This window comes from Xiphophorus couchianus, chromosome 11, assembly GCF_001444195.1.
Source record: "Xiphophorus couchianus chromosome 11, X_couchianus-1.0, whole genome shotgun sequence".
Classification (NCBI taxonomy): Eukaryota; Metazoa; Chordata; class Actinopteri; order Cyprinodontiformes; family Poeciliidae; genus Xiphophorus; species Xiphophorus couchianus.
In genome coordinates, this window is record NC_040238.1 from 19,538,072 (window position 1) to 19,596,608 (window position 58,537).

The window sequence follows — 58,537 nt, forward strand, 5'->3', positions numbered from 1 at the left end:
CTTCGGAAAGTGCTTAAAACGCATGTTCTTAATAGGCTGAGATCATACAGTAAATTCTCACTAAATGATAACCCTGAAAGAAAACACAGTGTTACAGTATCAGGGTACTAATATGAGAATTTAACATAAAATGATCAAAAACATCCATTTGATTTAACTGCTTGCCAAAATAAAAGTTATAGGTGGTATTTTTGGGGAGACAAATGCATCTAGTCCAGGGGTGGGCAATCCTGGTCCTCGAGGGCCGGTGTCCTGCAAATCTTAGATGTCTCCCTGGTCCAACACACTTGAATCCAATAACTGAATCACCTCCTAAGTGCAGTCAAGTTCTCCAGAGTCCTGCTAATGACCTCATTATTTGACTCAGGTGTGCTGAAGTAGAGATGCATCTAAAAGTTGCAGGAGACCGGCCCTCGAGGCCTGGAGTTGCCCACCCCTGATCTAGTCTGTAAGTGTAAGCTAAAGTAGCCATTTTTCAGTCAACAGGTGGGGGCGCTAGACTCCAGCACTTTCCCTGGCATGTCATTCGAAAAGATTTGAAACCACAGAAGCAGTGGGATGGAGAATTTTGGCAGTTTTGTTACAGGTACTGGACGGTGAGAGGGTCCCTGAAGCGTTTTCTGTTCTGTCTTTGCAGATACTTTACACCAGGGGAATTTAGTTTACTTCTTTTAGATTATGTTAGATCATTTCAAAATGAAATGTCACATAAACAATCTACTCCACTTTGTGATTTGTACTGCAAAGACCGGAGTATTCCTCAACTACCCGGACTGAGCCAGGCGCTGATAAATAAATCCTAATGAAACTCATAGTAATAGGAGTTGATGTCTAATATATGTGTAGTTTTGACAATGAGGGCTTCTGAAGTGCAGTTGGGAGAACTGAGCTTTTGGGCCGCTGACAAAATCTGATCAATATCTTTATAACGCACAAAAGTAGGAATACGTACAGTAAAAGAAGCACAACTACCAAACACATGGTACGCAGTGCTAGATATCTCTTATTTTTGGGTGGTTGTCTGACATCTTAGACCTCCTATGTGCATGAAAGACCTTGCTGTATTTTATGCATTTTTGGTTCAAAAACAACTGATGTGAAATCAATTGAAGATCCTTTTCTGCTTGCCTCCTTTTTGCACAGAGGAGTCTGGATTCTTCATTGAAGTGCTGTGATCTCACTACTAATGCAAAAAAACGCATAATGTGAAAATCACTGGTTCCAGATGCGCTTCTGTTTCCTGGGTTTGCTGCTTCCCGTTACGAGCACGTCTTTGGCGTGGTAGAAACATGACTTTTCCCAGATCTCGAACATCAGCCCCTGATCCCGGCCTAGTTCGCCTTCTTCAGTCGATCCAGGAATTTTTGTCTTCTGTCTGGAGGGATCTCTTCCAGCCCGATACCATGATTGACACCGCTGTAAGAGGAAAAGCAGTTTTTATGCATCTGTGAGGAGAATACAGGACTAAACGGCATATTTAGTAGGAATACACAGCAGGAGTCAACATTTTTCAACTCTCCATTTAACACAGCTTGTTCTACACTGAACCAGTGAGGAAAACTAATTAAACTGATTCTATGATAGGATACATTTTGTGTGACAATCACATCAGTCACTTCACTTTATAATAATAACACTTATTATTATAATAAGGAATGAAAACCTACACTGGTGGTCAGAAGAGTTACAAATTAGGACTTATATTCTTCAAAAATAAAAGCCTCAATTACTTGTTTAGACTAAAGCAAAAGTAACTTCCACTAATGGATCACACTGTCTTTTCAAATCAACACTTAAAGAAACTACTCAAAATATAAGTCTAAGTATTATTAAAAACTATATTCTAGTAAAGTAGGTTCAACATTACTAGAGAAAATAAACCCCTTCTGAAAAAGGGTTTATGTTGTTTGTTCACAATACAACTCACAGATACTTTACAAAACATAAAAGTATTAATGAAACAAACCATTAAAGGTAACAACTGTAAGGCTGTTTATATTTGTTTTAAAATTCCTTTTAGTCACATTAACAAAATTATTTTTCTTATCAGTCTGATATCTATTAATAATCAATCTTAAGGGTAAATCATCTTGGTCAGCAACTCATTTTATTACGTATTAGACACAAAGGATTCCAAATATATTTATTTTAAGATTTAAAATGTAATACTTGAGTTGAAATTAAATGATTATACTAATTAGGGATCAATTGAAGCAACAAAACATAAAACAAACAAACTACTACCAGGAAGAATTCTGAAAGAAACTCAGCATAAATAGTTGGAGTTTCATTAGCTGCTGAAAGACATGATTTTATGACAAATTATGTCAGTTTATGTCTCTGAAATTGAAACAGAAGTATTTCTGTGCATAATTTAAACTTCTAAATACCCAACTTTAAAAGAAAAAAAATGGATGGAAAGGACGAATGACATCGCCAAGACGGATTTCATGTCTCTGTTGCAGGTGTACGAAGGCAAAATAAAATTAGTGGAAAACCATTAAGCAACTGAGTCTAAAAACAAAGTGATCAGATTGTATTTGATTCCAGTTGAGCTTTTTTCTTGGTTCTGGTGCATGACAGACTTATTTCCTAATCAGAAGGTTTTCCTTCATGATGACAATTTATTGAGTTCTAAACTAGCAGGATAAGGTAGCCGATTTAAAAAAAATGATTTGAAATGTGTTCACAAGTATGAAAGTAAACGTGGTTTGTTCAGAAACTCCCAGATTTACAATTAACGTTTCTGTCACTTAAGTCAATTATGCAAATAAATATGGTTAGCCTTTCAAAATATATCTAGTATATTCACTTTAACATATATTTACAGAATACACTTTTGCATATTGAGGTTGGACCTAAATCAGACATGAAAAGAAAAAAACTATTTTGTAGTAGTAGGAGAAGTAAAAGCAGTATTTCTCACTGATCTATTTCTAAACATTTACAATGCAAATAAAACTATTCTGCACATTGGCACAGGGAGCTAAAACTACAGGATTTCAGTTAAAACTGTTATCCTAACATTCAGATGTGTTCAACTGATGCATTTGTAACTCATTTGAAACTCAATTGAAATTATCTGAAGCGCTCGCAGATCCTAGAAGGGGCCATTAGCAGCCACAAAATCTTCTATACCTCTGGAAGGAAGAGTTCACCGAGACAAATAACGTTTAGGTATTTTGGGGGAGCAAACAAAAGGTTTTCTTACTCTTTGGTCTCGATGGGAACTGGCAGAGGCTTGTTAAAACCTTCCTTCCCCACCAGCCAGTAGGTGGTCTCAATACCTTTTCCCTAAAATCAGATCACAGTTTGCGTTAACTTCTAAAGGACTTACAGTTTTTCTCACATTATTAAAAAGTCAGTCTTTCAGTGTACATACCTTTAACTCTGTCAGACCTCTGACCTGAATCTTGTATCCCATATTCAAACTGTTCAGGAGATCAACTGTTGTTTGGTTCACATGGATTCTGTAAGCTATGCATGTGCAGAAGAAACATCATTTCAGAGTAGGGAAATTGCTTTATGACATATCCACATAGAAACTCTTTGTGTTGGGATAATCTATCTTTATAGATGCTACTCAAATTGTAAGTACATTGGGACACAGTTGGGAAGCCGAAGCTGATGACGGTGATGTGAGGTTAGATTGGTTGTTGTTTGTTTTTCCTCCACTTGGTGGCAGTAGATCATTACTGGGCAGTTTCTGACTACACATCTGTTCATCCCTGAATATCCACCATATGGTTTAAATTAGCAAACAAAAGCAACTGGTTAAATTCCAAAAAAGTTACATCTCATAAACTGTAGCTTCTAGGGAAAGTCTTAAAAATTTTCATGTATTAAAAGGCCACATGAACTTTCACAGTAAATCCTCAGCTTTATGCCTAAATTTGAATGTACACAGAGTATGATTAATATAAATGTGGTAATTATTGGCATTTATCCCGAAACTTCAACATGCCCTTTAATTCTGTTGATAGTGTTAAAGGATTAGCAGGTACCGCTCACTTAAAGCCCTGTTTAACCTCAGGCAACGTGTATTCGGACTGCCATACACCTGTCCTCCAGCCCAGAACGCTCATACATTTTTTTTTTAGAAAATTAATGCAGCCATCTAAAGATACTTACGCAAACTGGTGGACTCCATTCGAGATGTGGTGTTGACCGTGTCTCCGAACAGACAGTACCGAGGCATCGTCAGGCCAACCACTCCTGCTACGACTGGACCTGTGATTGTCGTATGTAGAATAACACATATACGTAACTATAGATGTTTATAAACATGCATTTTCATAAATGCAGATGGCGTTCTAACCTAACCGGGAGAGAACAGAAATGCATTGGGCCATGTCAGACGTCCAGCGTGTGCGGTGTCTTAATAGGATGACAGCACTCTAAGTGGATAGTGTTTCACTGTTCCAGGAACACGTTTCAGACGAGGATAAAAGAGGTAAAAATATCTCCTTGACTTAGCAGCTTGGGGACTCAGATTCCTCTTTAACTCTTATTCACTCTGAAGTGAAGTTTAGGTTGATTTTATCCAATATTGCACAGTACCAACAAATATAACTCCTGACTTACTGAACTTTTCAAGAGTTTTGGCTGCTTTTCAGTAATTACTTTTTATGTAACACACAAAATAATTGGAAATACAGTGTATAAGAAAGATAATATTAAATATTAAAGGTAGAAATGTTAGCGTGTCTCCAATCATTTAACTTTTCTAGGGAAGCTTTTTTGAATCCATGGGATTTCTGAATGACTTTCCAAAGCTTTTGTTCAGTTCTTAGTGGTCCTTGAAAAAGATCATTACCCTTTGGCTCAATGAAACTGAGATCATTTACTTTTATTTAAAGTTTTCTCTGAGTGACCTGCCTTTTTGTTGTGTTTTATTTTTATACTTCTGAAACATGTTTTGGATTAGTTTCTTCATTTATTCCCCTATAGTTTCTAAAGCTTCCTGGTGTTACAAAATCTGAAGTAAAGCTAAACTGTGATAGGAAGATCCTTTTTTTTTTATAAAATTGTATTGTTTTGCTTTTGTAAGTTTTTGTAGATGCAATAAAAGAAGGGAAATATTTGCTAAGTGGAGACACAAAGAAGAGGTATGTCTTTAAGTTAAGGGTATTTTTATTCTCAGACGATGCATCAATCTGAGAAATTAATCTATATAAATATGTGCAGCAGCCAAGCATGTTAGATAATTGAAAAAGAGCTTTGGAAAACTCTGATCCATTGTTTGTATATGCTGCAAACCATGAAGTCATGAGAGCTCGCTGAACACAAAATGCAATCATTTGTTTTAAGGAATTGTCCAGATGCTATTTCAAGGTGTGCAGTTGTAATGTTGGGACTTTATTACTGAACAGAAAGTAGTAACTTGATGCTCACCGGAGTGCAGGCCAACACGGAGCCGGAGTTTCAGGTCAGGCATGTGTCTAGCCTTGAAGCTCCCAATCAGGCTCAAAATATCAAGGGACATGTTGGCCATCTCTGCTGCATGACGATTGCCATTCCTGGTGGGAACTCCAGAGGCCACCATGTACGCATCTCCAATGGTTTCCACCTGAGCACCACAAAAATGAAGAAGTGAACAAACACAAGAGCGGGATTTTTGTCTCAACCTTCATTTAAAGACAATTAGAAAACTAAAAAGTGAAGATAATGTCAACTCAATACCAATAGGTGTCAAATAAGGAACATCTGTCTTGAAATAATAAATATAAATATATCTGATTAAAGAGCTAATTCATGTTCAGCTTTATTCAAGTCCCAAGGGGCAATTATTAAAAAAGTAAGAAAGACATTAAAACTCAGGAGTTTTAAAAATGAGGGGCAATACAGTGTGCCAAAACAACATCAAATATCAGTCCATACAAGATATGGAGAGTACAAACAGTGTATTGTATCATCATCCAACAATTTCTACTAACATCAGTAACACACGTGAAAAAAAATAGAAATCAGCTAATCAACCCAACAGTCAGATGCTACTCCTCCTGCCTTGTCCTGCATTCAAAAGAAAAATCACTAATGTGTTATGAAGTATTTTATTCCTTTAAAGGCAATATTAATGGCAGTAACTCCGTATCTGCTGCTGGGTACTGGCCACATTTAAATGAAAAATACAAACAGGAACTGTGTAATCAGTTTCAAAATGACAAAGCCTATTTTAAATTTCTTATTTTAGGTCAAACAAGATGAGTTTCTTTTCCTTACTACAGAGAACATCTATATTCTTAGGTTTCACACTATGTAATGGCATTATAGAAGGTTTTCAACTCTATGTATCATTAAACACTGCATGGGTTGGTTGAAATAATATTCAGACATTAAATTTTAAAAATGAAATAATGGCCACCACCATATTTTATTATTCATCCTTCCAGAAGTATATCAGTTTTTAACAATATATTTTTTTCTTAAAGTATAATATCATGGTCGTGTTTAATGAGCCTCAGATCAATGTTTGAGAGATTTACAGAGGGACGCCATTTGTCTGATTGAGGTGATGTAGGTCATAAGCAAAAAAGTTATGATCCACTCATATATAACACTGTATAATAATTAAACAGATAATATAAAGAACAAAATCCATTTCAGATATAAGGGTTATAGTTTGATTCCATGCGTCACACAATGTAAAATAGTTGTTTGTTACCTTCAGAAACATTTTTAAAAAGTAGCAATATTTGAATTTCCTCTGACATGCAAACAATACTACTTAAAAAAAAAGCTAAATTGAGAATAAAGTCTTACTAAACGCTGCCAACAGCCCATGAATGCTGACCTTGTAGACGTCGTGCAGTGGGATGATGGCGTCAAAAAGCGTGTAGAGATCGTTGAGCAGGTCAACCACCTCGATGGGCTCACTGAGCGCGGAGATGGTTGTAAAACCCACGATGTCACTGAAGTACAGCGTGACTACACTGAAATGTTCCGGCTCCACAGGCTTGCCGAGCTTCAGCGCCTGGGCCACAGTCCTGGAAGACGAACAGGAAGGCTGAAAGGCGAGCTTGTAGCGCCGACACACCGCTGGGGTCTCTAACAACTATTGCAGTTGTGTTTTCAAAACGTCAACAAAATGTGACTAATTAGCTTCATCATTCTTCAGTGGCCACTAAATTTAACTATACTACAATCTAATCAGAGTTCATTGAACACATTAATGATGTTTCTTCACTCTAAAGAGTGAGTTTATTCGCATATTAAGATAATATTAGCATTTTAGCTGCTAAGTAGTTAGCTAGCTAGTGCTAGCCATTTTCAACATTTACACTTTGACCAAAATATTTGTCATAAATTCAACTAGCAGACAAGCTATGAATCTATATTTATTTGTGTTTATTATCTTGGTCATTTTGTAGCAGTTTTAATTGAAAAGTTATTTCAATTTTTGAGCCTATTTATTTTGGTTTCCAAATTCAGATCTTTGTCAAGTCTTTTCATACATGACGAGGCTGTCATCTTTACATTGATTCATTCCATTTAAAATAAAAATAAAATGAATTAATTTTGACCCAATTTTTTATTATTACTATTTAGCCTTTATTTTACTAGGATAAAAAAAAAAACCCATTGAGATTAAAAATCTTTTTTTTCAAGGAAGTCCTAGCCAAGAGATAGCAACAAATACAACACAGAAAAATACACAGTTAAAAGTCAATGTCAAGCTATAAAAAACAGGCTCATAGAATCGGCCTCAATAATTTTTTGTTTAAATTTAAAAGCATAAAACAAAATGGGTTCAGTTGATCTAAAAGTTTCTTATAACAAGTTCCTTGAAGAGGGAGCAGAGTGAACAAAATATAACAAAATATTAGTTATTTAGTAATCCGGGTTATGGATTTTTCTAATCCCACATTTTAGTTGGCTTTTATGTTTAGAAAGTAGTTACTTTTACAGAGTCAAACCCATAACCTAACCCTGTTAATTTGAGTCAAATGAATTAACACAACCCTGTCAGCAAAATAATTCACATTTTTGGAGCATAATCACTTAACACCCATGTGGACTGGTATATATATATATATAATTTTATTTTACGATTCTATATTATCCGAATAGAAATTATGTTCAATGACATGAGACACAAACGGATCTTCTGTTGCTTCAGGACAAAGAGAGCCTTGTCTGTTAGGAAGTTTGTGCATTTTTGCACAAAAAAACAAACTTAAGGTGGGCACAATGAAAAAAAATTGCATTGCCATCAGTCACTTTAATGATGCAGCATTTGACTTTCTATCACTATGACTAAGCAGCATCACTTAATTTTTTATCACTTGGTAGTGAAAATGTTCCTCCTTTGCATCTGTTTTAATCTGTAGCTCGTTGTCAACTGAAGTTCTGAGTATAGCATCATGTCTTTGTAATGTTTTCACATAATGAATACTTACTTGGGCAACATCTGAGCCACCAGTTGATCTGTTTTCTGTCTCTCCAGCTCGAGCTCCTCCGTCCTCTCTCTTATAAGATCCTCCAAGTTAGAGGAGTATTGCTCCAACATCCGCAACATAGAGTCTATAATATTAGTCTTCTTTCCTTTGTGCTTGAACTGTCATGAGAAGGTTGGTTCCCAGTAAGTTTCAGTTCATTATAGAATCCCAAATTAACGTATTTTCAGATTTTTACCTGCTTGAAGATATCCTCAAAGGTTGGTCTCTTATCTGGATCTTCACTCCAGGCTTGTTTCATTAACTGAATTACTTCTACAGGGGCCTCCTCCACTGATATAATGGGGCGACACAGAGGTGGAGGGTCTTTAACCTTGTTGATAATCTCTGTCAACACAAAAAAACGAACAAAATATTAGACACACACAACACAGAAGAAATTAAAGGGAACAGTTTAGTTTAAGAGTCCTTGTCTCATACGAGGAGGATTTTTAGAAAGACCTTAGATATATAAAATTACTTAAAATCTACCACCATCTTGCCTGACGTTACTCACCCTTGGGAGGCATATCCAGCATGCAGAAAGGCGAAGAGCGAGAGACAATCTCCTGCACAATGATGGAGAAACTGTAAACGTCACCAAAGAAAGTTCCTTTCCTCCTTAGACTTGGGTCTCGCAGCAGCTCCGGAGCCGACCAGAGCAAGTCTTTTTATTGGACAAAAACGCACAACCATAGATAAGCAAATTGTCATGCATAAGTAAATAAAGAAAATTTTTTATTCCAAACTTGTAAGTGTTCTCACCCTCAGGCTTTTCATCATCAGTGTCTATGCTTTGTGCAATCAATATTTCATTAAACCCATAATCTGTCACCTTCAGCACAAAGCGCCCATCCACCACACAGTTACGGGATTTGAGCCGCCCATGGATGATGCTGCGATGATGCAGGTACTTCATTCCCTGATGATAATAAAAAAAATAAAAATACATGTAATGAGACAACCTGGTCATGTGTAAAATAAAACAGAGATAAGTCTTTCTTACCCTGATCAGATCCATTAACAAGGAAGACTTGAACATCCAATCAAGACGCACTTCTTCGTTGCCCAGCAAATCCTCCAGACTTCCCCGGCTGCAGTGCTCAGTAACAATGCCAAAGATCCCCGAGTCAAAGAACAGTCCCAGGAAAAGATTTAGGTTCTCGTGCCTCATCTCCCTTAGCTGCAAAGGGGGGGAAAAGCAACACTTTTTCAATGTTTTACAAAACCACTGTGCTCTGCTTTTTTGTGACCAATAATTATTTAGTATTGTTGTTAAATTATTTGGTTTATCAAAGATGGAGATTCCACATCAATGAACACAAAGATTCCCAAGTTCAGTCATTTTGAAATGCAAATACAAATACAACTTTTTCAGTTTGCCAAATTTTATATATATATAAAGAAATCAACTATCATGGCATCTTCCATCTTAAGATGCAATTTAACCTTGCATATCATCATTACTCTAAAATCTAAACATCCAGGTTACAAAAGGGAAAAAAACAACAAAAGTTGCCATAATTTGGGAGTTTATGTGAAAAAGTAAAAGATTTCTCATTTAAAAGGGTTGACAAACTGTTAATTTTTGTAACTTCTGATTTGTATCTCATTAAATCTTTCTCACACAAACATCCTCAAGGCCAAAGCGTCTACCTGGCAAAAACAGAAAACTTTCTTCTTCTGCCAGAGGCTGAAAGAACAAGAACAAAGTTCTTTCTGGCCAGGACATTTTCTTGGACACCTTGGAAGCCCTCACATATCTCTCCTACTGAAGCACACCACCTTCATATTTCTCTGACACCACATTATAGGAAAAGGTTCTGCCCAGAATGTGTCAAGACCAAACTTCAAGAACTCACTTACTTTCACAAAGACTACCTCTGTGCTGCCATTCACACTAGAAACTGTTCCTGTGGGACTTTTCTTCAACCAAACCCAGTCACCCTGTAAGATAAAATAAGCATCATTTTGAATGTCAGAGGCTCCAGACAGAACTAAAAGTGGGAAACATATCCATTGCATCTGGCGTGGTGTGATTTTCTTACCTCAAACACAGCAACGTTTGAACTGTCCGGAGTGGAGGCTAGGTAGCTACGGCCAGACACAGAGTGGTGAGGTGTTTTCATGTCGCCTTGGCTTTTCATGATACTTTCATCATTTAGCTTCTGCTCACACAGAGGAGAAAAAGGTAATGCCAGAGCAAATCATTTGGAAATGCAAAGAGGTGTCAGTTTTGATTCAGTGAGACTGACCCGTTTGCTGACTTGAGTATTGATAAAAACCAGATCATCAAGAGTCAGGATCACCTTCGATGAGCCACCGTTTCCATTACTCCCAAAGCTGAACCCAACTTTGCCTTGTTTCCTGTGCACAAAAACATCATGTATAATTAAGAAAACACAAATACTGAGCAAGCTGAGATAGAATTTTCCTACTCTGATATACCTACTTCAAGTGAAGAAAGATGTTTACTACACCTCCCACCAAAGAAATGAACAACAGGAATAGAAAAAAGAATGTGATTATATCCATCCCTTTGGAAAGAAAAAAAAGGAACAAACGTTTGTGTAAATTACCACATTTATTACATCAGTGTATGGATGCTAGTCTGCTAACACACTGACCTCCAGTGCAAGCAAAGTACGGGCTAAACCAGCAACTTGAATCTGTGTAGGGAGTGCTGCCTGCAAAGTGAACTGAGCGACCAAGATATTGCAAGCCTCCTGTCTTGCCGTCTGTGTGACTACCATGAAGAAAATGTGTGGAGTAGAGCGAGGTGCCCATGCCGCTGTAGTCCAGCACTACATAGCCAGCCTGCATCCCTTCACCGTTTCTTCCTGCCTGCAGCTGCTGATTGAATCCTTCAAATTCAAAGCCTCCCTCACTCTCTCCCAGGACAGCACCCGATACCCAACGGTCTCCACTTGTGCGGGCTTGTTCAGCAGCCATAGCAATATAGTACATCATGTTGTAAATGGTGCCAAAGAATGGAGAAACCTAATAAAGGGCAGTCAGACAACACATTTTAGGAAGAATGCTTTGTTAACTTTGGTGTCTTGCTTTCAATAATTAGATTCCTCAACAAGTCTTACCTGTTCTGGTGGAGTACTGCTGCGGATTTCATAGGTGTTTTGAGCCTCTCTGAAGGCCTCATAGAAATCGCGTTCCCCAGACTCCATGGTGATGGTGAGAACTCCATCATAGGCTTTTCGGAGCTTGGTATCATTTCCTAGCATGTAGTAGTTTGCGTCTTTGTATGGTAGGGAATACAGAAGCGTGTCATAGGTAATAAAAACATAGCCACGGTCTATCATACGCATAGCTAAGGCTGTTGTCAGAAGTTGGTACTGGGCTTGGCCACCAATCAGGACAGAGGGCATGCACATGATGATTACTGCAAAAAGATTAACAAAACAAGTTTGCACAGTTTGCATGGGCTTAAGTTCTTGACTTCTGAGTAAAGTGCATCTTACCTCTAACTCGATCTGCTTCCCTCACTCTTGTCAGAGCTCTCCGAGGCCCATCCTTATCACTCTCCATTGTGATTACAGGGTTGACAGGTAGGCCAAGATCCCTGAGTGAAGTGGCTAACTCCTGTCCTGTGGCTTCCCAAATATCAGTTTCTTCTGAGATGATGGCCACATGAGCCCATCGAAAATACCTTAACACAGTAAAAATTACATGGGCAGACAATGGCAGTGGTCTTAGGAAGGTAGGGTACACGTCTCTTGTCTTCATGTTGGGTTTGAGACAACCCCAAGACAGAATCCCAACATCCCACTCTTTTGCATACAAAGCAGCAGAGGAGCAGTAGCCTGGGTTAGCAGGACCCAAGAAAGCAGCACCGTAACCTTCTAGATCAGCAAAGCGAACAAGGGCACGAGTTGACTTGCAGTCCTCATTAATCAATGTGTAGTCATACCAGTAGCCTTTATTAAGGTAGGGGTTCTTGTTTATACGGCTGGTGGCAAGGCGGGCTGCCAAGTCAGGGAGAGCCTTAGAGTATAAGATGTCACATGTCCAAGGTCCAACCAGGGCCACCTTGAAAGTGGTTGCCCATGCTTGACAAGGAAGTAATGAGATCATGAGTAATAGGAGATAAAACCAGTTCCCCCTTGATCTTCTGGTTTGCTGCACTGGGGATGATGGCAACTGTGGTGTTGATGACAAGGATTTTGATGACAGTGATAATGGTGCTGATGATAGCTGAAACTTTCTACAGCCAGCAAAACTATTTGTAGTCACCGTCCATATATGCCTCTTTCTTATCACTTTAACTGAGTGGTGCCTCCATCGTGGGTGGTAAGCTAGGTTGTGCAGACATTGAGGGTCTCTCTGATTTGTCATTTTCACATCCAGCTTCAATGATGCCTCAGACACAGAAGGTGAACTGAGAGTTTACAATGGTAGGTGAGATTTTCTTTGGTTCTGGGATTACTTCCCTTGGCACTCTGCAGGCCTCTAGTCCAAAGGTGGAAGACTCCAAGACATCACTGCCTCCAGGAGACAAGAACGAAAATATATTAGAAGGAGACATAAGACACAACATTTCATAATTCTGTTGGAACTGAATATTTGTTCTGATTTAATCTTTATCAATCAGAGTTGAGCCTTGAAAATCCATTGACACAATGTCATTATGAATCCTATCAGCATCGATATGGCCTCACTGCTGAGAACGCGCTGCCCGTGCTGTCCCTTGGAGAATTACTAGCATGTGTGTAAGAAGCTCATTAGCTTTGCCAGAGCTAATTCCAGGTAACCATCAGCTAAATCTGGATACTGTTCTCTAACCTTCTTTTTGCTATGCTATCTCCTTTGCCTGTGATTTGGTCTTTTCAAGGTTTTTGCGCCATCTTCAAGTCTAATCCAGTCATACATGTGGTACTTCTATGTAATCTGGTATAAATTAAGGTTTCCTTTTCTGAAAATAGTGTGATGAAATTTGTACTGGACTAAAACTATATTAAATTAAATCCCTTTTTAACTTTATAGCTAAACAGAAATTGCTGAGTCATGCCAGTCTCCTGAACCATGTCTGTTGCTTATATATTGTGTAATTTACATCTACAAACTCAGAATTTAAAACATTTTCACCAAAATATGTAATTCATAAAGAAGTTTTTAAAGTTATTTATATTGACATTGACTTTATAGTTACCCAATTAGAGTATATACTAGCTCTGGTACTGTTGAATATCCAAAGCTTTCAAATTAAACTTGTTTAAAGTCTGTAGCGAGCATAGACAAGCCTAAGCAAAGCTTCAGAAAATAAAGAATTGATTATTTTTACACAGCAAATAACCATGTCAAATTAATGGAGATCTTACCTGGAGTAGTTTTCAACACAGGAGCCATGTCAGGGTTTGAGTCTGTCGTTAAATAGCACCATGCAAATTCCAGGTGAATTAAGTGTACTCAAGATGAGATTATCTTTTGTCTTGCATTGTGAAAAATATAAATCCTAAACTTACGTGAGGTACAAAACAAAAATAAAAAAGAAAGAACTACTGGGAAGTTTATATCATTTTTTGTCCAAGTTATTAGAAATAGACTGAATGAAAAAAACTTCAAAATTCCAGGGAATTGGTCTTCTTGGTTTAGTTGTTGCTGTCCCTGTTTTGGACTGGGACCCACCCCAAACCACAGGTACATGAGAAGAGGTGCAACAAGGTTCCAGAGTTTGGACTGGTAAAAATAGATTGGCTTGATAGGCTGAGGGCTTGAGAGAGGGAATAAGTAAAGGGAAGGAAAAAAGTGGGAAGGGCTGACAAGCTTTGACTTCTCAACCTTCTTTAGCTTTTAATCCATGCTAGTGTGGGAAGCATGTGTGTGGGGGAAGCGTAGTGGCAGAGAGGATCACCAGCAGAAGAAGGTGAAAGTAGAAGCACACTCACTGTTTCTCACGTGCTGATTTATCCAAGCAACTGTTGCATAAAGTAAATGACTTCTAGATAACTGGAAGCTTAAATCCCGTTTAAACAAGTCAGTACCTTCACATGTCTGCATGAAAAAACAGAAACTTTGAGTGATTTGCAGTTCAGGCCTGTTTAAAATCAAGGACAAATGACAATCTCGAAGTTTACAACACAACATGAAAGTAAGTTCATGGAACATTTTATCCCATATTCTGATCTGACACTGAAGAGAAAGAGACACACCAGAAAGGTTGTGGATAAAATATTAAAAGAGACTGAAAAGATCTGTGAGATCTTAGAAGATCTCACAGAATATTATTCCATAATCCCCTTAAAATGGAAAGAATATGGCACAACTATAAATCTACCAAGACATCAAGTACTCCACAAAGCTGATCTTGTGTAATAATGACACGTACAAAGCAAATGTTAACACAGGCATACGAGATCTTGTTTGACGATCGCCACAAGCCACTGTGGTTGTGGGAATGTGGTACAAGTCAGATTCGCCTCGAAAGAGCGCAAAAGGGGAGGTTCGGATAACTGGAGGCTAAAAGATGGGTATGTGGTGCTGCAACTCAGGAGTCAAGCATAAAATTATACAAGTCACAAAGCATGAATTTCTAAGCCTGATAACATGGGGCTATTCTACGATGTGAGCTAAGGAAAATCAGTCAACAATTTTCAGGGAACAAGATCAACTTTGACCCCTGACAAAGTGACCCCCCATTCGCAAGGGAGATGGCAGAATCTCAACACTTTTAGAAAAGCTTCCCTGTTCTAGACTTGATTACAACTCAACCTTAAAATTACATATTTCTCCAGGTTTCAACTGGTCAAATTTTGAAATTACTTTGAAATTTCACCCAAGTGCGTAGAGGCTGGAGTTTGGTAAAGAAAGTATTTAATAGTATTTAACTGAATGTCCAAGGGCAGCAACAACAACAGGAAAACAACAGGTAAGTCAGTTTCCAAAGAACATTGACTAAAGAAATAGGGAAGTATTGTACATGATGTACAGTAGATCCTCTGTATTCACAGTATTTAGAAACCACAACCACCTCCAAATCTGAGAATACTTGAAACCTCCTCTAAAAAACATTTACACCTGCTTGATTTCGCAGTACAATACTTTTTGTTCAAAAACCACACACTGTGTATGGCACAGTGGAAGCCATCTTAGCACTACTGCAGAAGCTAATATCTACAGTCTTTCTTATCTCTGCTCTTAGGAATACAGCCAATCAAAACAAAGTGACACTCCTGGATTGTCACCAGCCAATAGCATGTCAAGTACCATTGTGACTGTGTTTCAGCTTCCCAAGCTGCATTTTCTTTTGAAAATTGCAGATATGCTAAATGGGAAAATCCTTCAATATACAAATTTACTGAGTAATTAGAAATTACATTTCTCAGAAAAATGTGTGAAAAGTTGAATTTACCCAAACTGAACCATGACAGTAGGTGGGGGTCCATGTACATATGCAGGGAGGGTAATAATTACCAAATGGAAGCAGCTCTGAAGCAGAAAAGTGAGTGTTTCTGTCATTCTCCATTTTATTATGGAAGATTATTTTATGAAAGATTTCTGAATATAAATGAAGCAACTATTAAAATGAAAAACAACCATCCAGTAAGAAAGTCTAAGAACAGAAATCATAAGAACGTTCAGAAATGAAGCAACCAAAGTACAACCAATCATGGTGAAAGATTTTTGTTCATAGGAGCCTTCCATCTCCCTCCAACCTGTCTGTGTTGAATCTGTACAATGATGCTCATGAGGCAAAAGAAATATATAAGCTGGAGCAAACAGCTGAAAATATCTGGTGTGCTAATTGTGATAAGCTAACAGGGAGTTATTTCTTTGATCAGCTGAAAGAAACAACAAAAACTCAGTTTAAAAATGAAAAAGCTGCTTAGAAATAATTCTCAAACATGCACCCTCAAAGACCTCTTCATGAAGGCTGGTTGTGGCATATGTGAGGTAAGCGCTGTTCTCATTTGTCCTGTCTTGCACATCCACAGAAGACTTGTTAAAGTAATCAGATTAGTCAGGCGAGGCCTTGCTAAACTGGTCGGCTGCACGCAAGCCTCTTAGTGACATGGCTGACAGCACTGTTAGAGATCACTCCAAAGCAAGGTCGGACATACAGCCAGCTCAGCAGAGGCAGCATCACTTCACCATACTGTCAGGAGGTGATCACCACTTGTGGTTCATTGAGAGGCTCTTTTAGCAGGCAGTAGATGTGAGGCCACTAGCTTGCAAAACCAGTAATAAGACATTTTGTACAACGCTCAAAAACACATACTGTCTCAGGTAAAAGCATTCATCTACCTTAATTCATACTTTACTTGAGAGGGTCTGTGAGAGGAGCAGCAGGGAAACAACAGTCTTTTTCGTGATCAAACATAATTATTCAAGTGATTTGATCTGGCAGACTCTCCCAGTGACATCACTCCCTCCTTCCAGGATCACAGGTATCAACAGCGTGTAGGAAAGCTGGGAGTCTTCACTGAAAAATCATACCGCAGTGTAATTTATCAAAGGTAATCCTGAGCAGCCTATGGGGAGAGACCTTTATGTCCATCCTCACTGGCTGTAGAGAGCCTCTCCAGGATGAGGATCACACACAGTAAACGGTGGATTTTCTCACCTTCAAATTATCCGGTGGAATTACTAACACAACACTTTTTTTTTATTATTATTTAATTTTTTTTAAAATCCTCTACGAGCTTTACTGGGGGGAGTATCGCAAAAGCAGCGTTACTTTACCTGTGTGAGTTTTTGCTAACAGACACGTTGATGCATCGTAGTCTTTTCAGAGGTTTGAGTCGTATTGACTGTATGCTGCCACCTTTTGAGGAAGTAGTGCAAGTGCAACACGATTCTTTTCAAACCAAAGAGGCCGAGTTGATTCACTGACCCCATCCGGACAGGTTTAAATGATTAACCATTATATAGTAGATTATCTATTCAGATTATTTATTGTGGGCACTTAGACAAAAGATGCACACCCCAAAAGGCAGCAGATGCACAACAACAATTTAAATGAAGGATTTAAATTCCTTGACTTACAGGAATTTAAATGATATGAACACAGGAACACCTTTTTGGCCAAGCTGTTGTTTTAACCACTCAACTCTTCATCTGATTGTAACAGACAATTTCAAAAGTATTAAAACCCTCCCTTTCTCCTATTTTGTTGTATTACAGCATCAAACTTCAGTGTATTTTACTAGAATTTTTGATAGACCAACACAAGGTAAACATTGTTTACCTTGTGTTGTGTTGGGTGTGAAAGACAAAGCATACATGAACGTCAACCTTTCATAAAAGTCTGGAAAGTGTGGAGTACATATTCGCTTTACCACTTTACTCTGACCAATAGAGAGCAAAGAAAAGAAGGACCACCAAAAGTGAGGAACTTGAGGGATTGGAGCACAGCCAACAAATGTAAGTCACGTTTGACGCACAATGACCTTCAGGTATTGAACCTGCTTTGGTTAACTTAATACAACTCATATTAGCAAAAGCAGTTTGCCCTAGAGTTGTTTTGCTTCATCATCCATATGCACAGCTCATGTAGGACCATTAGCCTTCAGACATTCCCATTTTTATGCCCGCGACCCATTCATTTGTGACCCATATATAAAACTTGTCTGAGAGGATCTATTACCTGACAAAATGCAGAGAAATGTGCCTGCAGTTCTGGGAGAGAATGAAAATGGAGATAATCTTCCCTACTGATGAGGGAACAAGAGTCAGTGGATTTCATACAACAGAAGATAAAAGAGGAAATAAAAACATAAATAAAAATGATCTGTAGAGGCTCTATCTTAATGAGATAACAAATGGTGAATTTGAATCGGATTTTGACCTACATTACTTTGCTGATATTATGCAGACACGGGGTGAAAAAAAGAAACCTGATTAGTTATTCAAAACCAGGTCAGTGTTACATGCATTCCAGCAAACAGTAGCAGTTTATCCTGAAGGATTTCAAGCAGTAGACTGGCAAATTATGCCACGGAAATTCAGGTTCCTACAAAATGTCCACCAGAGAAAATCCAACAAATGATTTTTCTCCTTTGCACCACCATGTGAGATCAGGTTGAGTCTCATGAGGCAGCCTGCAGCCAACTGAAGTAAATAATACAAACATGTAAGATGTCACAAAGTTTCAGTATAACTAAAGAGCTTTACTGAATATATGAGTCTTAAAATGCACAAAACAATTAATATGTTAAACAGATGACTGACATGTTTAAGATTATTTGTTGGGGACAGGATTTTATTTTGGATGATTTCTTTCCAATGCCGTCCTGTTTTTGGTCGAGTTAATCTTTTTTCTTTTTTTTTTTGCAGCTGGCAGCATTTCTTGTTTTCTCCCAGTTTCAATTGCAATAAATAAACATAACTCAGGGGAAAAGGCATCATGCCTATTTTTTTAAATTTCATACACAATATGAATCACACTTTAAATGAGCAGACAGTTGTCAAAACAAATAATATTATTGTTATCATAGTAAAATTCTTATTAATAATAATAATTTAGTGTCTCTTTTTATTTTGGTCATATGCAGGTACATTTTGTTGTTTGTGTGGAGTTTGTTAGTTCAAAGGATCTGAAAATAATGAACGCTGTTTCTGCTTTTGTTTTTTCTTTAGTCTGGTGTGTTAGTGTCGACTGGATGACAAGTTTGTTTACAATTTCATAATTTATTTTATTAGTTTTTTCTGTTGTTTTGTTTATTTATTTCGGTTGTTTAAAATGTCTACCAGTTCCACAAAGTTTATTGATGTTTAAGAATATGTTCTTGCATTATTATTATGCCGTCAGTGTTATATTACTTGAAAATAGCCTCAAAGCAACATTATGGCTTATTGCAATATCTTCTGGAAGAATTTATTGTCCACTAAAATTTGCCATGGTGACAGGCCTGAATATGTGTATCAAATGTATTTAGGGGAAGCTATTATTTCCTCAAAACAAAAATGACGGCATGATTTATCAGACAAACAGAGTTTGATGATAACCAGCATGTTCTCGTCATTTGGGCTACAGGACTAGAATTGTACACTCTGTGCGCTATCACCATTGTTGTCACTCTGTCATTTAATCAGAGGCAGTATCAGTTTGTCAATGTACAAACATTCTCTTTGTTTCTTTTTTTCTTTTCTTTTTGTTCAATGTTTTTGTTGGCTCTAGTGGCCTTTATTTCGCAAACAGGAACGTGGGCTATGAGAGGTGGAAGACATGCGACCACGTCAAGGACTATGGCCTACATTGGTTGTGCCTTTGCCACCGCCACAACCCAAACGTTCCCTTTAAATGAAATAGTAGGATTGTTTCTACTGAAATAAACAGCTGACATATTGTAACTGTGACAGGTTGAAGACCAATTACTTTTTCTCCAGTGCAGCTCTGGGGTATTCTATAACTTCATAGCATTAAAATGTTTAGAATAAATATTAATTAATGTTTCACATACGTCTATAAATAATTTAAATGCAACTTATGTTGCACTAATATTTGTATTAATTTTATTTGAGGGACTTACAGCAGTAATCAGTTAACCCTTACGGGTCTGACCTGTAGTGCCACATTCACCACTAGGGGGCTTTTGCGCCAGAGAAGCAACATAAAATCATCGGGTGATTCTTTTTCACAGGTAATGGAGGTCGAAACGTTGTATATTGCTATCCTTTATATTGTAAAAGACATTTTATAGATAATCATTTATCATTTTTATAATCTTTGAAAGCATTTTTTTGTTTGTTTTATGAGTAGTCTGATGCAGCTTTGTTGTGCGTTTGCGGTGTGTTGGGTGATTACCATTGGACTAACGGCAGAAGCTAAAAAAACAGTTTGTTGTCCTTTTTTTTAATAGGACAGTAGATATTTAACTATATTTTCTCATTTTGTTCATCAATTGGCTTTTGTAGGTGATCATTTTTATGTTTGTGAACTTTAGAAAAGTTTCTCTCCGTTTTCATGACTATTCAGAGATAATGTGTCTGTGCGTCAGTTGTGTGCGTCAGTTGTGTATTGGGTGATGGCCGTTGGACTAACGGCAAAGGCTGGGAACCTGTGTTATTTTACTGGTCAGAACTATATCAAAACACTGATAGATTATTAATTATTTGTTAGTTTTATTCCCCACTGTATGTTATTGAAAACATATATTGTTGTGTTTTATTTCTCATATATAACTGATGAGACAGAAACAACCTAGAATCACTCCCTAGATTTTTTTTTTGTCATTTTCACAGGGTGTAACGCGACAGCATCAGCTTTTAGAAACAGTTAACATCTCTGTAATTGTGTTGATTACTGGTTTTTCTTGGGCCTCTCGTGATACAACCAGTGCCAATGCAGTGAGGACAGGTTATTTAAAGCAACAAACCATGCTATTTTAAATATATAATTTGCTCATTCTGCTTATTAACACTATCAGATACGATTCAGCAGGTAGAAACTGCTGTGTAATTTAGAATCTCAATTTGGTTGGTTAAAGTCAGAGGATGCGCCTGGGCCAGGTTTGCTTTTCAGAACCATTTTTTGTAACAAGTTCAGCATATTAACAATCAACCCTCCCTCTGCAGCAATCTCCAGGAAAACAACTTAGAGGGGGTGGAGAAATGTGGGGAGGAGCACAAACTAAGTATCTCCATTTCTTCTGTTAAAAAGGGAGACAACCGCTTCTAAACTCTTCCACATTCAGCTGAAAATGCTGCTTGCTCTGGACTTCCCCCACAAGGCGTTGATGATTGATGTTCTGGCAGTCTTAGGAGGTTTAACTGCGTCTCTCCACCTGCTGAAGTTCACCTGGAAATGTTGCCGTGGATTCAGACAGTACGTGTGGTCGTCGCGTTGTCAGGCGAACCTGCGGGCGTTTGGACAGTGGGCAGGTAAAGTGTGAGGAAATCCATTATTCACAAAAAATAATAATATTTCAAACATTTTTGAGATATTTATTTTTGTTCTATTTGATCAGACAATACAAAGTAAAAACAGAAAAAAGTAAATGTACAATAAAATGATCATGCCACCATACTTGCGATTTATACAGTTTGTTTGAAAAGGAGCATGTACAAGAGCTTTTGATTTCCCTGTCCCTCTTATTATCATTGACATGTGATTATTTAAATCTCCCCATAACAGATAAACTCTTAAAGTACTTCCACACTGACTGATATTTAAAATGCCATTCTCATCATAGAATGAGTAATTATTTACACAGTACTAATGTCAATAATAGCATTTTTGGTGTTTCAGACACCCATCCTATGTTGTTCCCAATCTCTACAAAGTTGATGTATCTCTACTAATTTCCTCATGCAGTTGTAACTGGTGCCTCGTCTGGCATTGGTAAAGCTTATGCCACTGAGGTGAGTTTGCAGCTTCATTTTGGAGAAATTAGATTTCAGATTTGATGTATTGGTTATATCTTTGCGTAGAGTAATTTAAGACAGAATCTACACATTTATCAAGACAGATTCTTGTCTGAGCTACAGCATGTTCACCATCTGTCTGCATGTCTTCCTGCAGTTGGCACGTCGGGGTCTGGATGTTGTTTTAATAGGAAGGTCTTCCAAGAGGCTTCAAAAGGTTGCCGAAGAAATCGGTGAGTCAGGCAGAGATGATGGAGGTGTCCTCTAATATTGTTGTCATAGCCAATAAACTCATTAAATTTCTCTTAAAGATGAAACTGTTAACACACATCTACTGTCTGCCTCAGAAAACAAGTACGGACGAAAGACTCACACCATCAAAGTGGACTTCACAGAGGGTGGCAGCATCTACTCAACCATAGCTAAGGAGCTCCATGACCTGCAGATTGGAATTCTGGGTAATATAGAAAAAACACAATTAGAAAAAAATTATTTATAAGCAGCTCGTGTTTACATTAAAAACATTTCTATGTTTTGCTGTTTTTAGTTTTCCTCCATATACAAAATCTCCTAAAACAGTTAAAAACAAGCGCTGTGTTTCATTATTTATCTTATATTTGCTATGTTTTATTTACTAAAATAAGACACGGGTAGTTTATTAATGAAAGTTCTTGTATTTTAAACCACACAGTTAACAACGTTGGAATGATCTGCAATGATCATTTTGCCTATTTTCTGGAAACGCCAAATCCTGGACAGGTGATCTATTAGAAATATCCCTTTTTTAGGGCCAAACACTGGATGATTTAAACTAACTGAGGCCATTGTGTATTTTCTAACTTTATTTCTATTTATTTTGAACAGAAAATCACTGAGATAATCAACTGTAACATACTCTCTGTACCCCAGGTAAGATGTCTACGCTAACATACCATCTAATGGGTTTCATACAACTTTCTATCTATAAAAATATGATGTTGTCACAATACAGATGACCAGGCTGGTTCTTCCTCCCATGGTGCTCAGGTATCCACAGACACATCAATAACATGCAACATTAGGATGACCAGATCTATAAACATTTGGGTTTCATCTCATTCCCAGAGGCAGAGGATTAATCATCAACATCTCCTCTGAAATGGGTCTCCGTCCACATCCACTGGTGGCTCTTTATTCGGCCACCAAGGTGTTTATTCTCTGGTGTTTATTTTCACACATTCATTCAATCCCATCATAACCTGCTCACTCTATGAGCCTCAACGTTACGTATACTTTGTTACAGACATTTTCGATACATTTCTCCCAGTGTTTACATGCTGAGTACAAGTCAGTGGGAATCACAGTCCAGGTAACGCACACCTGCCCTCTCTGAAACTGCACTTGTCTTAATGATACAGTACATTTATGACTGAAATATGTAGACTTTTCAATTTACTTGGTTTCTTTATAGGTTAAAAGAAGCTCTGATTAATTTTTTTTTCTATTTTTGCCCTCTTTTTAGTTAATGAGATTACACTGGACAACAAATGAATTTGCAATACTATATTAACACATAAGATCATATGGCTTGGAAATTAAAAAATAATGGATGCAGTAGCGGTAAATAATATCTGCATTGAGCAAGTACAAGAGAACAAATTTCTTTGTATTATGTTAGATCATGAAGTCTGCTGGAAGCCTCACTTTAAGCTTGTAAAAGCAAAAATAGCAAAATGTTTGGCAGTTCTGGCAAAAACAAGGCATTTGATGAACCAGGAATCCTGAAAGTTAAACGTTTCAATGGTGTCCTCACATTTGAATTACTGTGTGGAAATTTGGGGAAATACTTAAAAAAGCACTTTACTTTGTACAATGCAAATAAAAAGCAGTAGGGATAATTATTAAAATGGGATATTTAGACCATACAAATTCATTACTTTTTGAATTAGACATAATAACATTCATGGATCCTGTCAAATACAAAACTGGTCAAATAATACAGAGTAAGAAATAATCACTAACCAGAAAACATTAAAGACGACTTAAAAAATGAGTTTTAGAAAGCAAAAAGCACAAATACCAATGAGTAGCATGGGCACTGCAGTCTGTGGAGGGAATTTGTGGAACAATTTGGATGAGGACTTGGAGGACTGTATAAATATAAATCAATTTAGAAAATTATATAGAATATCTTTATTGCAATTGTACATGGATGACAAAGAAATATAAGAACACATTGATATTTTTTCTGGCATAATTTGTCAGTATATTGAACAAATATGCATCTTTTATAATGAATCTTGACCTTTGTTGTTATGTTATCTAAATTCAATGTTACTGTTCCTCAGTGTGTGACCCCATTCATGGTGTCCACCAACATAACAAACAACATGAAAGTCAACTTGTTTGTGAAGAGTGCTCCAGCGTTCGTCTATGATGCTTTGAACACTGTGGGTCACTCCACCTTCACCAGCGGCTGTCTGTCCCATGCACTGCAGGTCAGAGCAGAGCAGCAGTAAGCCATGATCTGTTCCGATGTTTCAACCCGTCTCCTTTCACGTCTTCACTTTTCTCTGCTTGCCCAAAATCCTACAGAGTGTGGCTTTCTCCATTCTCGTGCCGGACTGGCTTCGGATGTCGACATTTTTCATCCGGTGGCTGAGAAAACGTCCGAAAATAGAAGCTGGTCGGAAAGAAGTGACTCAGGAAGAGGAGTGAAACTGGGCAAAAAAAAATAACTGAAGGTTTATTTTGTTTTAAAAGGTGACTGAAATGACCGTTGACTTTTGTTGTCCAACCCAGGCATTATAAGTCATCTCATTACCGCAGAATATATGTTAAAACTTATGTATTATAAACATTTATTTATTAACATATCAGATTTGTGTGTTTTATGTCTCATTGCTGAGAGTTGAGCTAAATTGACTCCTTCAGTATTATTATCGTTACAGTAGCATAACTGTGCAATGCTACAATCACAAAAATAATTCAAAAAGCAAAATAAAATTTCTCAAATTTCTCACAGGTTGATATTTATGTGCCTCAGAAAAATATGGTGCTGTATTTAGTAAACAAATAAATACATTTAATATATAAATCTCAGCCTATTTAAAGTTATGCCCATGTGCTGTACAGCATATCCACTGGCGGCGCCGTAGTTATGAAAGCAGCTTTGGATTACGCTGGACTTGATAAAACACTAGCTGAATATAGCAAAATAAATCAGCACTCACTGTAGAAACTTCAGCAACTTGGATTCTGTGCCTCTCCACTGTTTCCACAGACTCTGTGACCAATGTGATGCTTTGCTTCATGATGTGAGAACAGCATCAAAAACTGTGTGTCACTTTGATATGGTAATTTGCTCCTGGAAGAAAAATATGCTTCAAGAAGGCTGTACTATAAAAAACTGTGAATTAATCAGAAGAAATCAAAATACAAGATTAGTAGAAAGTGAATAAAGGTTAAGAGGACAATTTCCAACTGCAGTAGGGATTAGAGGTGTAGTATTAAACATGTCAATTTTGTTTTTAGAAACAAAATTTCTAGAAAATTACACCACATGTTGGAATCTATCAGACTAATTCAGAAACACAAAAAAAACTAAGTTCCTCAATCATGTGTAAATTAAAATAAAGAGGCATTAAAATATATTCAGAAAACGCCAAGAAAATGTATACAAGTCAAGAAAACAGCAGGAATTTGCAAAGTAGCATCAGCTGATTTAGTAATAAGTGATGTGAAAGAGATTCTGATTACGGAGGCGTCACAAAAAAAGCTTTTCATGATGGCTAAAAATAACATCTCTGAACAGCTTCACTTTTATACAGTATAAAACGTTCAGTTTTATACAGCTATAAAACATCCTGGTGAGGTTCAGGTGTTTCCAAACTCCTTATAGCTTACCTGCGTTCCTCGGGGGGCAAAGTTTATGAGTGGGAAAATCAGCATTTCACCGTAAACCAAACGCGAACAGCAGCTGCTCACAAAATTTCAGGAAATGGAGTCGAAAGAACAACCAGAAGAGGCCCAGACAGCTTCAGAAAGATCTGGAGCTAACATGTAAGTTTTTCCCCCCAAGAAAGCAACAACTTGGAACTTGACAAGCACCTCTATTCACATTTGTTCTGAAAATTAAAGTGTTGCTCGCATTAACTGGCTTGTCATAGAAAAATTATACATTTACTTACCCAGTGAGGAGTAAAAAGGAAAAATACACATATATTTAACATAAACATGTTTGGTAGTGATAGGAGTTTGAGTATAATAATGTCCTCAAAACAAAAATGACAACATGATTTATCAGACAGAGTTTGTTGATAGCCAGCATTTTCCCATCATGTGGGCTATGAATTGGACACTCTGTGCGCTACCACCATCGTTGTTACTCTGTCATTTAGTCAGAGACAGTATCAGTTTGTCAACGTACAAACATTCCCTTTAAATGAAAGAGGACGGTTTCTGCTTAAACAAACAGCTGACACATTGTAACTGTGATAGGTTGAAGACTAACTGTAACTCTGTGATGATTTATGTAATTATTCATGTGATTTTATAGCATTAAAAGGGTTCAGAATTTATATTAATGGACATATTTAAGTCTAGAAACTATTTAAATACAACTTATGTTGCATTAATATTGTTATAGTTTAATAAGCAACTTGAAATCGACCAGTAGTACCACATCCACCACTAGGGGGCTTTTGCGATATCCTCTCGTTCCATTAACCTGTTGATGAGAAAGAAGCGACCTAAAATCACTACGGTGATTCTTTTACACGTCACTCAGGTAATGCTCGTTGAAACGTTGTATATTTGTATCCTTTATATTGTGAAGACATCTTATAGATAACAATTTATTATTTTTGTAAACTTTAAAAGCATATTTTAAGTTTTATGATTAGTTTGACGCAGCTTTTCCTGTGGGTCTGTGGGGTGTTGGGTGATTGCCGTTGGACTAACGGCAGAAGCTAAAAAAAAACAAACAAACTGTTTGTTGTCCTTTTTATGAGGAAACATGTTGTGACGTAGATTATTAAACTACATCTTCTTATTTTGGTTTATTAATTGGCTTTTGTAGATGATAATTGTTTTATATTTGGGAACTTCAGAAAAGTTGCTCTCATTTCCGTCGGTTTGTGTTTTGTTTTGGATGATGGCCGTTGGACTAACGGCAAAGACTGGGAACCTGTGTTATTTTACTGGTAAGAAACATGAAAACACTGATACTTGGCAGTTTGTTACTGTTTTTGATTTATTAATTAGTTCTTTTTCTGCACTGTGTGATAAGGGGGAAAATCTATTGCTATTTTTCTATTTATGATTCTATAAAACTGTTGATAGAGAAGCAGCCTAGATCACTCCCGTGATTCTTTTTCCACTGTCACAGGGTGTAAGAGACTTACAGTATTAGCTTTCAGAAATGGGAAACATCTCTGTTACTGTCTTGATTCCTGGTTTTGCTTGAGCCTCTTGTGATTAGATGCAATCCGTGCAGACAGGTTACTTAATGCTTTGACTCAAAACAACAAACCATGCTTTAGCTTTAAAAATCATATTTTTAAAGATGTAATTAACTCATTTTGCCTAAATGGTAAATTGGTTGTAATTGTTTAGCGCTCTATCAAGTTCATAGGACTCAAATACGATTCAGCAGGTTAATATGTTAGATATTGCTGGATCAGAACTTGGTTGGACATTTTGCTAAAGTCAGTGGATGTGCCTGGGCCAGGTTTGCTTCTTAGAAATACTTTCTGTGTCAACAAGTTCACCATAGCAACAATTACCCTACTGCAGCAATCTCTTGTAAAATGACTAAGAGGAGGTGGGGAAATGTGGGGAGAAGCACAAACTAAATGTTTTCATTTCTTCTATAATAAAAGGGAGAAAGCTGTTTCTAAACTCTTCCACATTCAGCTGAAAATGCTGCTTGGTCTGGAGTTCTCCCGTAAGACGTTGCTGACTGATGTTCTGGCGCTCTTTGGATTATTCATTTTGGTTCTCTGCCTGCTGAAATTCACCTGGAAATGTTGCTGTGGATTCAGACAGTATGTCTTGTCGTCGCTTTGTCAGGCGGACCTGCGGGCATATGGACAGTGGGCAGGTAAAGTAAAGTTTGTGCACACACACACAAATTCAACCAAATATTTTTGATGAAAAAGTTAAAATATAATTCCATAAATGTTCTCCACACCTTTATAAGCCTTCCTTAGCCATTATATTTACTCATTTATGTGGTTAAAATTCCACAAGTGGAACATATAATGTGCAAAAGCAGCTTTTTGTGAAGTTATTCTTTCACTCTAGACTTTTGAAATGTCCACATGGTTTCCCCCAGTCTATTATAAGCCTGGTGGGCCACCAGGCTTTACTTGTGACCCACCAGGCTAAACATTGCTTATTTATTTAAGTCTTTTTAAAATATATAGTTGGTGTTCAGATATTGATCGTCCAATCTTTTAAAAAACACATGATTATGAGGTGATCTTGTTAAATTTCCTGTCAATTTTAAACATTTTTTAACTCAAAAACACGACGGGCTGCTGGATGAATGACTGCCCTGCAACCCAACCAGCGGGCAAGTTTTCTGGGGGAAACCTTGCTGTCTAGAATGACATTTAGTGTGTTATTGTTTCATACATATGCAAAAAAAGGTTAACAGTCTTCCCCTGACTTTTCTACCACTATTGAGTATTGGCTGAACTATTTAGTGATCACTGCTCTAAAGCATTCAAGCTACTAAGATAGTTTAGCTACTGAAACATCTTCTGTACATTTCTGTGCTCTAACTAAAGCTAGGTTTTAGTCACCTGGGTGTCTAAAATGTTAGCTCGGCCAGAAATCTTTTTCTGTCGCTGCCATTCATGTGTGGTCTGTAAAGAGTTAGCATCCCCTTCTTGCTGATGAAAATACTAACTTCTAGCTCTAACATGCTTTGTGTGGGGTCTACGCTGCATAAACCCCAGAATGTCATTTTTCCTTGAGGGGAGGGATTAGAGCAGGGGTGTCAAACTCCAGTCCTCGAGGGCCGCTGTCCTGCAACTTTTAGATGTGCCTCTGCTGCACCACACCTGAATGGAATAATTAGGTCATTAGCAAGGCTCTGGAGAACTGATCTACACAAGGAGGAGGTAATTAAGTCATTTCATTCCAGTGTTTTGTACCTGTGGCACATCTAAAAACTGCAGGACAGTGGCCCTTGAGGACTGGAGTTTGACACCCCTGGATTAGAGCTTTCCCAGGCCACAACTTGAACTGTAAATCTCACTCACTTATAGCAAAAACATAAACTCAGGACATTTTCAGTCATTTACTGCTTATCTCATCCCTCATCATTAGCTCGGGTCTTTTGAAGCTTTTCTTAGCTTTTGTTTTGACAATAAAGTTGTCTGAACAGTGAAATTATATCATGTGTACATTTCGATCAGTTTGCTAAAAGAATCTGTCCTACCAAACTTAAAATGTATGTTTTTAAATCACTAGACATTCTACAAAGTTGATGTATCTCTACTAATTTCCTCATGCAGTTGTAACTGGTGCCTCGTCTGGCATTGGTAAAGCTTATGCCACTGAGGTGAGTTTGCAGCTTCATTTTGGAGAAATTAGATTTCAGATTTGATGTATTGGTTATATCTTTGCGTAGAGTAATTTAAGACAGAATCTACACATTTATCAAGACAGATTCTTGTCTGAGCTACAGCATGTTCACCATCTGTCTGCATGTCTTCCTGCAGTTGGCACGTCGGGGTCTGGATGTTGTTTTAATAGGAAGGTCTTCCAAGAGGCTTCAAAAGGTTGCCGAAGAAATCGGTGAGTCAGATTTGATGAGATGATGGAGGTGTCCTCTAATATTGTCGTCATAGCCAATAAACTCATTAAATTTCTCTTAAAGATGAAACTGTTAACACACATCTACTGTCTGCCTCAGAAAACAAGTACGGACAACAGACTCACACCATCAAAGTGGACTTCACAGAGGGTGGCAGCATCTACTCAACCATAGCTAAGGAGCTCCATGACCTGCAGATTGGAATTCTGGGTAATATAGAAAAAACACAATTAAAAAAAAATTATTTATAAGCAGCTCGTGTTTACATTAAAAACATTTCTATGTTTTGCTGTTTTTAGTTTTCCTCCATATACAAAATCTCCTCCAACAGTTAAAAACAACTGCATAGCGTAGCTGATGCCTGAGCTAAAACCTAAAGTAAAACTTAATTTGGAGGGAATTGCTGCCACCTCCTGGTCAGTTCAGAGGTTGGTTTCCATGGAGACTAGACATTGCAGGTGGACAGACTCTTCTGTTCAAGACACAGATTACTTACGTGTCAAGAGATGGATAGGCTGTCTGCATCTCCTACAAGTAAAGGAAGATATTTGATTAATTCAAACCTCCTGATAAGAGAAACACTGTTTTGGTTTATTACGTATCTCACACTTTCTGCTTTTTCCTTAAAAATAAGACACGGGTAGTTTATTAATGAAAGTTCTTGTATTTTAAACCACACAGTTAACAACGTTGGAATGATCTGCAATGATCATTTTGCCTATTTTCTGGAAACATCAATTCGCGGACAGGTGATCTATTAGAAATATCCCTTTTTTAGGGCCAAACACTGGATGATTTAAACTAACTGAGGCCCTTGTGTATTTTCTAACTTTATTTCTATTTATTTTGAACAGAAAATCACTGAGATAATCAACTGTAACATACTCTCTGTACCCCAGGTAAGATGTCTACGCTAACATACCATCTAATGGGTTTCATACAACTTTCTATCTATAAAAATATGATGTTGTCACAATACAGATGACCAGGCTGGTTCTTCCTCCCATGGTGCTCAGGTATCCAGACACATCAATAACATGCAACATTAGGATGACCAGATTTATAAACACTTGGGTTTTATCTCATTCCCAGAGGCAGAGGATTAATCATCAACATCTCCTCTGAAATGGGTCTCCGTCCACATCCACTGGTGGCTCTTTATTCGGCCACCAAGGTGTTTATTCTCTGGTGTTTATTTTCACACATTCATTCAATCCCATCATAACCTGCTCACTCTATGAGCCTCAACGTTACGTATACTTTGTTACAGACATTTTCGATACATTTCTCCCAGTGTTTACATGCTGAGTACAAGTCAGTGGGAATCACAGTCCAGGTAACGCACACCTGCCCTCTCTGAAACTGCACTTGTCTTAATGATACAGTACATTTATGACTGAAATATAATGGTGTGGACTATTGGTTAAATAATTGTATGAACTAATCCAATTGGTTTCTTTCTAGATTGAAAAATCCTCTTAACATTTTTTGTCATTTAATATTTTATGATGTTACAAAGGATAAACAAGTTGATTTGCAGTACTATCCTTACTTAACTGGCTTTCTAAGGATAACAGGCATTTATTTTGAGAGGATAGGAAAACCTATTTAAGAGTTTGGGTAGCTTTCCAATGTGTCAGTGCTCCAAGGGCTAACCCAACACAGAGTCAATAACAAGACCAGAGAATAACAATGTCCATGTCCAAGAAGAAGACCAAATCAATTGAACTGCATATTTTTGCAGCACTAATAAGGATATTTCTCAGGTGGAGGAGAAATTCCTATAAAAGTTACTTCAGCTAAAGGTCATCACACCATTTCAATCAACTAGTTAATCTAAATTTTAGATTTATCTTGTTTTAAACCAGGGATAATTTGTCAGTATATTGAACAAATATGCATCTTTTATAATGAATCTTGACCTTTGTTGTTATGTTATCTAAATTCAATGTTACTGTTCCTCAGTGTGTGACCCCATTCATGGTGTCCACCAACATAACAAACAACATGAAAGTCAACTTGTTTGTGAAGAGTGCTCCAGCGTTCGTCTATGATGCTTTGAACACTGTGGGTCACTCCACCTTCACCAGCGGCTGTCTGTCCCATGCACTGCAGGTCAGAGCAGAGCAGCAGTAAGCCATGATCTGTTCCGATGTTTCAACCCGTCTCCTTTCACGTCTTCACTTTTCTCTGCTTGCCCAAAATCCTACAGAGTGTGGCTTTCTCCATTCTCGTGCCGGACTGGCTTCGGATGTCGACATTTTTCATCCGGTGGCTGAGAAAAAGTCCGAATATAGAAACTTGTCGGAAAGAAGCGACTCAGGAAGAGGAGTGAAACTGGGCAAAAAAAAATAACTGAAGGTTTATTTTGTTTTAAAAGGTGACTGAAATGACCGTTGACTTTTGTTGTCCAACCCAGGCATTATAAGTCATCTCATTACCGCAGAATATATGTTAAAACTTATGTATTATAAACATTTATTTATTAACATATCAGATTTGTGTGTATTATGTCTCATTGCTGAGAGTTGAGCTAAATTGACTCCTTCAGTATTATTATCGTTACAGTAGCATAACTGTGCAATGCTACAATCACAAAAATAATTCAAAAAGCAAAATAAAATTTCTCACAAGTTGATATTTATGTGCCTCAGAAAAATATGGTGCTGTATTTAGTAAACAAATAAATACATTTAATATATAAATCTCAGCCTATTTAAAGTTATGCCCATGTGCTGTACAGCATATCCACTGGCGGCGCCGCAGTTATGAAAGCAGCTTTGGATTACGCTGGACTTGATAAAACACTAGCTGAATATAGCAAAATAAATCAGCACTCACTGTAGAAACTTCAGCAACTTGGATTCTGTGCCTCTCCACTGTTTCCACAGACTCTGTGACCAATGTGATGCTTTGCTTCATGATGTGAGAACAGCATCAAAAACTGTCATTTTGAGGTAAGATGTGGTAATTTGCTTCCTTTGAGTAACTTTAAGCAGAAAAACACTCAGCAAGAAAAAGAAAACACTTGAAGAAGGCAGTAACATAAAAATCTGTAAATTAATTGGAAGGAATGAAAAATGTGTATTAAATGAAGGTTTAATCAATTAGTAGGGAATGCATAAAGGTTAAGAGGACAATCTATAACTGCAGTGGAGGAAGGAGAGAATGACCCCAAACACACATCCAAGAAAACAAAGCTGGAAGAAAGAACCGACCAATAACCAAATTATATACTTCTGGAATAAACTGAAGGTTTAAAAGCTCAGAAGAGACAATGAGAAGCTTAAAAGTTTGAAGACAGTTTGTTTGTGAAAAAAAAGACATTAAAGTGTAATAATTAGTTTCTCCATTTAGACATTTAACACAGTCTTCAAGACAACATTTCTGGCTTCACAGAGAAAAAAATATAAACATAAACTGTGTTTTAACATGTTTATTTCTCTTGTCGGTCCGTTGGAGACACAGTTTTGCAAAGAAGTTCTATCAAGAAAAATTATGACCACAAATATGCTGGCTTAAGCACAAAGCCACTTCAAGTATATAAAGTAGGAATGTTTCCTATTAAACTTCAAGTGCTACTTGAATGTGGACTTGTTCTAAGCAAAGAAAAAAAAAATCAGGTGGTAAAACATATAAATACTGCAGAATAACATTCTTAAATATGCAGAATTGGTACTACTTAGATTTAAGTAAACAGAGAACTAAGACTTTGTGATATTTACATCATCAAATGAGGCGAAACGTGCTCAGAGGTCAGTGTACGTGACCGGGGTGACCCCGTGAATCAACAGCGTAGGCCCTAAACCTCTGGTCACCGCTTCCAGCTGAGTCAAGAAGTGCTGTGACTGGTTTCGACAAGCAGGGGGCCGAGGTAAATACAGGAATCGCACGGCAGCCTGAGAGCTGTGCTCCATCAACATGCGGTTCACTGCAGACAGGAAGTCGTCGGATAAACCTGGCGTCGGCTCTTCGCAGCGCTCCCCCTCTGGCAGGGCATAGTGCTGCACCACGGAGTCCCACGGCACAATCTTGATGGACGCCCTGATCCTCAGCTTCCTCAGCAGCTCCCGAAACGTCTCTTCATTGACCACCCAGCCCTGGTCAGAGGAGCCCGTCTCCACATTCAAGAAGATCCTCATTCTTGCATGACGCCACTTGCTAGACATGTTGAGCACGCAGGCCATCTGCAGCAGGAACAGACTGCACACATCCTGGTAGTCCTGGTTGCCCGGCTGGAGCAGGTTGAGAGGCCACACGTCTATCGTCCGCTCAGACCCGTCCACTTTGCTATCTTTGCCTTCTCCCTGCAGCTGGAAGAAGTATCTGCCGAGACACACGTTTTTCTTCATTTTAATGGCGTCGGAAATAATGCCGACGTACTCGTCCGGCGACAGCCACCGGGGGCTCTCGACATGTCGGACAGGAGGGAAATGGGCTTGCAGCGAAGGCAGGTCCACCCCAAAATTATATTCCCCCTCACTGCTTTCTCCCACAGATGAATGGCAGAAGGCAGAGTCCTGCAGGAAGAAATCATCCGGAGTGCAGCTGTCATAGAAACCCAGAATCAGAGTGTTGGGCTTCATACCACCTGGGAGAAAGATGGGCAAAAATCAGACTTGGCACATGCAGACAAAACAATGGAGATAATCCGTGTAGACAGAAGGTGGTGAAACGTTTACCAAGTCCTGTGATGCGCAGCAGATGCTGTGTTCCCTGTCTGACTGAAGGAGACAGAGTGAGGTCTACAAAGGCCTTCACACCTAGTTTATCAACCAGACTCAGCCAGAAGTTGTACTGGGTCTGGACAGGGTCTGATGGCAGGGAGTCTGAAATACAAAGCATTTATTACAGCTTGACCCTAATTAACAAAAATTATTACCATTAAAGGGAATTAAGTTTGCTATACAGATATATTAAAATATAATATGTTGAGTGGCATGGTCAGACTTTGCTAGAATATGCTAATTCCCAGGTTTATTTGACGTCATTGAAAATAACCACACTTTAAGTATTATTCTATTCCATATTTAGCACCTTGAGGACTAATAGGTTTGTGATCTTTGTCAATTTATTTGGAGTAATGATGAAATCTTAAGCAATACAATAAAACTGATTTGCTATCAGCAGAACTGTTGGAAGTCTTGTGTTTAGTTTATGATGAAATCAGAAAAAGATCTCCACTAATTAACATAACTAATAAATATTGTGTAAAAATAGAATAGTCTTAATGAATTTCAAAAGATTTTTTACTTTGCATCAATAAAGGTAACCGTTATGATAGCAATAGGGTTGTAATGTATTTTCTACAGCACCAGGGGGCATACTCACGAAAAACTGGAAATACAGCAAAAAAAACAAAAAAAAACAGAAAACAAAACTAGACTTAAAAATGCATTATTTCTATTACTTCATCTTGTTGTCATCTAATGCATTTTCCTGGAGTTCATGGAGATAAAAACAATGACCCATTTAGGCTGAGATCAGAGATGACTGAATATTCACATGACCAACACTCAGGTGCCAGTACGCTTCAGAGAAAACCTTTGTTGATATTTTCCATGCCAACAGCAGCACTGGGGAAAAGGGCAGACCCAACAGGAGACTGCTGCCTATTGCAGTGTATGTAAACTTACGGACACCTACAGCCTCACCACGTCTTGCTAAACCGGATCTGTTGCATTAGAATGAATGACAAAACTATCACATGCTGATGTATAACAGCAGAGGCATACTTCTGGGCACATGACTAATCCACCCACTGGGCGTGCTTAGCAAAAGTATTCATACATTTTTACATTGTTAATATTTTGTCACATTACAAACACAAGAATGTATTTTGTGGAGATTTTAGGAGATAAACTGACACCAAGTGGAAGGAAAAAGATAGTTTGATGGAAAGGTTTCCAAAAAACAATGTAGAGGACACACACATGTTGAAGGAGGCGCTCTGCCTTTCCCCAGTAGACACTCTGAACATACAGCCAGAACAGCAATGTTATGGATTAGATCAATGCATTTTTATGTGTTCGAAATGGCCCAGTCAAAGTTCAGACAAATATCCAATTTGTCTGGATATTTGTCTCAAAATATCCATACAAATTGGATAGTTGTCTGGATATCCAATACAATTAAGTATTAAGTTGACTCAATTAAGTATTGAGTCAATACTTAATCTCAGTATGAGCTTAACACATGAGGGGTTTGGTTTTTTTTGAAAACCATAGAACTGTGTTGAGAGTTGACTCAGAGAAGTGTCAACTGTGGATTTATTGAGTTGGTCCAGCAGGTAAAATTCCTGTAAAATCCATTACAACGTGTGATATTGAAGACAAAATTTCAAAAGGTTCAAGGGAGATGAAACTATACAACTAAATACCCTCCCTCCAATGACAGACACAATTTCATTCTTAAAGTACAACAAGGTGGGAGTGAAAGAATTACATTTTTGAAAAACAAGATCATCTAAACAGGGAATCACAACATGGTGGTAATTTCAGGGGTAAACACGGTGAGATCTATGAAGAGGACATTACAGATCAAAAACGGATAATTACCCAGATCTCCCAGCTGCACATGCCCCAACACGTACAGCCCGCCCTTCTTCAGCTGGTTCACAAACAGAATAAGCTGGCAGGAGGAGCGCGGGTTGGACACCATCAGCAGGACTTGGGGCCTCCAGAACTTCACATGGTCTTTCCTCACATCCAGCATTAACAGATACTTCCGCACCTACACACACATCAGTGACAAAACAGAAATGACACAGTTATGGAGGGGAACATGCCCGAGTTCTGCATATGTTGTGTCCAGATACCTGGTGAAAAATGAGAGCCTGGCTGATGTAGCCCCAGCTGCTTGTGGGTGACCTGTAGTGGAGGAAAAGCAGCAGCAGTAGCAGCAGGACGATGCTGCCTGAAGAATACACGGGGTTGATGACAAACATCATGACCAAGCAGCTGAGGATCCCCAGCAGGCAGGTGTGCCACGAGAAGAGCTGAAAGGTTGGTCTGTTAAAACACAAGGAGGAAACGCGAAGAAACCCTGAAAACTGGATCCAGACAGTCTGGAATCAAGGAAGCAAAAGTACATGAGAAGAGTCTTTGATAGGAAATTATATTTTTACCTGAAGTTTGGTGCAGATGCCCATTCAAGAGCCAGACAGGCCAGATCTACAGCAGCGTAAGCAAGTAGGTAGAAGACTGTCACGAGACTCGCCACAGCATTCAGGTGCCCTGCAAACACCACACACTGACAGAAACATGGAAACACAGAAACGGGTTGAGTTTGAGAACCTGTTGTTTGCAGAGCTGCTGCAGTTTTCCATGTAGAAATTCTACATTTTCTAGAGTTCGCAGTTCTTTGCAGTCATTGTATTAAAAAGAGACATACTATTACTTAAGGCTTTTATCATACAGCCTGCAAAAACAAAAAAGGGAAGGAATGAAGGAGAAGAGAAGGGACGGTTTGGACAAAAGAAAAATGACAGAACAAGATAGGTGAGGAAAGAAGGAAAGAAAGACCAGAAGAAGAACAGAATGAAAAGAAATATAAGATAAGGAAGAAGTGAAGGAGACAATGCAGAAAGGAAGAAAAAAAATATCAAAAAGGTAGGAATGACACATTCAGACAATGAGATAATAAAGTCTAGAAGTACAGCTATTTCTCTACATTATTATTATCTTTTCAATATTTATCCAGATCTGAAAATGACCAAATGAAAAAATGAAAACATTTTTCAAAATCTAAATTTAAACGGCAGTACTGACCTGTGCCAGACCCCAGGTGTACAGCACCGCAACCCACGGGTTCCCAGAGTTAGATGTGACCGTTGCCGGGGCCAACGGCAACCCTGAGAAGAAAACATCAACCCTCACATACAGGAAAGGGGCCGTGTTCAAAAAAGGAAAAAAAAAAAATCCTATGACTTACCAAAGAGATGATCCAGAGCAAGAGCGTGGAGAATGCGGGACGCTCCGATCATGGCGCACATCGCAGCTGACAGAGAGGCACAGTAAATCCCAATAGTGACAAGCGGCGACCAGATGTTAATTCGCTGCAGGAAGCCGTAGTCTTGAATCAAGAGGGTCCTAAAACAGAATAAAACATGCATGATCTTTCTGTTTAACATAACTGAAGCTGGTAGGTTGCATTGTCAGGTATGACAGCTGTGGCACCTGTCGCATGTGGCGCTGACCAAGATGAAGAGGAGGACGTAGACGGTGAAGGTGTAGAAGACAGCGATGATGGTGCCTTTAGGGATGGAAATACTTGGAGTCTTCAGCTCACCTTCAGGTTGAGAAACAGCAAAGATCTATCAACATGTTTATGCAGAGACTTGCAAAAGCAAAGCTTGTTTTTCATTATTTGCCAAATGAAAGCAAGTTTACTTTAATATCCTTAATGCAAAAATTAGCCGATACACTGTGATTGACATTAGAAACATAAAATAATGAATTTGTAACCTGACATGTTGGCTCCAGCCATGATCCCAGTGCAGCTGGTAAACATAACAGCAAACACGGTGGCAAATGACATGACGGAGTTGGTGCTGTAGTCCAAAGAGTAACCGGCTGCACAGAAAAACATTTAAAGAAAAGTCAAAACCCAAAGAAAAGCTGCGCTATTCACTCTTCTTCTTCACAAGCATCAGCACTGTCCATAATCCTGACTCACAGCCTAGATTGTTCCTCAGGGTGGTGGCGCTGAAACCCGTGTAGCTGGCGTTGTAGCGGACCGTCTGGTTGCCGGGCCCCACGTGGGTGATGACAAAGTCTCTCGGCTTGACTGCCACAGAGCTGATGAAGACGGACAGCAGTGACACGGTGACCACCAGCAGGATGGCGAAGGCCGTGCGGGAGTAAATGTGGGCGCCCACCAGGCACACGAGGAGACAGAGCAGGAGCACCACAGAGGAGTACAGAACCGTGTACCAGTAGCCCTGAGGGAGAACCCGCAGCCCTCTGGATACAGATGACTCTGAAATAAATAAAATAACGGGCCTTAAACCAGGTAGTCTGATGATTATCAAAAGTAGGTGTGGGATTTTAAGCGTGGACGCGACATACCAGGATCTGCTCCGAAAACATCGAGGACGGCCTCCACGAGACCCAGGACGTACTCGCCGCACGCAAACACTTTGGCAAGAAAGAACATCAAACCGATGCTTCCACCAAACTCGGGTCCCAAAGAGCGGCTGATCATGTCTAAAATCATTTTATTAAGGATCGTTTATTTGTAAGCGGTAGTAAGTATAAAAGTGGGACAAATTATTAATAGGAATAATTAAAGACCCACAATCTGTTCACATCTGGTAAGGATACAATATGCTCCACCGCCCTGAATGGCTCCGTTAGTGGAAATGGCACAGATTGACAGTACTGTGAGAGATATGATGGTGTAGGCGACGACTAGCATTAAAAGACCCTGCAGCAACCCCGCATGACCCACCACAAACCCTGCAAAACGGAGGTCACATCGCTCTGAGTCACCATGACTGAGCAGAGCCCAAAATGCTTTACAAACAGCAAAACTAAACTGAACTCGCTTCTTTTTCCCACTTCTCTAAATTATTTTTGAACCTGCGCCACACACCTGTCCTCAGAAACAATATGATGCTGAACATGGAGAGGATGGTCGGCACCATCACACCAAAGAAGGTGTTCAGTCTGCGCGGGTCCTGAGCTGCTTTCCCAGAGCTGGAGTCCTGGGGGGAGTCCGACGCCGCGCCGCATGTCGCTGCGGTCAGGGTCAGCCCGCAGACCCCCGAGGTGATGAGAGGGGAGCGTTCGGTTGGCATGGCTGCAAGAGAATGAATAAAACGCATTGTAGTGCTTCAAATGGACTTAAATCAAACGATTCTGAAACTGAAAATTTTGATAAAAACCAGCTTACCCTGAAAAACTGTAAAATATCCATAAAAACATTGAAGTTTCTGGTTACAATATGAAAATGTTAGCTATATAAATACATTTGTGAGGCACTTTGTGTTATGTTAAAGTACACCAGGTGAAACATCACTAATTAAGTTCTCTGGCCAAAAACAGATTACTTTAACAATCAGTTGAAGAGATACTGCAACTAGCAACATTAAAAGATTCTGAGTGCAAAAAAATATATCTGCGGGGAAGTCAGATGGATAAATACCAAACAGCTGTGATCATTGTGCCCTGAGGAGACACAGCATTAAAAACAGACATGAGTCTGCGATGGGAATCTCTTCATGGGCTGCAGGACATCAGAAAATCACAGTCAGTGAACAATGTTCATTGTTGAGTCTCAAAATACGTTTAATAAAAGAAAAATAAAATGCTGCCATGCAACGAAAAGAAAAACATAAACAAGATTCAGAAAAGAAAACACAAGTAATCGGACAAAATTAAAACAGTATATGACTAAAAGTCTTTAAGTGGAGCAGTTTAGACTTTGGTACATGTTGCTTTTTATTAGCATATAGAATAAATATACTCATCTGGAGATGAAAGGTTCTCTACAATGGCTTGCAAAAATAATCACATTACAACTACAAGCCTCGGTGTATTTTGTTTGTGTTCCATCTGACAGAGGACACACACTAGTGCAGTGTGTCCTGCACTAGTTGCCAAAGTGTGGGGCGTGCCCCCTATGGGGGCACAGTGCCATTGTAGGGGCAAGGGAAGCGGTATGGATGAATGCAAAAAATAAAAACAGTTGAAGTGTTTCACTGTAAAGATGGTTTGTAGTGTGTTTTGTTGCAACCTGAAGTATGAAATAAACTTCAGTGGCGTTTGAAAACAAAAATATGTGTATAGGTTTATGTCTGGTTGACCGATGTGTGGGCCCAGTTGATTTTTTTTCTTTTTCTTTTTTGGGGAGGGGATTTTATCGTAATCGATAGGGAGGCCCAGAAAATCTTTGGGAACTAGTGTATGATTGTGATGTGCCTCACATTCTCTTGTTTTTGATTTAGCTTTATCCAGCTTTATAGCTTCCTCATTCCTGCTGAAAAAAAGCATTTCCACAGCATGATGCAGCCATCACCATGGTTAACAGTGGGAATCGTGTGTTCAGGGTTTTGTGAGACTTGCATTTCACACAACCCATTTTTGGTCTCCATGTAAATCCGGGGTGTCGAACTCAGTTTCATCTTGGGCCATATCAAAAATCTGGTTGCACCAGAATGTATTGATAAAACCCATTAAACTGGTAAATTATGAATCAATAGCTGTCCCTCCAGGATTTCGATTGTTTTTGAATCAAATCACAGATTTTGTAGTGCTAATATATTAGTGCATCATGTTTGCACATATGATGTTAAATGTAATTTTTTTTAGACAAACTCCATGCAGTTTGACTGAAACTGAGCTATTTTGCAAAGAAGAATGGGCAAAAACGTCACTTTCTACTCCCCAGATATGTGAAGCTGCTTGAGACACTCTCCAAAAGACCTACAGCTGCATCAAAAGATAGTTCTTCTTTCTTTTTCTCTTTTTTTTTTGTTGCAAAAACAAAGACCTGCAACCCATGCATTGTTCCCTTCTTACTCACATTCATTCACTCATTACTTGGTGTTGATTTATTTCATAAAATCCAAATAAAATCCATGGTTACTGCCGTTTGGAGCATGATAAAACATAAAAGCCTTAAAAGATGTAGGATTACTTTAGTAATTCATTCACCGTACAGTATGCACTAATTTAATTTACAACAGCATGGTTTTGCATAGTCTAATAGCTGGTGATAAACTAACAGCAGTAGCATTACAATGATGCTTTACTGTTTTATGAGATGTCGTTTGCTCTGTGTTGAAATAAACACCTTAAGTTACTAGATTCCTTTGTCCAGTAGAAATGTTTTTCACAGCAGTTCCTCTTTTGAAGAGCTCTGCTCATTATAGTCACTATACTCCAGTGTTTAAAATATCCTCACAGGTTTTCACAATTTGAAATTTAAAGCAAAATTGTTGCACAAGATATTGCGTATCGCCCTTCAGAGGCCCCAAAGGAGAACCTGTGAAGCTTTCATGTCACGCTCCTTCATAAAGTCTCCCGCTCGCACTTGAGGTTGGTATTCGCAGTCATCTGATTCGTAGCAGCTTGCTTCTTTTCACATGCAGCTTAAACCAGAAAGAGATCATTTCAGCAGAGCGCCACGCCTCGGCTGTCCTTTAACTCGCTCGTTTGTTTCTGAAGGTTACTCTTTATCATGAGATGAAATGCTCAATGAGTTGCTCAGCTAAAGGAGTCACATGATGGGACAAGCAGAGCCGGTCGTGAAGAGGATGTAATCTCTCTGATAACAGTCTTCCTGCTTGCTTTTGCAACAACCGAGACACCATCTTTATCACTTCATTACGTCTAGAATAGATATATTGAAAAAAAAAAAAAACTGTTTTTCAAACTAAATAAAATAGAATTTGCCTCAATCCAACAACCAAAAAGTCCATAAAAAAAAGACTAAAAAATGGTTCAGAAGTGGTTATTTCAGCAGGATAAAAACCCAAAACATACAGACAGAACATTTCTCTTCTTCCACAAGCACCTATGTCTCCAGAACTAAACCCTACAAAAGAAAAGAAACTGTGGAATTAGCTGAAGAAAAGAGAACATTAGACAGAACCCAGGACTGATTTTGAGAGATCATGCTTAGATGAATGGTCAAGGATCTCCCTTTCTCTCCAAATGTTCCAGCCTTTGGGAATGTTAAAGGAGAAACATAGATGCTGCTCAAATGGGCTTTAGACAAAGTATAGACAGCAGAACTAGTAACTTTGTTAACGCAATTATTTCTCATCGTTTTCCCCGTTAATAAATGGACTCAATCCAAAGTTTGATTCTACATCTTCAGTGTTACACTTGGTTCCTCTAATGAAAGATGAGTTTATTTAAGGTTTCCACAAAGGGACGCCATAAATAACTGCGTGGTTTCACAATGCCAATACCAGAGCTTCTCATGCAGTGATCTTTATCAATTTACATTTAGTTTTCTGTGCTGTTCGTGAATTAATAACTCGAAGGTTTACAGAGGCTCTCCGCCTCACTATGACCTTAAAGTGTCGTTTCAAAGGGGAAGTTATACGCAGACAGGTCTTTTTTGCGTTTCCTTCCCCGTAGTGTGATGTTGCTGGGTTGCATGCTCCGCAGGAGGCTGTTAGTGACGCACTGAGCTTATGATGCAGCTGCAGACAGACCACATCTATCTGAAGGCCCTCTGCACCTCAGCGAGCTCCACTTCAACTTACCAAAACAAACCAACGCTTCCGTCACGTATAAGACGTTGCGTGAAGGTGGAGCGACTGCAGCAATAATAATAATAATAATAATAATAATAATAATAATAATAATAATAAGTTAACGCATTTTAAGAGGGCGAAAAGATGCAAAGAAAACACTTGACGTTTTGTTTACGCTTCAGTAGTGAAGGTCAGGAAGTTACCAAATTCCACGCCAGGAAGAACGACCGAATGGGACAGTTTCCCAGTCAGATAACAACATCCTGGATGTTTGCACCCTGAAACATCCGGAGGCGTCTCAGAAAATAAACGTCCAAGCAGGCTTACCGCTCAGCTTCATCCACTTCCGGCCTGTTAGCTCCTTATTTATTTCGGGGCTCCGCCGCTGATGCCGGTGTGTGCGCGCGCTGCTCGGCGGCGTTGCGGTGACGCTCCGGCGGGCAAAATGCGACCGCGGCAGGCCGGTGAAAGGAAGGAGCTCGGAGTTACCTCCGGGACAGCTGGATGTTGTGGGAAATGTGCTGCCCAATAACAACACATCTGCCCCGTCACGCCTCGTTCCCCCTGTTATTTGTTACAAAGAGTCACGGGAGCGCAGAGAGAGCCCCATGTGACATCCAGAAGGGGAGGACGAAAACATCTCAAACACAAGCCAAGGTACTGCTGGTGGGACATAACCCCGCCCCTAATACCAGACCTGTCAAACGTGAGCTCATCGCTGGCTCGGAAACATCCGTTAATGCATCTTCAACAGTAACGGAGCTGATCGGGGATGCTGGGTTATTTCACAGAATAGTGAATGTTTATTATAAGAGAAAAACATGGACAACAAGCTCTACAAGATCTAAGTAAAGTGCAATTGCTAATCAAAATGTGCAATTTTCTTTATCACCACAAGAGGTCACTGTACAGTACCATGCACAGATCCCTCTAAACACTATTTAAACTTTTCTTAAAATTTATTATTTTGTAACAATTACTTTAAAAGTTGTAATGACATTCAATGTTCTATAATTCTTTCATTCAAAATGAGGACACGGGGTTCCTCAGTTCTGTTTTTGATCCTCATTACATTATCAAAAACCATGTAAGTTATTCCCTAAATCCAAATACCAACGTCAGAGTTAAGTTTATGTCCATAGCACAAATTCAAAACAACCAAATGCTTCATAGTCAAGCTGAATACATAATTTTACTTTTCTTCATTTTGAGCCAAGAATGTTCCGTGGAGATACAAACACCGAACCATATCAGGAGAATGGTTGCTTCTGACATGGTTGCTGAAATCAGAAACTACTCAACGCATCAATTAAGATTAAGCGACTCGTTTCCATCTGAAACTCAATCTGCCAACACTAAACTAAAAGGCAAACAGAATAATCAAGTGACACTAAACATAAATACAAAAAAAACTACCCATAAAACATTGGATTAAATGAAAACAAGAAACATGCTTAAGAAAAATAAAACAGTAGATGAAAATCTAAGTTTCAATAGATTTTAAAGTTGTCTAAGCAGCATCTACTTAGTAATCTGTAATTTTGGGGCTGCCAGGGGAAAAGCTTGATCACATTTACACATCAGTCTGTAATCAAACAACTTTAATTGTGGTCATATTTGACTTTGAATTCATTTGCGGTGGAGTTATTTTTACATGTATTTCCATCCAGAGTTGCTCTCATTGACTCCTTGAGCCACTCTGGCACATTTTGAACCTGATAGATTCTGACACGGCCATCTTGGAATATGGGCAAACCATCAGGGAAGCCAGAATTCACTGATGGAGTAACCCGGTCATTCAATTCATTCAGGTAGTCAGATGGTCTCACTGTTTAGCCACACAATATTATTGAACCTGCCTGACCAAATGAGCAACTCCAGATCGTAGCTCTGACCCACAGAGTTCTACAGTAGGCGCTGAGGATGAACGGTCCCTGGTTTTCTCCAGGCTACACAGCTGTGTCGTCTCAAACCCTTGAGTTCCCTTCACATTTTATAAGTGGGAATGCTCTTACTTTCACTGTTAAACAGAGCCATGGATTTTGCCATTGTTTTTATGACTAGACTTTTGCAGATTACGATCACTCAGTATTTTTTTCCATCCATATTTCTTTTAGCAAAGTTGACGGTTTTCCTCTACACTTTCAATGAATGCGGTGGTAAATTCTTTACCTAATTTTGGTAGATTCAACAATCTCCTTATTTTCCTTGTTTGATACATGCCAATAATGTGATTCATATGAAACATAAATATTCAGTGACCATAAGATGTTTCTTCTGATATGCATAGTAGCTGAAATCAGAAACTACTCAATGCATCAATTAGGATTAAGTGACTCGTTTCCAGATGAAACACAATCTGCCATGCAGTAACGCTGTAATTTTCCAATACACTACACAGGTAGTGTATTTTGATTACATTTATGACATCTGTCTATGTAACAGTGTGATTAAATCTATAGCATAAATGTGGTTCAGCTTTCAAGTTCACATTGTTATGAAATGGTTTGTCAAAAATAAGAATGAAAGACAAGTGAAATCCTCACTTTGATATAAGCCTGCGTCTGTTCTGATATGGAAATTAAGTTAAAAAGTATTTACATGCAAGAATCTGGCATGTCTACAAGATAAACAGTTTGCAGATAGATATCGTCCAATGGTGAAATTAAGATGCTCCAGTTCTCTAACTTTGCGCTTAGTGCTTTTACCTTCTTCACCATCCAACACAAAAGTACGTGACAGTCTCATAAATAATCCTCACCCATTCCAAGGGAGTCGGGAAACTATGAATCATCTCTTACAGATCAATTATGTCAGGCAGTTCAGTCCAGAAAGATCTTGGCTCTTTTGTGTGCTTTCAAAGCATGTAGCTGGAATCATGGAACCAAAAATGCATGGCAGGCATATAATGTGAGCACAATGTCCACAACACCTTTTGTGGTAGGAAACCAACACACCATCCCCACAGCACAACATGGTGGTGGCAGCATCATTATCAGCAGGACAATATCTCCAAACATATGAGTGAGAATGATTTAAATCTAGTCAAAGTCAAGATCTAAATCCATGGAAAGATTTGAAAACTGACCTGCACAGAGTCACTCCAGTCAGTCTGACTGAATGGCTAAACTTGGGATGTTTTGGGGAAAAGAACGGACAGCAGTAATTCAGATGAAGCTGGTAGAAGTCAAACCCGCAAAGGACAAAAGCTGTAGTTGCTGCAAAACGTTGACCCGAGAGTGAGGCTAAATCAAAATTCAAGTCAGAATTAGGAAACCATGTATAATTTTCATTGTAGCTATTAAAGTCATTATTATTTAATTATGTTGCAAATATTTTCTCAAGGGTTATATCCAAATGAGTACATGAACAGCTAAGCTTTCATGAGTCACTTTTTTGTTGTTTTTTTTTTACAATAAAATGTGTGCAAATTTTATTTACATTAAATGTGTAAAATGCATAGTGTGGATTGTCCCTTTTTTCTCTCTCTCTCTCTTCAAGTCTTTGTGTCAGGAAGGCTTATTGATATCAGGGATCTGCTCGTTTCTCCTGTAAGGAAAAATACTACATGAAACAGCTTTACAAGACGTATTGATGTACTGCTGCAAGGATTTTCATCTTATTGTTCATAGGTAGCGGTTTGCAGATTTTGCGTCGGTGCTTCGGGTCTGAGCAGCTGTCCTGCAAGAGTGTCGGAAGAGGGAGGGAGGAGGCAACCAGAGGGAGGAAGGAAACGGGGATAACGTCACGAAGACACGGAGTAAAACGGGCAGAGCAGCGGTTAATGGACGATCCTTGATGCGGGCCAGAGGAAGGAAAAACTGGGGCCAGTTCTTTTGATTTTTCCTCCCCCCTTACATTAGACAAAAATGTTTTTCCTAACCTTCCGTACGTGAAAAGGTGCGACGCCGTCAGCAGAAAGGGGGAAAAGAAGAAAGAAAGAAAAAGGGGGGAAAAAGCAGCAGCAGATTTGATCCTTTCCTATATCTAGGTTTTTGGGGGGGTTTTCCTGGAGCTCCACCAAAAGAGAAATGGAAATGTGTGGAGCCCTCCTGCGTTTTCCTGTTCACTGATCGCGATTACACGGAACTTTTTCAAGAAGGATCGTCCTCGAACTGCATCTTTAATGCGTGAAAAAGACACGTATTTCAACCCTTCACGGCATTTCGGAGACGACGGTCTGAGTGTTTTTTGAAGCCCATCGGGAGAATTAACAGGTAGCCACCCTTTATTGAACGCCGTGGGTCAGCAGCCTGGTCTGCGTTAAGATGGCTGGGCAGATTATTTTTGATCACATATGGGCTACGGCCAAATGATTGCAGGTAGACTCGTGTTTGACGTTTTCAGATAGATATAAAAGGCATAGAGAGGTTGCATAGAGAAAGAGAGAGAGAGAGAGATGCAGTGCTGATGCATCCAGATACATCCCCCATGAAGAGCGGCTGTTTCTTTCCAGTAGATTTATTTTATTTCTGGCCTGCATCTGCATGCTGCTGCATACACATCCTTAGACATTTACATCTGGTCCATCAGACAGGCAGCAGTCAAAATGATCTGCTCTGCTCTCCAGCTGCAGATGTGACCACCCTGCTAGCCCAGCATCAGATCAGTGCATCCAGAGGGGTGGGGTCCCCTCAAGATCTCTGAATCCCTGTCATCTTGTGTTGGGTGTGCGGCATGGTCTCACGGGCGAGACAGCCGAGGGAGGTAAAGCCTCCTCTGTGCTGCTCAGCAATGCATCGGCGCAGGAGGAATCTGCAGTGCAGCTCCACCGTGAACCGTCAGCCGGTTGACGCTCACAAGCAGCTAACACGCACACAGAGCATCTGGCTGGAGTCAGCCAGGCCTGATCTCTGATGTGTTCCTCCTCCACTTCCACCTCCTCCCCAAGTCTTTCTTCTCTTCATTGGCTAAACGAGCAGCTGTGCCAGGAGACTGAGACCTATGATGCACCTTCCATTGGCTTCCATTAGTGCTGTGTGATCCATCTGGTCGCAGGCCCCTCCAGGGAAATGTAGTCTACTATAGCTAAATGCTCTTCCTTGCAGTGCTGGGCTCTCTGGATGGTTGCATGTATGTAAAGCGTGGAGCAGAGCTGGAGGAAGATGGTGCCAGAGCTTTAAAGAATGTTATATTTGGGGCCCAGTTGGACCAGACCTGAGTATCTTAAGCCCATCGGGTCACATCTGGGTGTTAATATTTTCTATTGACATCAATAAAAAAAAAATCTAATACTAGTCATGAAAAGTGTTCATTTGAGCAGTATTCAGGTGTAAACATCGTGACACTCAGGCACCCCACTCTGTCTTTCCCACTTCATAAATCTTTTGCTTCAATGCCTAAACCTAACCTTAAATACAAGCCGCATTGATAAATCTTAAAATTATGTACTGTTTGTGATCATATGCACGGTCATGAGCTGGAAGAGAACTTGGATGGCTGAAAATAATGTCCTGAAAGAACCGGAAAGGAGTTCAGAATGTGGAGTCTTGAGTCTTAGACTGATGTTGATACTGCTGACCCAAATGGAGTAAATGGAGTTTTATTTTTCCCAAATAAAAGCATTTCCAGAGTACAACAGCAGACCCGCTAAGCCACTTTACAGATCTGCAGGCCTAACCACGTTCTAAGTGTCTTAAAAAGTTATGACTGGTTGGTGCATGTGCAGCAGAAGTCCGGTCCAAGTTCTCTTTGGGTTAGCAGCTGTGCAAAAGATCACAAACAATATTTAGCAATTTGTGGATGTAATTTGTAAGACTAGTTAGGGTTAATTGTTGGAGCATAAAAGCAAACAATAAATAAAAAAATAACTGTGACAAAAAAGGCCTGAGAAAAACTCTCCACACAGAATACTTTACGATAATAACTGGAAAGTAATGCATGACTAAGCCTGTCATGATAACTGATAAATCGTCCCAGGAGTTTTTGCGATAAACAGAAATGTTGTTTTCAGACAATTGTCAAAAAACCTAATGGTAATGGCATAACAGTGCAAGAATGCGTTCTTAAAGAACAATAAACTTTCAATTCTGATGAACATTTGGCACTGGAAATTGAAGACGTTTTAAATATCCAAAATGAATAAACAAAACAACAAATAAGATGAATTATGAAGCCTGAAAAATGTCCACCAAAAAAGGGCTAGTTGAGACCAAAGCACCAGACTGAAGACTTTTATTATCCAGTTTTTGGCGGAAAAAGAGAGAAAAGAGAAAAACAATACGTCATACAAATGGAAATTATTGCACTGCCTTTAATTTATCATCCAATTAATTGATTTATTCTGACAGGCCTGTCCATGCATGTCTTAGGATGCAATATTTTAGTACCTTTTTTTTTTTTTACTGTCCTAAATACACATTCTACTTGCCAATAAGATATTCAGTCTGTTGGGTGGAGTCTCAGACAACTTGACAAAGCTTTTCTAAAACCCCAATTAATACAGTAAAATAAAAATAATGGCCTGTCACATTTTATTGTTCTGGTTTTACCAGCAGCTGACGACACAGGAATGTACCATGAAATACATTTTAGGGTGAATTGAGCTCAGCCAATTAACTGATCCTAAACAGTTACTTATTGAGCTCTTTGGTAAAATGAATAAGCAGCCTCTGATTGAAGCTCATCGCCCCTCAGTAACCATAGCAACAACAACATCAATTTTAAATAGTCCAAACTTGATTGAATTTTATGAACCGAGTTTCATGTTTACTTAAATCAAACACATCACCGATCTTTCTTGACCATCGAAACATTCATGTAACAGTATTTATTAAATAAATAGCAGGAAGTAAGCACAGTAAACAATGTTATTTCTAAAATATACTCATGTGGTACATTCTAAATGGGCCACGAGATCTCATGGTATCTAAACGGCACAATGCTTCTCCGTTTAAGTCAAATTTACCCAGCTAAGCATCAAGTAGTCGCCTCATGCTTGATACCAAGTGTCTATGTTTGACACTTTCAAGGACGACAGGAATTTTCCTATTTTTCTTTGACAAAATGAAAAACTCTCATCCAGAAGAAGCTTTTGCCACTTTTTAACGTCTGTGTACAAACTACTAATAGGCTTACACCAAGGTTGCATGATATTTATTTAAAAAAACCGTCATATTCTTACTTTTCCCTAAAACACTGAACTCGTCTTCTCTCCTTATCCAATAAAGCTGATATTTGGATCTAAAGTCACACCTCTGAGGGGTTTCAATGCGGACTCAGAAGAGTTGAGAATGTGAGGCCGGTTTAATTAGTTTGGGTTGAAAGCATGCATAAACAAATTTATTCACAGTTACTTTAAACTTTTACCAGTGAGCAAAGTTTGTACCTTGTCAAGTTACAATATTTTCAATTTCTTTACATATTTAAAGTGAACTTAAAGCTAAATCCATTCGTAGTAAATGCAGCTACAAGTAGGAAGTTTCAAGGTACATCGTTTCTGTGAGAAGCTAAACGTTCTGAGCGCCCCCTGCTGGCCTGGAGGACCTAAGCAGCAAATAAGTTTGCGTTTGCCTTGGGCTGGCTCTGACAGGGACAATGTTAGAAAGTTTAAAAGCGCAACCGTTGTTGAAAAGATGAAGTGGCATTTACTGTATGTTGATGGAGGGTCTCTCCTATGGCGGGAGACGGTACTCAGCATTATCATGAGGTCTGACTGACCTGTGTGCTTCAAGGGGAAAGTTCACCATTTATCTGTTGCCTGGTAATGAAACTGGCAGCTGAGTAGTAGCTTAGTCATTACAGATTATTCTCCCCTGTTAAATCAGACATGGTTTTGCCATCATAAACAGATTATAAGTGATTTCCTCACAGTGGCTTCAGTAAACCAAAGAGATTAAAGTGTGTGCTTTGATTTAAGTATTTATATCCACAAGTTGGGTGCAAAAAGTGCTTTAAATTTATTTAAAAATCTAATTGTTTGATATTTGATTAAGATGACCACTGGATTACCGGATTATGAGAATATTGAACTATGCATATCCCAGATGGGATTTAATCATATGTACGGTCAGAGTATATCTGCTTATCTCCTCTTATGGGTGGAAAAGGGAAGGCTGGCTTTGAACCAACCTCAGCTGTCACCAGACAGGAAGCTCAGCGGACATAGGCAAACGGTCATCCGCTGTCACTACCCTGAAACACACTTGATCGTATTTAAGGCAATGTTTTATAAAATTACAATGGTTCTCTAACCAACAGGTCAAAGCTTGGAAAACATCCAAAATGAGCGAGCTGGAGCAGCTTCGTCAGGAGGCCGAGCAGCTGAGGAACCAGATAAGGGTAAGTCATGATTTGAAAGCAATGAACTTCAACTCTAAGATAAAAAATCTATCTTTCTTAAAATGCGACGTCCTGTCTTGTCCTCTCCTGTGATGGTGTGCTGCGCATTAGGATGCCAGGAAAGCTTGTGGCGATTCAACACTCACCCAGGTAAATGGCACTGAAAACCGGCCAACTAAATGGTAACTGGACTGAATTTATATGCCGCTTTTCTTGTCATGCCGGCCACTCAGAGCCGCAGGCAACTTGAGCTAAGTGCCTTCAACATGTGGCGAGAGGAAACAAACCTACAATGTTCAGACTGCAAGAAAACTATACCCACTGATCCCACAGTCACTGCCAAACAAACTATTAACATGTGATATTGTAATGAGTTTATGAGCAAACATAATTAAACCGAACACTCTGCAAAATAAAGCTCATGAAAATCTTGTGTTCTCATTTAGATGGCTGCTAGTTTAGATCCTGTTGGCCGGATCCAGATGCGGACAAGACGCACCCTTCGTGGACACCTGGCCAAGATCTACGCCATGCACTGGGCCACAGACTCAAAGTGGGACTCCTAAGTTTTGACCCCGATACTGTCCATGTTCTGCATGTTGTTCTTTTCTTTGCAAAATTGCTTCAATTCAGCCACACTAGATGTTTTTGAACAGCACGTCTCTGTAGTCTGGACCCGGGAAATATCAAAACTCTCATTTTTGAGTCTTTTTTTTTGAGATGTAAATTTGCACCTAATCACCTAAAATTGTGTGTTATTCTGCAAGGCTGGCTTACGGTTGAGCTTATTTTGGATTGTCCGGATCTCGCAGTAATCATTCATCCATCCATCCATCCATCTTCTTCCGCTTATCCGAGGTCGGGTCGCGGGGGTAGCAGCTTCAGAAGGGAGGCCCAGACTTCCCTCTCCCCAGCCACTTCTTCTAGCTCCTCCGGGGGAATCCCGAGGCGTTCCCAGGCCAGCCGAGAGACATAGTCCCTCCAGCGTGTCCTGGGTCTTCCCCGGGGCCTCCTCCCGGTGGGACGTGCCCGGAACACCTCACCAGGGAGGCGTCCAGGAGGCATCCTGACCAGATGCCCAAGCCACCTCAACTGGCTCCTCTCGATGTGAAGGAGCAGCGGCTCTACTCTGAGTCCCTCCCGGATGACTGAGCTTCTCACCCTATCTCTAAGGGAGAGCCCAGCCACCCTACGGAGAAAACCCATTTCGGCCGCTTGTATCCGCGATCTCGTTCTTTCGGTCATGACCCAAAGCTCATGACCATAGATGAGGGTAGGAACGTAGATCGACCGGTAAATCGAGAGCTTCGCTTTTTGGCTCAGCTCTCTCTTCACCACGACGGACCGGTACAGCGCCCGCTTGACAGCAGACGCTGCGCCAATCCGCCTGTCGATCTCCCGCTCCCTTCTTACTCTCGCAGTAATCAGATATGGCTAAATTATGATAGTCATCGCAGTTGATTTATGATTTAACAACAGAGGCAGTTATGTTTTGGGATAGGGTAAAAACATTTTAAAAAGAAAAAAACTGCTTTTTGCAATTATTCAAGTCATTTATAAAAAATTGGTTTGATAATCTGAAGTATTTAACTGTGATGAAAAATTGGCAAAACCCGAATATGTGCATTGCGCAAGGGAGAAAGACGGGTAATTAAAACACGGAGGTTTTAACAACGGCAGGTCGGATGTCATCATCAGTAAATATTGGGGTAGTTGTGATCCAACATGTAGACTGGGTTGTACCTGGGATTTATCTAGATTTGCATTTCCAAACCTTTGCTTTCTGTTGCTTCTGCAGGCTTCTGGTTAGTGCCTCTCAGGACGGGAAACTGATTGTGTGGGACAGCTACACCACTAACAAGGTAAAGTCAGTAAAAATTCTGCTCTCATGAGGTCATAACCCGTCTGGACGAGAAGTTGAGTTGAGTGACTCAGCCCAGCTTCCAGACAACAATTGCAAATGATCTAATGTAACATTTACAGTTGCTTCAGTGGAGATTTCCTGCTGTTAGAGGATTTTTATGCATTTTCCCCTCTAACCGCAGCACTGGATGACATTTGGGCCTTGGAAAAGATTTGCGGGTTGTTTCGTATAAGTGGAAACTTAAATGTGTTGTTACCTTGTGAGTTTTATGCTTTTCTCTCCCGTACAGTGTCCGACACATTTGCATAAAGAAATATTGGTTTTGCGACACATTTTGCTCGTTTCTCATACTTTTTCACTATTCCATTGACCTCTGACCTCCTTTTTGACAGGGGAAACGTGGTAGGGTGAATATTTCGCAAAAAGGAAAAGAGACTATCGTACAAAATGAGAAAAAGTGTTTTTAAGCCTACACAGTTTGCAGTAGTTTTCATATCCCTTGCACTTTTTCAAATTTTCTAAAAATATATAGTTATATATACTTAGTTACATGGTTTTGAAAGCTTCTTTCTTTAAAAAAAAACCTCAACCGTGTTTAACCATAGGAATTGAGTCAAAGTGATGTGCATTGTTAGTTTTCCTACAGCGATTTGAATGGAGGTCACAAAGTTTAATTTTGGTCTCATCCAACCAGAGCCCCTTGTTTTACTCGTTGGCTGGTTGCTAAGTTTAAACAAGACCAGATTGTTGAAAACTTCATTTACTAATAGGTGACTCACTGGATTTCATTGAGTGGTATCCGATTAAAAGGGGCTGAATGAACCACACTTCCAAGATTTTTATACGTCTAACATTTTTGAAAAACGCAATTACTGCTTTGTGCTAGTCTATTACATAAATATCAATTTATGTTTCGGTTTTTTGCTGCTTTGAGGATATTAAAAAAAAAGGTTCAAGGGGTATAAATATTTTTTATAAATCTGGCTGCACACATCGTGACTCCTTCATACGGATTCCTTTCTGCGATGTTGAGAGTTTGCATTTCGTCACATGATGCGTCTTCCTTCTTAGATACACGCCATCCCTCTGCGCTCCTCCTGGGTAATGACCTGTGCGTATGCCCCCTCTGGGAACTACGTGGCGTGCGGAGGCCTGGACAACATCTGCTCCATCTACTGCTTAAAAACACGTGAAGGCAACGTGAGGGTCAGCAGAGAGCTACCTGGACACACAGGTGAAATTTACCTCTATAGTAAGCCCAAACTGATTCATTACCCTGCCAGAAGAATGTTTAAAGTGATATTTAACCAACATGATTCTTTTGGCTGGAAGCGATACTGCTTTAACGAGGTCCGGTCAAGATCTCGATTTCACTCTGATAGGGAATCTGGGGAGGGAGGAAATTAATTTTTCTTGAGATATTTCTTTTGTCTCATTTCTCATCAGAAACAAAGTTCTTGATTAAATGAAAATTTTACCTCTAAATTTGCCAATTTGCTGTGAATATTCTGGGTTTAATCTGGAACATTGAGCCATCAAAAGAAGTGGCAGGCCTACCACAGTTACTCCAAGAGGGCATTAGTGACTCAAATGAAAGAACTGTAAAGATGACGCCCTCTTCTCTCCGTAACCCCAGGTTACCTTTCATGTTGCCGTTTTATTGATGACAATCAAATCATCACAAGTTCAGGAGACACCACCTGGTGAGTCTGACGAGTCAAAGCCATGAACCTGCAGTGCAAACATGTCCTCCGGAGCTGAACCGCTGTTGACAGACTCTTTTGCTCTTTGTCCCCAGCGCGCTGTGGGACATCGAGACGAGTCAGCAGACCACGGTATTCTCGGGCCACACTGGTGACGTCATGAGTCTGTCCCTGTCGCCCGACCTCCGCATCTTCGTCTCAGGAGCCTGCGACGCTTCGGCTAAACTGTGGGACATCAGGGACAGCATGTGCCGACAGACCTTTACGGGGCACGAGTCGGATATCAACGCCAGTTGTGTGAGTGCGCCAGCCAAACGTAAAACGACACGGCTTCCGGTTCTCTTGTTCCTTCTCTGCCTGTATGGATCTATAGTTTGACACAGTTCAGGAAACGCAGTGAGATCAGATCACAGTGAAGATTCTCGTGATAAACGCTCTTGAAAGCTCTTCACATTTTGTCGTGGTACAGCTGCAATCTTTCTTTTATTAAGATTCTGTGTATTAGTTCAACACATAGGAGAAAATAATCTGAAGTGGAAGAAAAATGAAAGTGATGTATTTGAGCATCTGTGCTTTCAGGAGACGTACAGCAGAGACATTTTGTTAAAAACGATCAGATCAGATTAAGTGAGACACAGACATAACAGATTCCTATAAAAGCACCTGGCAAATTTGGGAGCTTATTTATTGCTGCTTTTGCAAGAGTTTGCTTCTTAGCCATCACTTCTTTTCCCAGTTCTTCCCCAACGGAAGCGCCTTCGCCACAGGCTCCGATGACGCCACCTGCAGGTTGTTTGACCTGCGTGCAGATCAGGAGCTCAGCATCTACTGCCACGACAACATCATCTGTGGAATCACCTCCGTGGCTTTCTCTCGCTCCGGCCGTCTGCTGCTGGCCGGCTACGACGACTTCAACTGCAACATTTGGGACGCCATGAAGGGAGACAGAGCAGGTGGGCCCCAAATCAGATTAGCTGTTAGTGCGATACAGCGCAATGTTGATGTAGCAGCTTAAACGTCGGCTGGTTTTTCTGAAAGATTTGTTATAAAAAGTTAGTTTATTGTGAAAAATTCAGCCTCGTGGACGGAAACAGGGTGCATGATGCATTCAACATGAAGAAGTTGCACACCTGCAAAGGTCTTAGTTCTGCAAGATGGCGACAGATTATATAACGCACACAGTTCTGAGTTGTTGTGATTTTAAAAACAATTATTCCTTAAAAATAAGAGCAAACATTCAAACTAAACATTTGATTTTTGTCAATTTTTTTCAATAAGACATTTTGCAGCCACAGTAAAAGTTTTATTTGTGTCATGACTGTAATATAAATTTACACAAAGCTGCTATTACTGCAGATTAAACGAGGCAGCTTTAGTGACATGTACCTGCAAAACCTTAAACTACGTCACAGTTTCCATTTATCATTAAGTCTCAGGAATATTTGTGTGGAAACACCTGGAAACAATGTTTAAAATCATACATATAATAACATAAAACAGTCATTTTTAACATAAAAATGACTGTTTTTTTTAGGGTAGATGCAATGTAATGCAAGTGATGCATTACATTGCATTACTTGCAATGATATGCAAGTAATGTAACAAGCGAACAGCTTTTTGTGTAACATTAAAAGCTTTGAAAATGGTAAATTACTTAAATAGGACTACAATTGTGCAAACAGGGGCAAGAGGTGGCATAGTTCTCATCTTATTCTTGAATGAGACAAAAATATAATTACACTTTTATATTATACAAGAGCCAAGAGACAATTAATTAGTTGTGTGATAAAACTTAAATTTATAGTTTTATTTGCCAAGTTATGTAATTGCTTAATTTAATTTATGGAGGAAATCACTGTGATGTGCAGTTAGTAGCTGGTGGAGGTCAGTAAGACAGATTTACAAATGATTTGTTTCATAGTATGTTGATAAAATATTACACTACTGTCAAAAAGTTAATTACATTTTTGGTTTTATTGCACTTAAACTTGCTGAAATGGTTCCGTTATCGGCATGTTTTGCCGGTTATTAATTCTGTAGTTACTACACAACTAAAATTAATAAAAAATCTTAACAAGTGTCTTTTTTAAAAAAAAATGTGACTCCCTACAGGAGTCCTGGCTGGCCATGACAATCGCGTGAGCTGTCTGGGTGTGACAGATGACGGCATGGCGGCGTGCACCGGATCCTGGGACAGCTTCCTTAAGATATGGAACTGAGCCACGCACGTCAGCAGGAACCACGCGCACGCCCAGCATCCCTGCACACACACACGCGCACCCCACCCCTAACCCTCCTCCTCCTCCTCCTCCCACCGATGCTGTATTTAAGATTTAACAGCCAAACTGCAACATTTTACTGTACATATTATGAACAACGTAGGTCCGAGTTTATCCACACAGCCCCTGGTTCCACAAGGCTTTGAATACAAGAAATGAACACATGCCTACATCACACACTACTGACTAAAATGCACAGCAGCACACAAAACTCGTTTATATCAAATGTGACCAAATACAGCTGAAACTTCAGCTGCTTGAATGACAAAAAACACACAAAAAAACCCTTAAGATTCACTGTTACCTGAAGCCTTTTAAACACATCCAACACTCCTAATTCACACAGTTCTCCTGAGAGACACCGCTCCTCTTCTGGAGGAGAGCCCACCGGATGATTCTGCCTTTGTTTACAATGAAACTCAACACGCGCTTCATATTCCTTTCTGTACCATTTCTGCATCATACGACTTCAGCGACGCCGGCGTGAAGGAAGAGTCCCATAAGTGCATAAACGCTTCACTGACATGCTGTTCAGGTCATGTGGTCACATTTTATAGCTATGTACATCTCACACACTAGTTTTTAAGTTCACTTTTGCTCCCCTGTTTTGCTTTTTTTTTTTTTTAAACTTGTTTTATTCATGTTTTCCCTGTGTGCCTCAGATACACTGAAAATTAGATAATCAGGTAATTCCAAATGATCTTGGAGAAAAGAGGGACAAATTACAACATACAGAAACACATCTAGTGTCAGAAGCCAGTTTTCAAACTTTGACTTTGTCATTGATTATTTGGAAATTACCATGGAATAATTGTACATAATACTAATAAATAATAGCCTCTCCTGATGGCTTTTGTGGTTTCTTTTCTAAAGCTGCAGATGGGATACTGCAATTACTGTGTTGAATGCGAAGTTAATTTTCTGGACTGTTATTGTCTTCAGCCACAAGGGGGTGCTGCAGTCCACTTTGGAACAGATTTAAAATAAAGTTACAAACCATCCCATGATTGGCAATCTTTGTATGGGGTTCCTACTCAGTCCATGTAATAATAAAAAAGAATGAATATTTATCTTGAATATTCATCTTCATTAGAAGTTGCTAGAATTTATATCAGGCAGTTCTACAGTCATTCCCTAGATATTCATTTGGAGGAAACGCTTTTGGAGGTGTGATCATCCTGTGTGTGGTTGAGGATAATCTTTGTGGTCAGCTTTAAATGTAGAAATGGGAGAAAAAAATAAATAAACGTGTTCCACCAGGAGTGGAAGAAAAGACAGGAGGAAAAACATGGAGGAAGGACCAAAGAGAGACAAAGAAGTTGAGAAGAAATGTCAAAAAAATGAAATGGCACAAAGATGGAAGGCAGGAAGAAGGAAAACATGGAAGAGAGGAAGCAAAGAAAAAAGAAAATAAAGCAGGAATAAAAATGGCAAAAAAGGAAATTAGTTGATATATGGAACAGATGAGGGGCAACATTTCCCATAATCCATCTTTTCCAGATTTTTCACTGTCCAGAAATAAAATCATGGATGATTTTGTCCCTTTTACAATCTTTTTAAAATGATTGTATCTGAAGCATTTCATTTTATTGTCATTTCTGCTTCAAATCTTTCTAGCAACTTCTAATGAGCAATCCATGAC

At 39.2% G+C, this 58,537-nt stretch overlaps 5 protein-coding genes across 9 annotated transcripts; 3 read left to right on the top strand and 2 right to left on the bottom strand.

The window, feature by feature from the left end:
- Nucleotides 1-445: 445 nt before the first annotated feature.
- Nucleotides 446-12,927, bottom strand: gucy2d (guanylate cyclase 2D, retinal). Its single transcript, XM_028030613.1, has 18 exons — nucleotides 11,912-12,927; nucleotides 11,531-11,832; nucleotides 11,063-11,435; nucleotides 10,888-10,972; nucleotides 10,691-10,802; nucleotides 10,484-10,603; nucleotides 10,302-10,382; nucleotides 9,442-9,618; nucleotides 9,201-9,357; nucleotides 8,953-9,102; nucleotides 8,635-8,783; nucleotides 8,400-8,557; nucleotides 6,794-6,986; nucleotides 5,395-5,569; nucleotides 4,132-4,230; nucleotides 3,383-3,477; nucleotides 3,212-3,294; nucleotides 446-1,416 (listed from the first exon to the last, which is right to left on the bottom strand). Exons 1-18 carry the CDS (start codon nucleotides 12,783-12,785, stop codon nucleotides 1,332-1,334), a joined length of 3,468 nt encoding a protein of 1,155 aa, XP_027886414.1. The 5' UTR covers nucleotides 12,786-12,927; the 3' UTR covers nucleotides 446-1,331.
- Nucleotides 12,928-19,943: 7,016 nt separating this feature from the next.
- Nucleotides 19,944-24,607, top strand: LOC114153382 (very-long-chain 3-oxoacyl-CoA reductase-like). The gene is made up of 12 exons (XM_028031910.1): nucleotides 19,944-20,029; nucleotides 21,049-21,269; nucleotides 21,703-21,749; nucleotides 21,910-21,985; nucleotides 22,100-22,210; nucleotides 22,444-22,511; nucleotides 22,617-22,661; nucleotides 22,744-22,778; nucleotides 22,857-22,938; nucleotides 23,035-23,100; nucleotides 24,080-24,229; nucleotides 24,327-24,607. Exons 2-12 carry the CDS (start codon nucleotides 21,089-21,091, stop codon nucleotides 24,447-24,449), a joined length of 984 nt encoding a protein of 327 aa, XP_027887711.1. The 5' UTR covers nucleotides 19,944-20,029; nucleotides 21,049-21,088; the 3' UTR covers nucleotides 24,450-24,607.
- LOC114153381 (testosterone 17-beta-dehydrogenase 3-like) lies at nucleotides 20,416-32,052 on the top strand. Of its 5 annotated transcripts, none has more exons than XM_028031906.1 (12): nucleotides 20,416-20,462; nucleotides 27,614-27,834; nucleotides 29,258-29,304; nucleotides 29,465-29,540; nucleotides 29,659-29,769; nucleotides 30,241-30,308; nucleotides 30,414-30,458; nucleotides 30,541-30,575; nucleotides 30,652-30,733; nucleotides 30,830-30,895; nucleotides 31,525-31,674; nucleotides 31,772-32,050. In XM_028031906.1, the coding sequence occupies exons 2-12, from the start codon at nucleotides 27,654-27,656 to the stop codon at nucleotides 31,892-31,894; spliced, it is 984 nt and encodes a 327-aa protein (XP_027887707.1). In that variant the 5' UTR covers nucleotides 20,416-20,462; nucleotides 27,614-27,653; the 3' UTR covers nucleotides 31,895-32,050. The 5 variants fall into 5 exon arrangements, with proteins under 5 accessions (XP_027887707.1, XP_027887706.1, XP_027887710.1 ...); XM_028031905.1 differs by lacking the exon at nucleotides 20,416-20,462 and adding an exon at nucleotides 26,381-26,520; XM_028031909.1 differs by lacking the exon at nucleotides 20,416-20,462 and adding an exon at nucleotides 26,449-26,520 and having other exon boundaries at nucleotides 27,804-27,834; nucleotides 31,772-32,052.
- Nucleotides 32,053-32,642: 590 nt separating this feature from the next.
- slc12a9 (solute carrier family 12 member 9) lies at nucleotides 32,643-43,386 on the bottom strand. The gene is made up of 14 exons (XM_028031903.1): nucleotides 43,097-43,386; nucleotides 39,154-39,360; nucleotides 38,883-39,017; nucleotides 38,628-38,765; nucleotides 38,236-38,538; nucleotides 38,025-38,132; nucleotides 37,737-37,848; nucleotides 37,492-37,649; nucleotides 37,329-37,411; nucleotides 36,686-36,810; nucleotides 36,377-36,569; nucleotides 36,117-36,291; nucleotides 34,242-34,388; nucleotides 32,643-34,150 (listed from the first exon to the last, which is right to left on the bottom strand). Exons 1-14 carry the CDS (start codon nucleotides 43,107-43,109, stop codon nucleotides 33,309-33,311), a joined length of 2,739 nt encoding a protein of 912 aa, XP_027887704.1. The 5' UTR covers nucleotides 43,110-43,386; the 3' UTR covers nucleotides 32,643-33,308.
- A 2,909-nt stretch (nucleotides 43,387-46,295) lies between these two features.
- On the top strand, nucleotides 46,296-57,742 carry gnb2 (guanine nucleotide binding protein (G protein), beta polypeptide 2). The gene is made up of 10 exons (XM_028031780.1): nucleotides 46,296-46,986; nucleotides 50,969-51,049; nucleotides 51,161-51,199; nucleotides 51,496-51,602; nucleotides 52,848-52,911; nucleotides 53,985-54,147; nucleotides 54,550-54,616; nucleotides 54,712-54,913; nucleotides 55,353-55,569; nucleotides 56,729-57,742. Exons 2-10 carry the CDS (start codon nucleotides 50,993-50,995, stop codon nucleotides 56,833-56,835), a joined length of 1,023 nt encoding a protein of 340 aa, XP_027887581.1. The 5' UTR covers nucleotides 46,296-46,986; nucleotides 50,969-50,992; the 3' UTR covers nucleotides 56,836-57,742.
- Nucleotides 57,743-58,537: the final 795 nt, after the last annotated feature.

Excerpts from the sequence above, each read along its gene's own strand:
- slc12a9 (XM_028031903.1), bottom strand. Across the intron at positions 38,539-38,627 it reads TGTTTTCGGAGCAGATCCTG|AGTCATCTGTATCCAGAGGG; the intron begins GTATGTCGCGTC and ends TATTTATTTCAG. Across the intron at positions 38,133-38,235 it reads CCTGAGGAACAATCTAGGCT|CCGGTTACTCTTTGGACTAC; the intron begins GTGAGTCAGGAT and ends TTTTCTGTGCAG.
- LOC114153382 (XM_028031910.1), top strand. The coding sequence starts at position 21,089 with ATGCTGCTTGCTCTGGACTTCCCCCACAAGGCGTTGATGATTGATGTT. Across the intron at positions 22,662-22,743 it reads ACATACTCTCTGTACCCCAG|ATGACCAGGCTGGTTCTTCC; the intron begins GTAAGATGTCTA and ends GTCACAATACAG. Across the intron at positions 22,779-22,856 it reads CTTCCTCCCATGGTGCTCAG|AGGCAGAGGATTAATCATCA; the intron begins GTATCCACAGAC and ends TCTCATTCCCAG.
- gucy2d (XM_028030613.1), bottom strand. The coding sequence starts at position 12,785 with ATGACAAATCAGAGAGACCCTCAATGTCTGCACAACCTAGCTTACCAC. Across the intron at positions 11,833-11,911 it reads GGAAGCAGATCGAGTTAGAG|TAATCATCATGTGCATGCCC; the intron begins GTAAGATGCACT and ends ATCTTTTTGCAG. Across the intron at positions 11,436-11,530 it reads GCAGTACTCCACCAGAACAG|GTTTCTCCATTCTTTGGCAC; the intron begins GTAAGACTTGTT and ends GCCCTTTATTAG.
- LOC114153381 (XM_028031906.1), top strand. The coding sequence starts at position 27,654 with ATGCTGCTTGGTCTGGAGTTCTCCCGTAAGACGTTGCTGACTGATGTT. Across the intron at positions 27,835-29,257 it reads GGCATATGGACAGTGGGCAG|TTGTAACTGGTGCCTCGTCT; the intron begins GTAAAGTAAAGT and ends TTCCTCATGCAG. Across the intron at positions 29,770-30,240 it reads CCTGCAGATTGGAATTCTGG|TTAACAACGTTGGAATGATC; the intron begins GTAATATAGAAA and ends TAAACCACACAG.
- gnb2 (XM_028031780.1), top strand. The coding sequence starts at position 50,993 with ATGAGCGAGCTGGAGCAGCTTCGTCAGGAGGCCGAGCAGCTGAGGAAC. Across the intron at positions 51,050-51,160 it reads AGCTGAGGAACCAGATAAGG|GATGCCAGGAAAGCTTGTGG; the intron begins GTAAGTCATGAT and ends GCTGCGCATTAG. Across the intron at positions 51,200-51,495 it reads GCGATTCAACACTCACCCAG|ATGGCTGCTAGTTTAGATCC; the intron begins GTAAATGGCACT and ends GTTCTCATTTAG.